Source organism: Carcharhinus amblyrhynchos, chromosome 4 (genome assembly GCF_965287045.1).
Source record: "Carcharhinus amblyrhynchos chromosome 4, sCarAmb.v2.hapA, whole genome shotgun sequence".
Classification (NCBI taxonomy): domain Eukaryota; kingdom Metazoa; phylum Chordata; class Chondrichthyes; order Carcharhiniformes; family Carcharhinidae; genus Carcharhinus; species Carcharhinus amblyrhynchos.
Window position 1 is genome coordinate 45,136,754 of NC_137327.1, and position 72,089 is coordinate 45,208,842.

General features: G+C 42.2%; 1 protein-coding gene across 3 annotated transcripts; it reads right to left on the reverse strand.

Moving 5' to 3' along the window:
• Positions 1-990: 990 nt before the first annotated feature.
• acd (ACD shelterin complex subunit and telomerase recruitment factor) lies at positions 991-51,610 on the reverse strand. 3 transcript variants are annotated; one of them, XM_080187067.1, is made up of 14 exons: positions 51,530-51,610; positions 50,244-50,308; positions 28,653-28,777; positions 25,814-25,904; positions 19,413-19,492; positions 19,274-19,318; positions 18,195-18,238; positions 16,597-16,775; positions 14,440-14,521; positions 11,452-11,535; positions 10,636-10,716; positions 3,967-5,081; positions 2,301-2,380; positions 991-1,597 (listed from the first exon to the last, which is right to left on the reverse strand). In XM_080187067.1, the coding sequence occupies exons 1-14, from the start codon at positions 51,564-51,566 to the stop codon at positions 1,531-1,533; spliced, it is 2,175 nt and encodes a 724-aa protein (XP_080043193.1). In that variant the 5' UTR covers positions 51,567-51,610; the 3' UTR covers positions 991-1,530. The 3 variants fall into 3 exon arrangements, with proteins under 3 accessions (XP_080043193.1, XP_080043194.1, XP_080043192.1); XM_080187068.1 differs by lacking the exons at positions 50,244-50,308; positions 51,530-51,610 and adding an exon at positions 33,960-34,176 and having other exon boundaries at positions 3,967-5,057; XM_080187066.1 differs by lacking the exons at positions 50,244-50,308; positions 51,530-51,610 and adding an exon at positions 33,960-34,176.
• Positions 51,611-72,089: the final 20,479 nt, after the last annotated feature.

The following is a 72,089-nucleotide window of genomic DNA, read 5'->3' on the forward strand; positions in this document are numbered from 1 at the left end:
ACATCCTCAAAGAATTCCAGTAGATTTCTCAAGCATGATTTCCCTTTCGTAAATTCATGCTGACTCTGTCCAATCCTGCCACTGTTTTCCAAATGTTCTGTAATTAAATCAATTATAATGGACTCTAGCATTTTCCCCAGTACCAATTTCAGGTTGACTGGTCTGTAATTTCCTGTATTCTAACTCCCTTTTTAAATGGTGGGGTTACATTAGCCACCCTCCAATCTGTAGGAACTGTTCCAGAGTCTAGAAAATCTTGGAAGCTGACTACCAATGTATCCACTATTTCTAGGGCCATTTTCTTAAGTATTCTGGGATGTAGATCATAGGCTCTGGAGATTTATTGGTCTTCAATTCCATCAATTTTCCCAACACCATTTCCCTACTAATACTGACTTTAAGTGCCTCACCTGTGTTCCCCAACATTTCCAGTAATTATTTGTGTCTCAATGTGAAGTCATTTTTGTTCCCCATTGTAAACTCCCATTTCTGACCGTAAGAGATCTTTGTCTTCAAGGCATTTGTCCCCACCAATCTTTTTCTCTCCACATACCTACAGAAATTTTTACAGTCAGTTTTTATGTTCCTCACAAACTTACTCTCATGCTCTATTAAATATTGAGTGGTCTTGGTAGGGGAAAGTGAAATTAAGTGTGAACAGGTACAGCTCGAACCAGTAATTGACGTGCTATGTTCAAATATCCCCTTGGACTTGAACATGGAGTGAAAACTCTGTACTATGGCTGCAAGACAGCGAAGATTTTGCTGAAATTAAGAAATCCAAATGTGGAGTGACAAAGTGGTGAAACAAGTCAATAGCTGCAGAGGTATCATGTGAATTTAGGGTTAAATATTAGATTAAAGTTTGAACAAATGCACATGTAATCTTGATAGTTATTATGCAAATCATCCTTATAAAAATTCAAGAAAATTAAATATTCAAAAATATTGTTTATTTACTTATTAAGAAAGAACAGTAAAGGATTTTGCTGCAAATGTCACAAACTTAAATACATTACATCACTGTGCAGCTCTGAATAATATCAATACAAAACACATTAATAAGAACCTATTGCAGTTATAATTGTTTTCCATTTCGACACTTATATCCTCCAATACAAGCCTAATCTTTTATCTGCTCCAAACTTCCTTTCACAAATTAAGTTTTTGTTAGTGAGAGCATGGGTTCTCTCATGTTTTGCTGATCCTCCAAGAGCTCTGGGGCTGTGAACCATCTGTACCTGGGAAGATGTATGGACAGCTTCCTGTTCCAGACCACAGCTCTATTAAGTTAAACAGCCAGGAGCAGTCCATGGATGCAGTGTCGTATCAGAATTCCTATCTCTGACGTACGTTGGTTTCTTATTACACTGTGGTAATGGTACTGAATACTGCCATAAATAAATACACTAACATGGATCAACACAAAAACAAATAGGAAAAACAATGCTTTAGAGTAATTCAAACAGTGCCAATAACATAAATAGTTGCAAAATAAGTGAGCAATTGCATGCCAGCAGTAAACAGCTGTCAGTCTTGTGTGAAAATTGGTCCAGTTAGATACGAAGCTGCCCATTTCAGCAGCCCACTTGGAACCCTGAAAAATACAAACAATGTAGATTCAACAATGTGAGAACAGAACTAAAAAGCTGCATACAACTGGAATAGAAATTCTGCTTTTCTATCATGTTTTTTCCATTCAGGCAACAATGCATTTAAAATTGAGATATTGTTACTAATGTTTTGGTAAGAATCTAAGTTTTTAAATCACAGAGAATTAAATTTGGAGTGCTATGATTTAGTAATATAATGAACAGGTAGTAAAAGCATCCCGAGGTCATTACAAAAAGAGAAATAACTCCAAACTCTTCTTTGCCCCAACTAATAATCTTCTTGGTGTCAAGTCTGCACTGACCACAATCCCACCCAGGCCCTACCCCAACAACTTCATGCACTTATCCTAGTTAGTCCCCCTACAAAGGTCAACTTAGCGTGGAAAATCCACCTAACCCACACATCTTTGGACTGTGGAAGGAAATCAGAGCACCAGGAGGAAACCCACACAGACACGAGAAAAATATACAAACTCCACACAGTGACCAAAGCTGGGAATCGAACCCAGGTCCCTGGCGCTGTGAGGCAACAGTGCTAACCACTGTGCCACCATCATCTGTTAGAAGGAAGAAAAATGGCTGGCTGCACCTGAGTTAACAAAGAATATTAATGGTATTAGGATAAAACTCAAGGAGTGAGAACTGTTGCAAATGGGAGACATTTAAAACAAAACAAAGAATACTAACCTTACAGAGTTCACCTGAGAGATCAGCTCGGCAGTGGGTGCTGGGTAGCTGTACAAAAATTGGCTTCCATCAGGATGTCTCTGCAAAGATTACAGAAATACACTAATGGCTCATACAAGAAACCTGCAACCTTTCAGAAGCTGCCACAATGAGATGCTGGGTTAACAAGCAAAGGCTTAAAGGTATATTCACCAGAGTGACAAACTTTGCAATGAAGGAAGGAATTAAGCATAATTAAAGCAAACAATGAATTAAGCATGCTAGAACAAAAGCACTGATTAGTAAAATCTTCCTAAGTTAAACTTTATCATTATCACCTGCTCATAACATAACTAACATTAACAGTAGCAACAATATATTTAACTCAGATTACTACATACACATGTTGGATGAAGCATCCTGCCCTCTAATAATGTAGTTTATTCACATGTGCTCTGCTCAAAGGCAGGTCCATGGCTCATTTCTCTTCTGATGCTTCATCTTTAGCTCTTTCCTTGGTAGTTTTAATGGTACAATGTCAAGACAACTGTTTACAAGCCCATTGAAAGCTCATGCTTTTCTCATGCTGCATTTAAATTGCAGGGCTGTTGCCTGAAATGGGAATATCACATTAGCTGCCAGTCCTACTGCTTTAGGAACCATCTTGGCCCAGCTATCTCATAAGTCTGATTAACTTGAGGATGAGTAAATGTGTTACTTGCTGGAAGTGGCAAGATGAGTGACAGCAAAGCTATGTCACTAACATTTAGAGGAAAGATGTCAGCACTATGACCACTCAAAGCATAACCTTTGAACACTTCTGTCTTCAAACCACCGTGTGCTTATTCCAGACCAGGAATGCAAGTCGAACGATGCATATTAGATCAGCTGGCATGAGCAGTTAAACACACTGCAAGCCTGCCAGAAATTTCAGAGTTGCTGCAATTTGTCATCTGATAATGTGATCATGTATCTATCCTTATAATTAGCCTAGTGCAAGTCAAGATATCCTCTAAAGTTCTGTACATTCTCCTAATTAAAGAAAATTGTTGGGATAATATAAAGGTAAGAGAATAATGATCATAGTGCCTATATATAAATGAAGTACATTTAAGAAACAAAATGGTCTTTCAATAAGAATAAAAAGCCTCTCATACCTCTCTTGCATCAATCCAGAAAGAACATGTTTGCATCCCAGTTCACCTGACACAATTTACAAAATTATCAGCAAACCTGCTCCACTTGCTACAGACTTCAAAATCATCACAGACTTGCTGTTGTATTACACTAGTGCCCAGCATCAATGTGTTACAGTGCAGCGCTGAGTGGCAAGGAAGGGGACAACTTTCTTTCTTGGATCATTTTCCTGGATGTTCAATTTTAACAGACACTGGCTATTTTTGTTTTCTCCACCAATTTGTGTGTAGTAAACATGAATTGGTGTACACTGTGCAAAATGGTTAATATACAGAAGCTTGCAAGAACTGCACAGCTGAAATCCAAATCATATTAACTTGTGTGCATGTTAATAAGTTCACAATAACACTTGAAAACCCAACTGTACAGAAATTAAGAGAAGTTCCTATATTAAGCGATGATATAAACAGCATTTTAGAATTCAAACAGAAGTAATAATCCTATAATTACAGACCATACAGTTTGAAGGTACTGTTCTTAGATATCTTACCAGAGGTTTAACTTTGTTCTGTTTAGCACTAGGACACAGCATATGTTTCTGCTGGTGTGAAACATCCTCTGTGGGCTGCACAATAGAGGCTTCTGAGGATGTCTGTCTTCTACAATCTCTGACTTGTTCAGATGATTTCTCAGAAACAAAACTGAGTTTATTATACTTTTTTGATACCACTGTCATTTTGCTTTCAGTTATATTTCTCAAATCAGTATCTTTAAACGTTGTATTCCTTCCCGTGTAACTCTTTCTACAAGCCTCGTCACATCCAGTAATGGGATTCATCTGACAAACATCTTTAGTTATTTCTTCAGAACGATCTACTCCAATCAAAGTTTCATCACTACTGACATTCCATGAGTTCTGATCCCCATTTACAGCTACGCTTTGCTTTGCGGAAGTGCTTGGCTCAACTCTGTCGCAATCTGCTTCCTCTTCCGAATCTATAAAATGCCGTTTCCTTTTCACAGCTCTCAAGATTTCATAAGGCTCTTCTTCATCAGTTAATTGCTGTTCTTCCGCATCCAGTGCATTGTTTCTGGCTGCTGTTGGGTAATTTTGTGCCGCATCAGGTGCATTGTTTCTGGCTGCTGTTGAGTAATTTTGTGCCAGTGTTCTTAGCCCAGTTGGGCCGCCGTTTAGATTTGTGTGACTACTTCCTGTTGGCGATGACACAGGGGCTATATTTTTAAAAAGGCCCGCGCAATTCAAATTGTTAGCTGCAACTGATAGGGGAGATATATTTTTAAACAAGCGGGTGCAGACAGTCCTACTGTGATTTAAAGATTTCTCAATGCTGCCCTCATCAAGTATAACAGCTGACTCCTCAGGCTCAGTCACATCTGTTCTGACCCTTCTACTGCCTGCAGATGTGTTTTGAGCGTGCGAGAGGCTGCCATCACACAGCTCATCTGAATGTGACTGTTCTTGCTGGGACCCATCTGTATACAACTCTAATGATTTCTTTGGATCCTGTGTACTGCCATTTGGAAGCTGATGCTCAACGTCTTGCATGTCGTTGGCAGGACTATCAGAGAATGTGAAAGGCAGCTGATCATCACATTTATCAACATGCTCCTTACACAGTTCTGAAACACACGAAACATGAGTTTCTGTAATAAAAGAAAAGATCAGGTATAACTAATTGCGCCACATTATTCAAGTATTAAAAACCTTACAATCATACATACTTCTAGTCAACATTTTCATCACAAACTCTTATCGGCACATTTATAATGGAAACTCCATTAGGGCTAGGGTGCAATCATGGCAGAATACATATACATACGTCTGCTCTTTCCATTATAAAAATGGATATAGGAATCTATAACAGAAATACAAAAAAGTGTATAATTTAAAAATGGGAACTGATTCACTTTCTCCCATCCTCTGATCATAGTTCACCTGAGAATTACAAATGAGATTCACTCCTTTGTGCAATGTCCCAGGAGACTGACTAATGTAATTTCTAAATCAAAAGTGCTTCGGAAATGTGTTTATTCGCCTATACATAACCAAGTTTCTTAATTATATTACAAATTAAGTGGCTGAAGGATAATTTAGTAGAAACAAGTTACACTAACCCCTTCCGTTCTACAATACTACTATAAACATACAGGTTAGAACTGAGATAGTCTAAATATTAAAAAGGAAGAACCAACTAACAGACCAGGGATTGAAGCTGCCACCTTCCCAAGGATATCAATGGACCAAAATGTTTCCCTTTTTGTTCTTCGCCTAATCAATTTTCCCCACTCCAGAAATTACTGTGGATGCTGGATTCTGAAGCACATTTGTGCTTTGTGATAGCGTGTTCCACAAGAATGATCCCTGGAATGAAGAGCTTGTTATATGAGGAATGGTTGAGGACTCTGGGTCTGTACTCATTAGAGTTCAGAAGCTTGTGGGGGGGGGGGGGGGATCTTATCAAAACTTACAGAATACTGCGAGGCCTGGATAGAGTGGACATGGAGAGGATGTTTCCACTAGTAGGAAAAACTAGAACCAGAGAGCACAACTTCAGGCTAAAGGGACGATCCTTTAAAACAGAGATGAGGAGGAATTTCTTCAGCCAGAGAGTGGTAATCTGAGGAACTCTTTGCCGCAGAAGGTCAGGTCATTGAGTATCTTTAAGACAGAGATAGTTCTCGATTAATAAGGGGATCAGGGTAATGGGGAAAAAAGCAGGAGAATGTGGATGAGAAAAATATTAACCATAATTGAATGGCAGAGCAGAGATTCGATGGGCCAAGTGGCCTAATTCTGCTCCTATGTCTTATGGTCTTAATACACGAGTAACTAAGTGGACAACACTGACAATTACTTTGCCGCAGGGGATGGTTTTCTAATCATTATTTGTCCAAGAGACAGTACTTGAATGAACACAGCTTACATTTTAGACAATTTGAGTTAGAACTTCTGAGCAGTGGCTAACACAATGAGAATATCACTCCACACCTTTTCACCTGCACTGGAATGGTGTTGCCAGACCTTCTAATCAGGAGGAAAGGTGAGTGCAGTGGGTTCCAAAGATTTTCAATCTAGGGCAACAGAAGCAGTGGTAGTGTAGTCATGCATTCTTTCTAACACCAGCTGCGGGGATCATGTAGAGGGGTTGAAGGTGGGAGGGGTGAAGGATGAGTATGGGGAGGCAGTAAAGATGGATAAGGATGATTAGGATTGGTTGGGGATGGTGTAGGACAGCACCATCCAAATCTGCGATCTCTACCATCTAGAAGGACAAAAAGAGCAGATGCATGGGAATGCCACCACTTGCAAGTGCCTCTCCAAACCACACCGCACCTTGAAGTAAAAATAATTGGCATTCCTTCACTGACACTCAGTGAAAATCCTGGACTTTCCTTCCTAATATCACTGTGAGGTACCTACACCACAGGGGCTGCAGTGGTTCAAGATGGTGGCTCACCATCACCTTCTCAAGGGAAATTAGAGATGGGCAATAAATGCTCGGCTAGCCAGCAACCCCCACATCCGACAAAATAATTTTTATAAAGATGGATGGGGAGGGTGGTAAGATGGGTCAGAACGGGAGTAGGATGGGTCAGGAAGTTGAGTGATTGAGGTCGAGATGTCAAGAATGGGAGTAATCAGGAGATGGGGTGTAATTGAGGAGGTACTTGGGATAACAGTTGGGCGGTGGGGTAGTCAGACGAGATAGGAATTAATTGGGGGGGGGGTGGCAGTGTGGTAATCAAGAGGTCAGAGGATAACTGGGGGATATCAGGGTATTTAGGAGTGGCTGGCTGAAGCTGGCTTTAGACCACAACAAATAAGAACAGGAGTAGGCCCTCTGGCTCTCGAGACTGTTCCCCAATTCCGACATTCCTCAGGTCCTCTTTCCTCCCTTTTCCCATGACGCTGGATTCCCTTACTGATCAAAAAAAAACTATCTATAAAAACATAGAAAATAGATACAGTAGTAGGCCATTTGGTCCTTTGAGCCTGCACCACCATTCAGTATGATCATGGCTGATCACACACTTTCAGTTTCCTGCTTTCTCTCCATACCCCTTGATTCCTTTAGCCATAAGGCCACATCCAGCTCCCTCTTGAACATATCTAACAAACTGACCCCAACAGCTTTCTGCGGGAGAAATCTGCACAGGTTCACAACTCTGAGTGAAGAAGTTTTCCTCATCTCAGTTCTGAATGGTTTACCTCTTATTCTTAGACTGTGACCTCCTAATTTGGTACTTCTCCAACATTGGGAACATTATTCCCACATCTAGCCTGTCCAGTCCCATCAGGATTTTACATGTTTCTATAAGATCCCCTCTCGTTCTTCTAAATTCCAGTAAATGCAAGCCCAGTTGATCCAGTCTCTCTTCATATGTCAGTCCTGCCATTCCAGGAATCAGTCCGGTGAACCTTCACTGGACTTCCAAAATAGCAAGAATGTCCTTCCTCAGACTAGGAGACCAAAACTGCACGCAATACTCAAACTGTGGCCTCACAATGCCCTGTATAATTGCAGCAAGACATCCTTACTCCTATACTCAAATCCTACCTTAGCCTTAAATATACACAAGGACTCTGCCCCCACAGATCTCTATGGCAAGGAGTTCTAACCATAATGCTCGGAGGAAATTCCTCCTCATCTCAGTCTTAAACTGGTGGCCCTTTATTCCGAAGCAAGTCCTCCGGTCCTAGATTCTCCCACATGGGAAATATCCTCTCAGCATTTATCCTGTGAAGCCCCTTAAGAATCTTATATGTTTCAATGAGATCATTCTTCTAAATTCCAATGAATAGAGTTCCATCCTGCTTAACCTTTCCTCATAAGGCAATCCCTCACACCAGGGATCATCCTAAAGAACCTTCTCTGAACTGCTTCCAACGAAATAATATCTTTCTTTGAATAAGGGGACCAAACCCTTATTTGAGTTTTTTGAGAAAGTGACCAAAGAGGTGGATGGGGGTAAGGCAGTTGACGTGGTATACATGGACTTTAGTAAGGCGTTTGATAAGGTTCACCGTGGAAGGCTTCTGCAGAAAATGCAGATGTATGGGATTGAGGGTGATTTAGGTAATTGGATCAGGAATTGGCTGGCGGATAGAAGACAGAGGGTGGTGGCTGATGGTAAGTATTTGTCATGGAGTTCAGTTACGAGTGGTGTGCCTCAGGGATCTGTTTTGGGGCCACTGCTGTTTGTAATTTTTATAAATGATCTGGATGAGGGTATAGTTGGGTGGATTAGTAAATTTGCTGATGACACCAAAGTTGGAGGTGTGGTAGATAGTGAAGAAGGGTGTCTTAGTTTACAGGGGGACTTGGACAAGTTGCAGAGCTGGGCCGAGAGGTGGCGGATGGAGTTAAATGTGGAAAAGTGTGAGGTAATTCACTTTGGCAGGAATAACAGATGTGTGGAGTATAGGGCTAACGGTAGGACTCTGAATAGTGTGGATGAAATGAGGGATCTAGGTGTATGTGTACATAGATCCCTGAAAGTTGGGAATCAAGTAGATAGGGTTGTTAGGAAGGCATACGGTGTCTTGGCGTTTATTGGTAGGGGGATTGAATTTAGGAGTCGCAGCGTCATGTTGCAACTGTACAAGACTCTGGTGCGGCCACACTTGGAGTATTGTGTGCAGTTCTGGTCCCCACATTATAGGAAGGATGTGGAGGCTTTGGAGAGGGTGCAGAGGAGGTTTACCAGGATGTTGCCTGGTATGGAGGGGAGGTCCTATGAGGAGAGACTGAGGGATTTGAGGTTGTTTTCGTTAGAAAGAAGGCGGCTAAGAGGGGACCTTATTGAAACATATAAGATGATTAGAGGTTTAGATAGGGTGGACAGTGATAGCCTTTTTCTTCAGATGGAGAAAGCTAGCATGAGGGGGCATAGCTTTAAATTAAGGGGTGGTAGTTATAGGACGGAAGTCAGGGGTAGGTTCTTTACCCAGAGGGTGGTGAGGGATTGGAATGCCCTGCCTGCTGCAGTTGTAAATGCGCCTAGTTTGGGGCGTTTAAGAGATCCGTGGATAGGTTTATGGATGGAAAGGGTTTGGTTTAGGTTAGAGGGTCGTTGCTTTTTAACTGGTCGGCGCAACATCGTGGGCCGAAGGGCCTGTTCTGCGCTGTAATGTTCTATGTTCTAAACCTGCTCACAGTATTCCAGATGTAATCTCATTAGTACTTTGTACAGTTGCAGCAAGACTGTCTTATTCTTGTACTCCAACCCCCTTAAATAAAGGCCAACATTCAATTAACCTTTCAGATTACCTTCTGCACTTGTACGCTAGCTTTCTGTATTTTTGTGCACAAGTACTCCCAAGACCCTTTGTGTTGCAGTTTTCTGCAGATTTTCTCCATTTAAATAATACTGCTCTTTTGTTCTCCCTTCCAAAGTGAACAGCTTCATATTTTTCCACATTGTGCTCCATTTGCCACTTTTTTGCCCACTTATTTAATCCATCAATATCTCTATGTAAACTGTTTATATCCCTCTCACAACTTGCCTTTCCACATATTTTTATAGCATCTGCAAATCTGGCTACAATATATTTGCTTCAAGTCATTGGGGCGGGGGGAGAGAGAGAGGAGGAGGAGAATGGAGTGCTGGCTGGAGAATCAGTCATGGAGGTTCGGTTAAGTGTTGGGGGTGGGGTGGGTGGTCACAGGGTCAGGAGGGTTGTAATAGAGTAGCTAGTAGTGCAGTGGGGGAATTGGAAGGGTCACTACTATAGCTACCCTGAAACTGAAAGTAGCTTTAATTCTTCTAACTTCTCCTGGGTAACTATTCTACAAAGGAAAAGTTCTGTAAAATGCAAACACCAACAATTTTAGTTGTGTGGTGCTGCGTCCCAGATCACAGGATACAATGCAGTTTTCAGTTTCCACAACACAGATCAGACCTCATTCCCTTAAGCTGAATCCAGAAGTAGAAACATAACAGAATTAATAGTTCCAAACAACTGCTAACCCACAGGGCTTTTAACATATCCTTCTATAGACAATAAGATTCACTGCTCAGCACAAGGTGATAATAAATTGGTTAGACTTCCGAGACGTTTCTGCCATGTACACAACTAAATAACCAACTATGTGATTGATTGCTTTAAAATTTGTGTTCAGCCTTTAATTCTCAAATTATTTTCTTTGGAAATTTGTTTTTAAAAGCTGAAAACCAATCCAAGCATATTGCTCACCTCCTGAAGATGGAACTACACCAAGACATATAGGTAACACTTCATTCCAAGGATTCTGTGAAGAAGTAGCTTGCTGTCCACCTGTAACACACATTACAACAAATTCTCCTTAGGTGTTTTATCACATGGTTTCTAATATATTACAGTACTGATGCATGTTTCTTTTAAGGATTTGATGGCATCCTTCTTTCCCACTTCTTCAATCTTTTCCATTCCCATCAAAGATGTTGATCGACATTGGTGTATAGCCTCATACACGCCTAGTCTACCCTACACCAATGACTACCCCTTCTGCCCTTAGGCAGTATTTATCTGTAGGATTTTATTCATGAATTTAAAGCCAAGACAATCATATTCTCACTCAATGTAGAAACGCATAAACTTTTCAACTACAATAATTTGATAGTGATTTAGACTGAGGGCAATTGCTATATCCCTTGTGCTACCAGTTTTTTGAAACTCAAGTAGATGATTTGAAACTTTCAAAGACTTTGATTAACTGCTTACTTTAAACCAGGTAACCAACACAGTCATAATTATATGAGAACTCTCGTGGTGGGATAGTGGGCTTCTCATGTGATTCAAATCCAATCAGTTCACTGAAGTCACTTTACAAGTGAAAACAGAATGCAAAAGTGGAAATAGGACATTTCATTTTGTCCCATCAACCTCTATAGAGATCTGCTTTGCCCCATCTTGCCATCAGTAGTTGGTTACCATATACTGTACTGGTCTTTAAGTTTCTAAATTGTAAATGTTTCATATTGAATTTCATAAAGTTACTGACTTTAAGTATCCTCATTATGTGAAGCATACCTGCATTATTTAATACCTCTATGTCACCATTATGCTCCACCTCAACCTCCACATCTTCAGTGCACACAAAATCATCCTTCCATTCTAATAATAAAAATGAAAGCAGATTAGTTTTCCCAACAGTTCACACTGAATTAATTTGATTTATTGGTTAGATTGAGAAATGAGTGAAGTTACTGGATAAAGCAAACGCTATGAGCCCTCACAACAACTTGGATTCTAATATTGAAGTCCTGCTGTGTCCCTAGCCCAGTTGTCCCAGTACTACTACAGCACTGGCATCTGCCTTACTGTATGGAAATTTGCTCAGGTATGTCCTGTCCACAAGTAAGACAAATTCTATTTGCCCAATTACCACCTGTCTGCTCTCAATCACTAGCAAAGTAATGGAAATTGTCATCAACAATGCTATTAAGCTGCACTTACTCAGAATTCATCTTGATCAATGCTGAACTTGGGTTCCACCAAGGCAACACAGCTCCAAATGTCAGTACAGTCTTGATCCAAATAAAGTTAAAATAATTCCAGAGGTTAGGGGAGTGTGACTATCCTTGGCATTGTAGAATCACAGAACTTCTACAGTGCAGAATGAAACTATTCGGCCCATCGAGTCTGCACCGATCATAATCCCACCCCAACCCTATCCCCATAATCCCACATATTTACCCTGCTAATCCCCCTGACACTAGGGTCAATTTAGCATGGCCAATCCACCTAACTTGCACATCTTTGGAGTGTGGGAGGAAACCATGTAAACAGGGGTAGAATGTGCAAACTCCACAGAGACAGTGACCCCAGGCTGGAATTGAACCCGGGTCTCTGGCACTGTGAGGCAGCAGTGCTAACCACTGTACCACCCATAAAGGCAGCATGTGACTAAGTGCAGCATCAAGGAGCCCTTGCAAAATTGGCCAATGGGAATTAGGCAGAAAACTCCACTGACTGGAGTCATATTTAACCAAAGATAAGATGGTTATGGTAATTGGAGGCCCATCATCTCAGTCTCAAGACAATACAGGAATTCCTCAGGCCTTGGCCTTCCGACCAATCAACTTCAGTTGATTCATCAATTACCATTCCTCCATCATTAAAGCGAGAAGGACGTAGAAGAACAAATTTGCAGGATACGGCAGACAGATGCAAACAATAGAGTGGTTTTATTGGGGGACTTTAATTACCAAAATGCAGACTGGGTTAGCGGTAGTGTAAAGAGCAGAGAAAGGGCACAAATTCATAGATTTTCTGCAGCAATATGCATCCAATCCAACAAGAAAGATATACTATTGGACCTGGCTCTTGGAAATGAGATGGGCCAGTAGATCAAGCATCAGTGGGGAATCATTTAGGAGATAGTGATCATTGCATTGTAAGGTTTAGAATGATGATTGAAAAGGAAAACAGGTAACCCAGGGTGAAAATTATTAACTGGGGCAGAGCTGACTTCAATGGGGCGAGGACGGAACTGAACCAGTTAGACTGGAGCCAGCAGAGAAAACTGCAGCTGAACAATGGGCTACCTTCAAAACAGAAATGGTCCAGATACATTCATGATATATTTCCCCTGAAAGGAAAAGGCAGCGCAGACAAATCCAGGCTTCCCTGGATGAAAACCAAGTTAGAAATTGAGATAAAAAAGAAAAAGTGTGCTGGTGACAGGTATCAGGTAGAAAATACAGGAGAACCAAGAGGAATCCGAGGGGAGGTGAAAAAGCACATTAGAGGACAGAAGAGGGATTATGAGAAAAGATTGGCAACCAATATGAAAGGAAATCCCAAAGCCTTCAACAAGCATATAAATAATAAAAAGATAGGAAGAAGAGTACGGTTGACCCAAAATTTCAACTGTTAGCTGTGATGCTCACTGATCAAAAATCTATCTCAATCTTTATGTACATGACTTAGATCTAATTTTCTGATTTAGACAGTTGTGTCTTAATGAGCATTTTTCAATCTGATTTGTTGAAGTGTCTCATTCACAACATCATTAATTATCTGTAGAGGACAGTGCATTGTCCCCCACCCAAAAGTAAAAAACACCTTTGTGGGCAGCTGTCAGCAAAGCGAATGGTGAGTAACATTTGTTTGTGACTGCATGCAAAATCTGGGCCATTTAGTTTTAAAGCTTAATTTTCAGAGTAAGCTATTCAATTCCATTATTTTGAAAATAAAACATCAAAGTTTTGTGAGTATCCAACAAAATTATACTCTCCACATGAAAACTAAGAAAAATTGGCTGAAACTTTATCCAGTGAGAGAGCAAGCATGCACCTGTCTACTTGTGACAAGGAACGCAAAAGTGTGATCAAGGGGAATTTCACAGTAACTTCATTGCAGTGTTAATGTAAGTCCTACTTATAATTAATAAATAATTTTCTTTTAAAAACTGAGAAAAATAGATGCAATATTTGGCCTAGAATTTATCACTGAAATAAAAAAACAAATGTAATAGGTTCTGCAAAGTACCCAAGATCCAGGAACAGTGTTTTAGTTAATACTTAAACAAAACATCCTGCTTATCTCATGCAATCAGCCAAGTGCATTCAATTTTCTTAAAAGGGGAAAGTTATTTAAAACAAGAAACACAATGATACATGATCAATACTACAATTGCTTTCCACACTGATTACCAATTTGAATAGATGCACACATGTTGGTTGTTAGCACTTTACTCTCCTATCTTTTCTGTCCCTGTAAGCATGGGCTTGGATGGATCATAAGATACTGTAACTGTAAATGTTTAGTGCAAATTGCAGAGATAAAGGAAGCCCAGCAGCTCAACTACTTTTGTTCAAATAGAACAAGTAATCACTTCCAAAAAAATCAGATGTGTGCAACTCTGACAATCTCACTCTACCAAGCGGAAAAAACCACTACTAGGGAGCAATATATTTAAAAACAAAAAAAGGAGAACACAAAGCAGAGCTATAAAATCTTAATGCGTTTATAATTTTCACTGAATAAATTATGGGTACTGTTCAGTTTGCCTACCTTTTATATTATTTAATACTTCTTCTTGATTAGGCGAAATCATGAGCATGGTTTCAGGAATGGTGAAAATATCCATCTTGTTCTATGGGCGAAAATCAACTGTTAGCACGATGACTACATAAATACCTCAGAACATTATTCTTTTTCAAATATTATCAAACGTGTAACAATCCTGGAAAAATGATCAATTCTCACAAAATAATTGTGAGAAGTTCATGTGTATATAATACAATCCAAACACACATTAATTTTCTCTGTTACAGTCATCTCCAATTATATATTAACTATAAAAAGTTAATCTCATCTTTTTTACATTCCAAAAATGATGCAACAAATGCCAAAAGCATCAAACTGGAAAATCATACCATTTCCCTATTGTAGTATCAATCAACTATAAGCAAAGACACTTAAAAAGACTGACTCAACCAGGTGTAATTCTGATCATTGACTGATGAGCTATTCATACTAACAATTAGCCCAAACCTCTCTGAAACAATGGTAAATGCTATGCAAAGGGGCTTGGGTGTCCTAGTGCAAGAATCACAAGCAGTTGGTTTGCAGGTGCAGCAGACAATTAAGAAGGCAAATGGAATTTGTCCTTCATTGCTAGAGGGATGGGGTTTAAAAACATGAGGTTATATTGCAGCTGTATATGGTGCTGGTGAGGCCACACCTGGAGTACTGTGTACAGTTTTGGTCTCCTTACTTGAGAAAAGATATACTGGCACTGGAGGGGGTGCAGAGGAGATTCACTACATTGATTCCAGAGTTGAGAGAGTTGGCTTACGAGGAGAGACTGAGTAGACTGGGGCTATGCTCATTGGAATTTAGAAGAATGAGAGGAGATCTTACAGAAACATATAAGATTATGAAGGGAATAGATAAGATAGAAGCAGGGAAGTGGTTTCCACTGACGAGTGAAATTAAAACTACAGGGCATGCCCTGAAAATAAGGGAAAGCAGATTTAGGACTGGGTTGAGAATCTTCTTCATACAAAGGGTTGTAAATCTGTGAAGGAGATGAATTCAGTCAAAAATTACACAATTATAATGATTTAAATCATGAAACCCCCAAGATAACGGTTAAATGATGTGGCACTGAGATTTGTAGGTCAAAGTCACAGGTTTGATTCCTGTTACATGCTGAGCCAGCCAATATGCTGCCCAGTGAAGCAGATGAGGCCACCTCATTGAATCCTCTTAAGGCAAGGACAGATAAATTTTTGAACAGTAAAGGAATGAAGGGTTATAGTGAACGGGCGAGTCAGTGGAACTGAGCCCATGAAAAGATCAACCATGATCTTATTAAATGGCACAGCAGGTTCAAGGGGCCAGATGGCCTGCTCCTGTTCCTAGTTCATATGTTTGAACGTATGTTCATACAAGCAACAGGAAAAGAAGACAGGTCAGAGAGTCCCAAATGGATAGTGCCAAGCTTTTAGGGGAAGGTAACAATTAGGTTGATTACATAAATGAAGGAGATGAGTTCAGTCAAAGTTGCATAATTATAGTGATTTAAATCATGAAATTCCCAAGGTAATGGTTAAATGATGTGGCACTGAGATTTGTAGGTCACAAGGTCACAGGTTTGATTCCTGTTACATGCTGAGTCAGCCAATACACTGGCCAACTGCACAAGCCTGCATGGGAAAACCACCCGTAGACTATCAGTTAGTACCTTTAAAAGGTGATTCAACCCAATGTTGGAAGTTGGAAAGCTCTGGAACTATAATACAAAATGAAATAAATATTCACCTAGAAATACTTCAATTAATTAGGAACCATGAATGCTATGCAAATGGTTTCCAGTAGGTGTCTGATAAGGTACCACACAATATGATTGTTAATATATATTAGGGTACAGTGGGTGTAACGTTTGAACCTGTAGTGCCAATGTTACAGAATTTGGATGTTCTCTGAGGAGAATGTACAGTGCTTCCAAGTGCGCCTGCATGGTGCCCATGTTTGGAAGTGTATATGTGCTGGCGTTCCATGCATGCGCTGGAAGTCTCCTGATTAGTACTATCACGGAGCCAAAGTTTTATAACCCACTAGAACCAGACTGAAACTCAACTCTCCTCAGTCTGTATTCAAACAACACACCCCATGTCATGTTAACTGACAACAACTGAAGAAAAACAGTTGAAATTGCTGTACCGTATCTTTTCTGCTTGAAGTTTTCCATCCTGTGGGTGGATGAATTGATGGTAACAAAATGGATGATGTAGATGTTGAAGCTTTGGAACTATCAGTTAAATCAAGGCAGAGCTCAACGGCACTTTTTAATGAATTATCTTCATCCTCTACTGCTGCTATCAGATTTGATAAACAGAGACCTAAAAACACAACATTAAAAAAAATCTTTCATTCTAGTATGGTTTACCAACAAAACTACAATGTGAATCACTCAGCTTATTCACAAGGCATATTAAGTGTGAAATTCCATAATATTGTCGAAAAACCGTTGATTTCCCAGTGCAGGTCAGCTAATCTCAGAGCAAAAGTGGTAGGCATGTGTCCAATCTCTTATTGTTCTAATGTATCTCCCAGACACATCTATCACATAATGAAAAAGAGTTCCTGGGCTGGACAAATGAAAAAATAAACTGGGCTATAGAAATTGTTTCACAGTAAACAACACTTTGTCAAATTAGAAACATTGTAAGCACAGGGATTTATGATCTTGCAATGAAATCACTTGTTTACATCTCACAACGAATGAAACAGCACTTCAAGCGGTTCAGTTGCCTGGTAAAATATTCCGCAATGGGAGACATCGGCATTTTACTGCCAAGCCTTGAAGATACCCAAAATTTCAACCCTTAAAATATAGCCCGTTAAGAAATATTTCAAAATCGTGCTGCAAGTTGATATTCAAACTAATTTAGAATAACCTGCAAAACTTAATTGTTCAGTTTTTAAATTTTATTTTGTAATTAACCTGGGTTTCAAACTTAATGAGTGTTTAATCTTTTTAACCAGAATGTGATGTAGGCAGGCTGTCCTAACGGCTACATGGAAACATGCAAACTGAAAAGGTCCCAGTTTAATTCCTGGTCTGTGCTGAATTAATTTATCTTACAAGTTAGAACACTACAATTTGACACAAGACAATGGGGAAAAATCAACTATGTCAACGATCCCTACTGTCAATGTCCTGCTGGCATGAATCAAAGGGAGATAATAATGACAGGCCATAGGATAGTTAATGCATAAAAATTTAAAGGAACACAGAAGTCATGGGAATTCTTTTCAGGTTGGGATTGAGCATACTCCTGGGGTATCTAACAATGTTACGTGTGACTTGGAAGTGCTTGATGCTGACACTGGATGCCTGACATGGGAAGTGTTCCACTGCTTAACATTAACATAATCTATAAGTTCAAAATTCACAAAAAAGTTAGAAAGATGAAAGTAAGTGCCGATTTCTGCTCTAAAGTTTCCAATAGTTCTGATAAAGTTATTTAAACACAACTCATGCATGCAAATAAAATGCTTAGGTCTTTACGTAGAATAGTTTTTTTTTGGCTCCATCACAAAGGTTTCCCTATTCCAATTTTACCATTAATTCAATTACGCTCAAGTTTCATGCTAAAGTTGTTTGTCAGTTGACCTCCAAACAGACATGGATTTAGATATCAGTGCTTTCAGACACACCTTAAAACAAAACTTTATCAAAATTAAAGACATTTTAAAAGTTATCAAAATTACAGCAGTTTATATAACATGGGGAAAAAAATCAAGAGGAAGCTTACCAGAAAATAATCCTGTTTGCTCTGTCATGTTATTCACATGGCTTCTACAAAATTATGAGAGTGTTAAGTTTCAATTTCTCAATTAAAGTAAATGTACGTTTTTCTAATTGTTTTAAAAACATTTGAAGAACCATGATTCTATATGAAAATAAAACCTGTTGACTTTGAAATCTGTAAAAGTCTAAGATTTTTGAGGAAAATGAATAGTGACCCCATTGCATTATTTTCCTCCTTCTCCAAGACTCTATCCTACTTGCTTCAAAACCTCTATTAATGCCAAAATGGTTCACAGTGATGATTCAAAAATGTCCAAGGTTTGTTTATTCTGAAACTTTTCATCTCTCCTTTGGGAAAATGACTGATTATGTTTGCTCTCCCTGTCAGTCAGTATAGTTGAGACTGAGCAATTTCCATTTGAGGAAAACTGTATTTCTCTCGAGCACTGGTACATCAATATGCAGTATCTAGATCTTATTTCTCTTCCCAGAAATGCTATAAAATAATTTGAAGTTTACCATCTTAATTCAGAAAAATAAAATGCAAAGGAGACAAAAGAATGATTTCTGAAATAGGCTGAGAGATTGAAGCATAAACACGAGTTAGGTTCAAACTAAAATCTATTTTCACAGAGGATTGTCAAAAATACTGGTGCAATCAAATAAGATTGAGATACATTCAAGTAAAGTGCCATTGGTGAATTCTGGTGCAAAAATACTTCAGATTGGAGCAACATGGAAAGATTCCTTCATTGAGTCCAGACTGGCATTTATAACGGGAAGCAAAGCAAGTGACCAATTGCATTTATATAGCAAGTTACTGAGAAAAAATATCTCAAGTGACTTCATAAAGGAAGCAGAGGGAAATTGATTGAAAACTTGGTAAAGAATCAGCCTGAGAGGGGAATTTTAAAGCTGGGAGAGATGTCACAAGATTGGGGGGGAGGGGCAGGGAACACAGAATTTCAAACAACTCAGAAGACAGTCACCCTGGGTCCTCCTGGAGATCAGCTGTAGGTGGAAGTGATGGAGCCTTCCTAATAATTTCTCTATGACTATTATTTAGGGATACTGTTCACTTACTGCCAGAATTCTCTCAATTTCTTCTGCACAGCAGGGTCCAAGTTGCTGAAATTTGAAGAGATTTGAAAGTTTAGCTACTTAACAAAAAACATTATAAAACATTGATTGTAAAGTCATGTAGATACAGAACATCTCATACCATGAACATGCTTCAGAAAAACCTGTTTCTGCTGGCAGGATCTTCAACTCCTGAACTACTAGATAGAATTCACAATCTTCCTGAAAGAAAAAAAGAAAAGTAAGTATAACTAATGGTGGCAGAAGGCAGTTGAAGAGTTTGCAGCATCTCAGGTAAATTGACTCTTGGCTGTCTCTGTTCACCATAACCAATGTTCATACATAAGGCTGCTGAGAATGCCTGTCCTAGCAGCCTCCCCAAAGACCCCTGCACCCATACGTCTAAAGTTCATATCTGGTATATGACTCCCAGGTCTTCCAGAGTCAAATCTTCCTATTACTCCTAGATCATTCTTGACAGCAAAGACTATCTCAACACAATTCTCAAGAACAAATAACTCCCTCTGACCCTTTCACCAACCGTCCATCCTTACCACCACAAGCAAGTGCAACATTCTTATCTCAACAATTATGAATATCCAAATGGTAGCCATAGCCTCGTTTTTTTAAAATTCATTCAAGGAACATGGGCTTTGCTGGCTGACCAGCATTTAATGTCCATCCTAAATTGCCCCTCCCACCTCCAGCATCCTATCTACCCCTCAAGCTGTTATATTAACTGCAGCAAAGCCTTCAGCCATTATGCTTTTACCCTCGGTTTCCTTCACTAACCTCACTAGTTAAGAAATAGTTGTAGACAATTCAAAACTTTGAGCCTGCTCTGCCATTCAATAAGATCATTGGTTTCAACACCAACATACCACACCACCTCCTTTTATTTGTAGGGTCATAACAGTCCTACGTGTAGAAAAGGCCATTCAGCTCATTGAGTCTGTGCCGACAACAGCTACCACTAAAGTCGCAAAAATCCCACTTTCCAACATTTGACCCATATCCTTTAATGTTACGACATTTCAAGTGCCCATCCAAATACTTTTTAAAGGTTGTAACATGTCCAGCCTCCATTACTTCCCCAGGCAGTGCATTCCAGATTCTCATCATCCTCAAGGGTGATTTTTTTTCTCAAATCTCCTGCCTCTCACCCTAAAATTATGACCCCTCAACCAAGGGAACAGCTGCTTTCTATTCACCATATGCATATCTCTCATAATCCTACACACCTCAGTCACATCCCCTCTCAGTCTTCTCTGCTCTAAAGAAAACATTCCAAGCCTATCCAATCTCTCTGTAAAGCTCAAATGCTCCATCCCAGGCAACATCCTGGTGCATCTCTTCTGTACCACCAAGTGCAATCACATCCTTCCTAAAGTGAAGTGACCAGAACTGCACATAGTACTCCAGCTGTGGCCTAATTAACAATCTGAGCAGCTCCAACATGACCTCCTTTCTCTATGCGACGAATGATAAAACAATGTCTCATATGCCTTAACTACCCTATTCACCTGCTCTGCCACCTTTAGGGATCTGTGAATAAGTACCCCAAATTCCACCTGTCCCTCTGAGCTTCCTAATGTCCTGCCATTCACTAAATACTCCCTTGTATTATTACTTCTTCCAAAGCGCATCACCTCGCACTTAGAGTTAAAAGCTGCCAACGTCCTGCCCATCTGACCAATCCATCTATATCATCCTATAACCCAGGCCTCGTTCTTCACTACTAACCACCCTACCAATCACGGTGCCATCTACAAATTTACTTATCATTCCCCCACATTTTCATTTTTATGATTTACGTATATAAAAACAAGAGATCCAGCATTGAAACTTGTGGTATGCCACTGCACACTGGCTTCCAGTTACTCAAACAGCCATCTACCATCACCATGTGTGTCCTATTACTAAGCCAGTTTAGGATCCATGTTTCTCTGAAGTCCATGTACTTCAACTTTCTCAGTCTCCCATGTGGGACCTTGTCAAAGGCTTTGCTAAAATCCAAATAAGCTACATCACTTCCCTCATCCACACACTTGACCATTTTACAAAAAATTCTACCAAACGTGTTAGGCATGATCTCCCTCTGACAAAGTATGCTGACTATCCCTAATCAACCTATGCCTTTCCAAGTGGAGATTACATTTTCTCCTTTAGAATTTTCTCCAATAGTTTCCCTATCACTGACATGAGATTCTCTGGTCTGTAATTCCATGGTTCATCTCTATCAGCCTGCTTGAGCCATTCCCCAGTCCTCTAGCACTTCATCCATGGTAAGAAGTCTCACAACACCAGCTTAGAGTCCAACCGGTTTATTTGATAGTAAAATAAACCAGTTGGACTCTAACCTGCTGTTGTGAGACTTTTTACTGTGTTTACCCCAGTCCATCACCGGCATCTCTACATCATGACTTCATCCATGGCCAGAAAGGAATTAAAATTTTTAATCAGAGCCCCAGTAATTTCCTGCCTTGCCTCGCATAGCAGCCTGGGATGCAATTCACCCACATCTGGGGTTTGTCCAATTTTAAACCCATCAAATCCTCCAATACCTCCTCACTTCCTATGTCAAACTGCTCAAGGTACTCACAGACCCTTTTCTTGAATTTTGTACCTTTGTTCTCCTTTTACTGAGTGAAGACTAAAGAGAAATATTCATTTAACCCTTCCAATGTCCTGTGACTTCATACACAGATTGTTCATTAGATCTCTAATGGGCCCTACTCTTTCCCTAACCTCTTCCTCTTGATGTATTTATATAACATTTTAGGACTCTCTCTAATCTAGTTTTCAAGTCCTTTATCATGCTTCCTTTTTACTCTTCTAATTGCTTTCTTAATTCCCCTCTCGCACTTCCAAAATTCCTCCAGGGCTGCAGCTGGATTGCTCCCTTTGGACTTACTAAAAGCCTTTCCCTTCTCCCTTATCCAGTCCTGAATTGTCCTTGATATCCAGGGTTCCCTGAACTTATTGCCTCTACGTTTCTCCCTATAGGGGGCACGTTGGACCTGTATGCTCTCCATTTCCTTTGTATCCAAAAATCTATTGCTATACCCAACAACTGAGCATCCACAGTCCTCTGAGGTAGAGAATTCTAAAGATTCACTTTATAAGGAAAGAAATTTATCCTCATCTCAGTCCTAAATGATTGATCCCTTAAGTCTGAGACTGAGAGTTCATGTTTTAAATTTTCTAGCTAGGACAAGCAGCCTCCCTGTAAAGTCTCTTAAAAATTTTCTGTTTCAATGTACTCTCTCAATAGCTCAAATTTATTCAATTTCTCCACACAGAACTATCCCCTCAGCCCAGGCATCTGTCTAGTAATACCTCTTCATTCATATATTCCAAATGAGTGGTGGCAACCCGCAGCCTGGGCAAACATGCAGCCCGGGCAAACATGCAGCCCATCAGGGTTGCAAGCACGGTCCACTAGACCTTTTGTTGACTGTTGCCCATGTGCAGAGTTGCCTCATTCCACTAGTTTCCATCCATGTATTTTTTCTCCCTGCCAGTATGACTGAAGTGATATGCATGCAGAGCAAGGTTACATAAACGGAGGTGCATGCTGATTGCACACAACATTGACTGAGACCCATGCGCTCCCTCTGCTTCCAAACAAGCATAAATATTATTGTTTTTACCACTTGAAATTGAAGATAGTTACTATTAACATAGGAATGATTAAGCATTTTCTATAACTCGTTATGAAATATTAAATGCATTCAATCTTATTCATGGATTCTTGGTTAGTGAATATGCCTGAATTCAACCTTGCAGCCCATTGAGATGAATGTGGACCACTCACTGATCTAGGTTGCCTTTCACTGCTCCAAACCCTTGATTAAACAAGTTAATAAGCCATTTGGTTTCAGCATACTGACTTTCTGTGAATCATGTAGGACACCTAGACCCATCATTAAAGTCAGTAAGCATTTTCCAGTATCCGACTGCAGCACAGGCAGCATGGTGGCACAGTGGTTAGCACTGCTACTTTACAGCGCCAGGGACCTGGGTTCAATTGTAGCCTGGGTGACTGTGCAGAGTTTGCATATTCTCCCTGTCTCTATGTGGGTTTCCTCCGGGTGCTCTGGTTTCCTCCCACAGTCCAAAGATGTTTAGGAAAGGTGGATTGGCCAAGCTCAATGCGCAGTGTAACAGGGATAGGGCAGCAGGTGAGCGGACTTGGTTAAAATGCTCTTTTGGAGAGGTGGTGCGGACTCGATTAGCCAAATGACCTCCTTCTGCACTGTAAGGAGACAGTGGTCCTATAACCTTTTAAAAATATTCTGCATTTTTGGGATAGGAAGGGAGGGAGGCAGGGTAGCAATGCCCTCTTCTTCCCTCTCTACGTCCCATCTTCCTCCCTCCCAACCTCACCTAGAGGTAGAAAGAGAAGTGTGGGGGAAGGACTGCAGATGAAAACATTAGGGGCAAGGGGAGTGCATGCGAGAGAAGGCGTGTGTGTTGGAAATCATTTCTAAGGCTGTGTAAATACTCTCAGAACAATAGCTGAGATTTAGGCAAGGAAGCACTTTTCCTGGATTAAAAGGCAGTCTACCTGTCAATCCCCACTGTGTTCTTACTTTGTTGATCTTACAGGGAATCTCAGACAGCTTGGGAGTTCAGGGTTTAATGCTGGAATTCAGGGTTAAACCTTCACTCAATTCCCATTGTACATATTTCAATTGTCAACCCATTTGCCTCCAAACATGCACTGCTTAAATGGAGAACTGAGTGGGACAGTAACATTCTTTTGCATGTTAAAACCTCCAGCACTGACATCCCAACTACCCCCCTCTTAGGATAATATTCACAACATGGTGGTGAGGTTCTCCCCTCTCTGAAGTCCCGCAAATACCTGCTCAGTGAACTCCAGCCCCACGATTCTGAACTGGTGTCTCAGGTTTCACACGCCCCAGATCCAGTTGTCCTGGACCAGAAAACTCCCAACATGCTAAGAAACGGTGCAATTACAGCATACCGTCACACTGTCATCATTATCCATCCTTGTTCTTAGTCAATCTAGGTTACTTATTTACTCCTCAAACTCCCCAATGCTCCATCGCAGCCTCAGCCCCTCCAATGCTCCATCGCAGCCTCAGGCTTCCCCCGCAGTGCTCCATCGCAGCCTCAGGCTTCCCCCGCAGTGCTCCATCGCAGCCTCAGGCTTCCCCCACCAATGCTCCATCGCAGCCGCTTCCCCCCACCAATGCTCCATCGCAGCCGCTTCCCCCCACCAATGCTCCATCGCAGCCTCGGCCCTCCCCCATGCTCCATCGCAGCCTCGGCCCCCCCCCTCCAATGCTCCATCACAGCCTCGCACCCCCCCAGTGCTCCATCGCAGCCTCAGGCTTCCCCCCCAGTGCTCCATCGCAGCCTCAGGCTTCCCCCCCCAATGCTCCATCGCAGCCTCGGCCCCTCCAATGCTCCATCGCAGCCTCGACTCCTCCAATGCTCCATCACAGCCTCGACCCCTGCAATGCTCCATCGCAGCCTCAGGCTTCCCCCGCAGTGCTCCATCGCAGCCTCAGGCTTCCCCCCCCAATGCTCCATCGCAGCCGCTTCCCCCCACCAATGCTCCATCGCAGCCTCAGCCCTCCCCCATGCTCCATCGCAGCCTCGGCCCCCCCCCTCCAATGCTCCATCACAGCCTCGCACCCCCCCAATGCTCCATCGCAACCCCACTCCCCACTCCCCGCCCCCCCATGCTCCTTCGCAGCTTTCCCCCAAGTGCTTCATCACAGCCTTGGCCCCTCCAATGCTCCGCTCTCAACCTCACCTCCTTCAAAACTCCATTGCAACCATGTCCCCCTCTGAAGCTGCACTCTCAGCCTTACCCCTACCAATGCTCCCCTTGCAGCCACGTCTTTTCCAATGCTCTGCTCTTGGCCTAGCTGCTTCTCTCAACACAATCTTTTTTTAATGCTCTGTTATGCTTTAAATAATTTCTCCTAACTTTTGCCACTGCTCACCATCAACTTCTCTGCAAAGCATTTATTATTCAAGATATTATATAAATAAAAACTGCTGTTGTTAGAAGCCTGAATCTCCTATATCAATGATTTTCTGCATTATCTGGTAAAAACTTGTACTACAGTCTGAAAACATTATTTTGGTATCTCTGGAATTCTCTGCCCATTGAAGTGGTGGAGGCTGCCTCGCTAAATATATTTAAGACGCGGGTTGATAGGTTTTTGATAGGCAAGGGGATTAAGGGTTATGGGGAGAGGGCGGGAAGGTGGAACTGAGACACAACAGATCAGCCGTGATCTTATTGAATGGCGGGGCAGGCTCGAGGGGCTAGATGGCCTACTCCAGCTCCTATTTCTTATGTTCTTAAATCTTTATGCACACTACTAAAATCTTCCAATCATTTGAAAAATACACCACCATCATTTTACTTAAATTTTTATATTCATGTGAATTTCTAGAAAATCTTGTGGCTTCAGGGTGACCTCTGTCTCATCGACTGCATTGCAAGTCAAAGCCAAAATTAATCTCAAAAATCATTAATGCGCTATCATCACTTACCAGCTGCAGTTCCAAATGGAGTTCAACATTGAATTTTCTCAAAATAATAATTTTGCTTTTGATATCACTGAGTGTATAATTCTCTTCCTCCCTAAAATGTGAAGATAAAAATGCATAGATCTGATAAATAATCTTTTAACAGAGTGCATACAACAAGCTGCAGGAGGGAGGGAAGCACACATTGAAGAAAAAACAAATTTCCATTAGTTCCTGGATCTATGGTGTCTGAACTCATTTTGCATAACATACACAATTTAAAAATTGAAATAATCAGTCGGTTGGTAGCACAGAGTTCACCTGCTAACCAATTTTCATCAATTTGCACTCTCCTGTCATACAGTATAAATTGTTGTTCCCTTTCATTTGGTATTCTTGCTAATTGTCCTGATGAGATCAAGAAAAGCTTCAACAAAAAAAGCCTTTTTCAGCAATACAAAATTTAAATACTTGAGTTAGATATAATTAAAAACTTGCAAAAAAAAACTACCCTTTGGTCACATCACTGAAACATATCAAACTTTACCAGATGCAGTAACTCCTGCCACATCAAGACCAACACATCCCACAATAAAAATAATCCACACAAAGTTGTAAAGCCAAGAGTGTGTTATACAGTGCAACTACCAACAAAATATTCCAATTACCATATCAATTCTTTATAAAAATTGAATGAGCCTTTAGCAGTTTTTCTTTACACAATCTGAAGAATGCAAATGTGGGTGAAAGTATGAGAGAAATTGCAGTCAAAGCAGGGTAGTAGCTGAAAATATTGTCGAGGCCTTCAGTAACTGATAAACCAAGGACTGTGGGTGGGGAGGGCAGCAGAGCAGGCACAGATTGCAAAATGTTAGAATCCGTCATCAAGGAGGAAATAGTGAGGCATCTTGAGGGGAATTGCTTGATAGAGCAGACGCAGCACGGTTTCGTTAAGGGGAAGTCGTGTCTGACAAATTTATTGGAGTTCTATGAGGATGTGTCTAGGGCGGTGGATAGAGGAGAGCCGGTGGATGTGGTCTTTCTTGATTTTCAGAAGGCGTTTGACGAGGTACCTCACAAGAGGTTATTGCAGAAGGTAAGGGGGCATGGAGTTGGGGGTAGGGTGTTAACATAAGAACATAAGAAATAGGAGCAGGAGTAGGCCAACTAGCCCTTCGAGCCTGCCCCGCCATTCAATAAGATCATGGCTGATCTGTCTTGGCTCAGTTCCACATTCCCGCCCTCTAGAGGATTGGTTGTCAAATAGGAGGCAGAGAGTGGGGGTCAATGGGTGCTATTCGGATTGGCGGTTGGTGACTAGTGGAGTGCCCCAGGGGTCGATGCTGGGGCCTCAGCTTTTTACCATTTATATAGATGATCTGGAGGAGGGAACTGAGTGTATGGTGTCAAAATTTGCTGATGACACCAAGATTGGTGGAACGGCAAATTGCGTGGAGGGTGTGGAGAGCCTGCAGAAGGATCTAGATAGGCTGGGCGAATGGGCCAGGGACTGGCAAATGGAATTTAATGTTGGCAAGTGCGAGGTGGTCCACTTTGGTAGGAATAATGGTAGGAAGGACTATTACTTACGTGGCGAAAAACTGCAGCAGGCGACGGTGCAGAGGGACCTCGGGGTCCTTGTGCATGAGTCGCAAAAACCCAGCTTGCAGGTGCAGCAGGTGGTCAGGAAGGCTAATGGGATGCTGGCCTTCATAGCGAGGGGGATTGAATATAAAAGTAGGGAGGTCTTGCTGCGGCTGTATAGGGCATTGGTGAGGCCGCAGCTGGAGTACTGTGTGCAGGTTTGGTCGCCATACTTACGCAAGGATATTTTGGCCTTGGAGGGAGTGCAGAGGAGGTTTACTAGGCTGATTCCGGAGTTGAGGGAGTTGAGCTATGAGGAGAGGCTGAATAAACTAGGCTTGTACTCGTTAGAGTTTAGAAGAATGAGGGGAGATCTCATTGAGACGTATAAGATGATGAATGGGATGGATAGGATAGAGGTGGAGAGACTCTTCCCGCTCAGAAAGGACAGTAGGACTAGGGGGCACAGCCTCAAGATAAAGGGGGGTCGGTTTAGAACGGAGTGGAGGAGGAACTTCTTCACTCAAAGGATGGTGAATCTTTGGAATTGTCTGCCTGTTGAGGTGGTGGAGGCTGCCTCGCTAAATATTTTTAAGACGCGGGTTGACGGGTTTTTGATAAGCGAGGGGATTAAAGGTTATGGGGAGAGGGCGGGAATGTGGAACTGAGCCACGACAGATCAGCCATGATCTTATTGAATGGCGGGGCAGGCTCGAAGGGCTAGATGGCCTACTCCTGCTCCTATTTCTTATGTTCTTATGTTCTTAAATAAAGCAAACGCAAGCTAGATTGCAACATGGCTTTGTCAAATTTGCCCATTTTGATTCTCCAAGATCTAATTACCACGTGGCCAGGTGACTGTTAATATTCACATTTATTAATATGGATCAAATAATAATAAACTGAAATGAGTAGAAAATTAAGTTGTGGACATAATATAATTGCACTGTTTAAATGAAAGGTCTGCATTTCACCAGCAACAGTTACAAAGACTTGAGCCAAAGTAAACTGCAACCACATATGCTGCTCATGAATAACAAAAAAAAACTGTATTTATTTCATCAAGGACAGACAGATGAATAATGAATGCCTCACATACTGCTATTTACTCACATAAATAAATCTCTTCAAGCAATAGGAAAGAAGTACATCAGCATATAATTGGATCTGTTTGCCATCTACAACATGCTGCACAGCCTAGGACTTGGTCCTGCTGAGGTCACCAGCAAATTACTATGCAAAGCAAAATAGATTTGAGTTTTTATTTGTAACCACTTACTGCTCTAGGTCACATTTGGCTCCCTTTGTCACCACAGCCTTAATGTAGTGTTTCAAATCTGATACGTGGATAACAGCAGCAGGTTCATGTTCAGTTTCTTTTATCCAGTTCTTAGGGAGAACAAACTGTAAAGAAACCCACACTTAAGTTGATGTTCTTAAAACTCAATGCAATTACTAAAATGATATTCAAGAATATCAATTTCAAAACAAAGTTTCCACTTGACAATCAACCTTAACTAAATTTATTTAGTCATTAATATAGTATCAAATTGTCAAACATGTGTCTGAGCAAAGTGGGATTCCTGTAGATATACATGAAGGGTACTAAACCGAAATGAGGAATACAATACGGTGCTATTAAATTTCAGTCACAGTTCCAAACCAAATTATCCCCAATACATTTGTTCTGTGTAAGATAACCAGTACCTTCCTAAAATTACTATATTTTCTACTATCATTATGGATAGACATTTGATCTGACTTTATATATTCTTGTCCAGTTATACAGACCATCCATAATACTTGACAGCACAATTTCTCAAGCATCATTTCATAGGACAGCAAGGCAGCAGCCCAGCTATTCACTCGCATAAGTCAACATGGAGACAACATTTTAATTGCTAGGTGTATAAATACATGCAGGAATTAATTAATTAAGGATGGCAATTTATGAATAAAGTTGTTTTCAGCATCAAAAATCTCTCTGATTATGACCAAAAGCTGAGGAGGCATGTTTCCAGCAAAAGTTTATATAGTTTAAAGAAGGTTCTCGGATTTGTCACAAAATTTAGATTTTAAAAAGTTTAAAAAATAAATTCCTGTTCTTTCCAAATCAAGGATACCTGCAACACAAACAAAGCAAACGCACAACAAATTATATAACACAGACAGAACCTGTGCTTGATTAGTAATATGCTCAGATAATCTGAAAACGCCAAGTCATTATTACAGGATATCAATGTGCCTATCAGCATAAGTCCCAACTGGCTGGCAAGCGTAATGCAATTTGCAATCCATGAAGTTAATGCAATTAATTAAAACCATTCGGAGTTATATTTGATAGATTATTTTGTACATTATTGAAATTCAATGCAGTATCTGTTACCGACTAAATTTTTCAACTTTCATATGCACAGTTTATAGCAAGTCAGTTTTGTGGACAATACATATTTGCATGATTTAACTGGAGTAAATAATCGCAAAATATCAATTCACTAATGGCAGAAGACATTTTCAAAGCCTGAATGAACTGCAATAGGTACGTAGTGCAGACAACTACATTTGCAACAGTTTTTCCACTAATATAATACTTCAGTTTTAATAAAGAAAACTTAATAAAATCCAACCACCCATCGCAAATTCAAACAGGAACAAAAGTCAGCTGATTGATACTCACAGATGGCTACCTACTTCAGCTCTGCATGTGCTGTTAGTAAGCATCTGGTCCTGTTTCTGAAACTGTTATTAAATAAACTGAAGAGTATATTGCATATACATAACCACATTAAATTAAAAGTTTTGATCCAAGGTGGTCAATTCAATTCAGTTTGAACATGGCCAACAAATGCATTTTAAAACATATATAACAAAGCTGGTATACATGTGCTGTCTCAAAAAGTGTCACCATAGCTATAATTTAGATATGAATCTAGTCAGGCCAATTAACTGACTCTGCTCCAGCAACTGTTGAGTTCATAAATGAGACATTTAGTTGGACCTCAATTTAATTCCAAGCAAACAAGTCCACAACATAAAATTAACCTATATAGTATCAAATGGGTTGGCAAAGCTAACTGACATGCAAGGCTGCAATGTTGAAATTTAATGCACTTTTCAGAGATGCAGATTACTGTGAAGGTAACCTGCAGAGTTTATAAAGGCCTAATCTAAAAACTCAGGTGTGCTGTTTAGAAAGTAGTGATTCACTTCTGCTATTCATTTTGAAAGATGGACATATAAAACATATTAAAATCATGGTGTGATGTGCAAATGGTGGAGATCAAAACCAAACCAGTGTGAAAGGGGATTGTTTCTTAAGATTGAAGCGCACATATTGGTGAGTAAAGGAGTAGACGTATTGTTATAAAGAAAATCAATCCTACGTCATCTAAATTAATCAAGTACTTTTCATCAGTGTTTTCATTTCCTATGTTTAATATCTTGTTTATTTCAGATTAAAATAATATTCCCACAAAATCCTGGGGGCGGCACTGTGGTTAGCACTGCTGCCTCACAGCACCAGGGACCCAGGTTCAATTCCTGGCTTGGGTCACTGCCAATGCGGAGTTTGCACATTCTCTCGATGTCTGCGTGGGGTTTCTCTGGGTGGTCTGGTTTTTTCCCTAGTCCAAAGATGTGCGGGTTAGGTTGATTGGCCATGCTAAATTGACCCTAGTGTCAGGGGATTAGCAGGGTAAATATGTAGGGTTTTGGGAATAGGGCCTGGATGGGATTGTGGTTGGTGCAGACTCAATGGGCCAAATGGCCTCCTGCACTGTAGGATTCTATGATTCTATGACCAAAGCAGTGATTTCATCAAAGTAGTATACTGTAAAGAGTAAGTTAAAGATGCAGAAGGGCAAAGAAGAATTGCCAGAGTCTAGGCAAGGCCAGCAATGATGCAGCAACTGAGTTTGGGGACGTGCAAGGAGCCAAAATTGGAAAAACAGAGGTCTTAGAAGGGTGTAGGGCAGGCAGGGATAAAAGTGTTAAGAAGCACTGAGCAATGAAGCTCATCTCTCCTCCCCATCCCCTCCAAGGTAGCCAACATAAGCAGTTCCGCAGCAGGGGCCTTCCTCTAAAAAGCACTATATTGACATGTGTTAACATGTCCCAAACTCATTTTGCTAATTATTCTTGCAGCTGGCAAAAAAACCATTGTTGCTTCAAACCCTGGTCACAGAGCTCATAGGAAAGCCAGGCTTCTAACCAAAAGCATTATACAGTGATCAAGGCTGGAAGTGACCATCATACATGACAAAAACTCGAGGGTGAATAATTTGCTCTTTTACGCAACACTACAGTATGTCTAGTGTCCGTGGAACCCTACTGCAGCACAGCAACTAGTCAGCATTTCAAGGATAGGAGACAAAAAAGAAAAAGTATATTGATATTTTGTTAAGTATTCTTCTTTTAGATCCTGTAGACCAAGTAACAGGGCCCCATCAACACAAATAAAGTGAATGATAGGATAGAAGAGTAAATATATCTTCCTCCTGCCCAAGTTAATTTTACAAACTGGGAGATGCCATAATAAAAATCTAGCTCCCCAGAGATTCACTGTAAAAAAATTACCCTGTGGAAACTTTATTTCCCACTGATATAATTTCTAAAGCCCAAAATTACATTTTTAATAATGTTGATTCCTGGACTGTGGCTTTGTTAAAACAATCACTATCTGGTGGCATCATTTTTTTCTTGCAAACAATTTATAATTGGATTGTGCAAGTGTATTCTAAATCCAATTCCTGAGCAATCTTTGAACCTATGGAAATCTAATTGCAACAGTCAGGGGAGAACATGCGTAACTCCAAATGCCTAACAATTGAGCTGCGAATGCTGCTTTATAAATCCAATTCTTTGGTTTCTAATGCTAGCTTGCGTCCCAATTTTTGGCAGTTTGGCGAAGATTTTCCTGTTTGTATTCAGCCATCTAATACTTGGACTTCAGGGAATCAGTGTTTGGTGCTTGCAAACTCAATATCTGAACATTTATTCCCAGTCTGTCACAATGAGGTAAAAGTTGTCAAAGCCCATACCAAAACAATTAAATGATTACATTAATGTTTGAAATTCAATCACAGCAACAAGCATCGTTAATAGGAAAATATCTGCAAACTGGCAAATTAGTGACTTAGATCGGCACTCCTTTGATTAGTAATTTTAAGCTACAAAAATACATTTTTTCAGCCCTATCATTGGTGAGTGAGTAAAATACAGACTTCCATTTAGTTCCTTATTATAATAGAGACTATCTTTCACATGTACTTCATTGACTGTGAAGCAGTTTGAGATGCCCTGAAGTCACGAAAATCACTACATGAATGTAAGTTTTTCCTTTCAAGTTTTTCCTTATTACACCATCCAAAACTATCTCAGAGCACTGCAAATGCACAGCCATTTTGCATCCCCAAGATCTCAAAAAGAGACATAAGATGAAGTATATGTTTGCATTCCAACCATATATCTGCTCCACTGTGATGGCAACCTACATCCATTCCCATAATATCCTTAACCCTCCAAGGTAGCTGACGTGAGCAGTTCTGCAGCAGGGGCCTTCCTCTAAAAAGCACTACACTAACATGCCTTAACATGCCCCAAACTCATTTCGCTAATTATTCTTGTGGCTGGCAAGAAAACCATAGTTGCTTTAAACCCTGCTCACAGAGCTCATAGGAAAACCAGGATTCTAACTAAAAACACTACACAGTGATCAAGGCTGGAAGTGACCTGGCATCATACATGACAAAAGCTCAAGGGTGAATAATTTGCTCTTTTACGAAATACTACAGAATGTCTGGTGTTTGTGGAACCCTACAGCAGCACAGCAACTAGTCAGCATTTCATGGACAGGAGATTAAATATTTTATTAAGTATTCTTCTTTCAGATCCTGTGGACCAAGCAACAGCACCCCATCAACACAAATAAAGTGAATGACAGAAGAATAAATGCATCGTCCTTCCTTTCTCAGCTTGTGTATCATAGGGTAAGGAGGAAGAGAGCATTCTGTCACTAAGGAATACAGAGCTTGAGTGAAACCTGCATGAGTATCTTTAAAAATGCTTAAAATTCAGATTTTCATTTTGTACAACGTATCATACAGATCTATAATATACAAACTTTAATTTTAAACTTTGTTTTTGCTGGTGTCTTAAGTCACATTAATTTTGAAGTGTTAAAATGGGCTCATATTGGAAAGTTGTTTGGGAGCACTATAAGGGTTCTATACAAGTTAGGTATGTAAGGAGTCGGAAATCCCAACATTTTTAACATAGACCAGGGTTCTGTTCTACCAACTGACCCTAAATTGTCAGAACACCACAAATCGTTCTCCTTGACCAACCACCTGGAGATCAGAGCACCCAAAGGTTTTTCTAATCATCTTCTAGACTTTCATATTTAGTACCCGGGATGCGGCATTCTAAACCAAATATTCTATAACGTCCAAGGGATTCTAGGCCACTGGGTCAAATGCTGGTATTTATTGGGATTATTAGTGTGCGGGGTGACAGATACTCATGGTGCCGTTATTTACACAAAAGCAACTTAGAGGAGAGGCTCCCGACCAGCGAGCGGCTGCTTTACCTCAGTGACCTGAGCTGCCGCCGGCCGCTGTCGACCTTTGGCTGCTCCGTATCCCAACAACTGCTCAGTGATCCACGGCCGCCCGATGTACGATTTGTAGGATCTCATACCTACAAATGAGAGGGACGCGGCTGCTACCTAACTCAGTCCCAGGCTCTATCCGGCTGCTTGATGCCAACAGGCCCCAAAGGCGCCCGAGCTTCGCACATGCGCAGTGCACGCCCCCGGGACGGAATAGTGCGCACGCGCGCCTGGCCAAACTTGATTGACAGGTGCCCTGAAGTGCAAGAGAGTTAATAAAAACTTTATTTTCATTAGTGTCACAAGTAGGGTCATATTAACACTGCAATGAAGTGACTGGGAAATTCCCCTAGTCACCACACTCCGGTGTCTGTTTTTTTCAGGTGGTGGTTCCTCTCTAAGGACTGCCCCTTTTATTCTGTCCCTCAGTTTGTTTAATTTAGTTTAATTATTTAAGTTCAAAAGAGTTGGGACACTGGGGCATTCAAAATAAAAGATTGAATGCGAGCGATTTTTTCAATTCTCTCCACTTGTTACCGAGGCTGCAATGCCGTGCTCGTCTCGCATCCCGCGTCCACAACTCCCAACCTGATACTGATAATGACTCCACTGATGCCAAGCCGGGTGCTGCTGCCTCCCTGCAAAGTTTGGGAGAGTGCATCAAGTATAAAGAAAGTTTTATTGCTCCAGCAATGCTTAAGGAGAGTTGTGAGACTGAACAAGTCAACAAGATCTCTCAATAAGAAAAGGTCTGTGTTTTGGTTTTGACTTCACCAACCATCTTGGGGAAGTCATGGCTATTGATAGATCCAAGTAAGCAATGATCTAGTCCTAGCCTTTAGCAAAGGTATGGTCACAGGAATGTCAAGTCCAAAGTTCTTCTAATATATGAGGAACAATTAATATTGATAGCCAGGTTGTGACAATAACAAGGAGCTGAATTCTAGAGTGATTATCTTGACATCAAGGCAGCATTTGACCAGGTGTAGCATCAAGAGCCCTTTGATTGAAGTCAAGGGGAATCAGCAGAAAGTTCTGCACTGGCTGGAGTTACATCTGGAACAAAGGAAGTTGGTTGTGGTAGTAGAAAGTCAATCTGTAGAATCAGTAGAAAGGGTCGAGAGCTTCAAGTTTTTAGGTGTTCAGATCACCAACAACCTGTCCTGGTTCCCCCATGCTGACACTATAGTTAAGAAAGCCCACCAATGCTTCTACTTTCTCAGAAGACTAAGGAAATTTGGCATGTCAGTACAACTCTCACCAACCTTTACAGATGACCATCGAAAGCATTCTTTCTGGTTGTATCACAGCTTGGTATGGCTCCTGCTCTGCCCAAGACCGCAAGGAACTACAAAAGGTCGTGAATGTAGCCCAATCCATCACACAATCCAGTCTCCCATCCATTGACTCTGTCTACACTTCCCACTGCTCATCAAAGCAGCCAGCATAATTAAGGACCCCACGCCCCCTGGAAATTCTGTCTTCCATCATCGCCACACTATCAGAAGCATGTAGAGGCTTTGGAGAGGGTACAGAAAAGATTTATCAGGATGTTGCCATGGAGGGCATTAGCTATGAGGAGAGGTTGGAGAAACTTGGTTTGTTCTCACTGGAATGATGGAGGTTGAGGGGCGACTTGATAGAAGTCTACAAGATTATAAGGGGCATGGACAGAATGGGCAGTCAGAAGTTTTTTCCCAAAGTGCAAGAATCAATTACCTTGGGGCATAAGTTTAAGGTGCGAGAGGCAAGATTTAAAGGAGATGTACAAGGCAAGATTTTTACACAGAGAATGGTGGGTGCCTGGAACTTGCTGCCAGGGGAGATAGTGGAAGCAAGTACGATAGTGACTTTTAAGGGGCATCTTGACAAATATATGAATAGGATGGGAATAGAAGGATATAGTCCCCAGAAGGATAGAGGGCTTTAGTTCATTTGGGCAGTTTGGTTGTTGCAGGCTTGGAGGGCCATCTGGCTTGTTCCTGTGCTGTAACTTTCTTTGTTCCTTGTTCTTCCATCAGGAAAAAAATACAAAGTCTGAGGTCACATACTAATCGACTTAAGAACAGTTTCTTCCCTACTGCTGTCAGACTTTTGAATGGACTTATCTTGCATTAAGTTGATCTTTCTCTACATCCTAGCTATGACTGTAACATTACATTCTGCACTCTCTCGCTTCCTTGTCTATGAATGGTATGCTTTGTATAGCACACAAGAAACAATACTTTTCATTGTATACTAATATATATGACAATAATATCAAAGTCAAAATCAAATCTGCTCAGTTCCAGGCCATCACTGTAGGAGTTCCTCAGGGGAGTGTCCTGGACCCAGCCATATTTTGCTTCTTCAGCAATGATCTCCACACAAATCATAAGGTCAGAAATGGGAATGTTCACTGATGATTGCACAAAATTATGTTCAGCACCATTCGTGGCTCTTTAGATAATGAATTTGCCCATGCCCAAACGTGGACAACATTCAGCCTTGAATTGACAACTAGCAGTTAACATTCTCAGCGCACAAATGCCAGAAAATGACTATCTCAATTGAGGGAAAATGTAACAATTTCCCCTTAGCACTTGATTCGTATTCCTGAATTCCCACTATCAACATCCTGAATGTTACCATTGACCAGAAACTTAACTGGATCAGCCATATAAATACAATAGCTACAAAAGCAGCTCAGAGACTTGGAATTTTGCAGAGTGTAACTGACTTCCTGACTCCCTAAAGCCTGTCCACCACCTACAAAGGCACAAGTCAGGAATGTGATTGAATCTTTTCCACTTGCCCAGATGAATGCAGCTCTAACATCGCTCAAAAGGTTTGTCATCATCCAGGACACAGCAACTTGCTTGATCAGCCCCCAATCCATGATTTTAAGCATTCATTCCCTCCGCCTCCAGTGCATGGTGGTTGCAGCATCTACTATCTACAAAGTGCTTTGTGGCAACTTACTAAATCTCCTTCCCAACCTGTATCTTGACTACCAGAAGGACAAGGGCAGCGAGTCAATGGGAGCAGCTTCACCTCCAACTACTCCTTGTGATAAATATCTAGTTCATGGTAAATGTTAATATTTTAGAGGTAAGTTGTTGATTTGAAGGTAAGCTAACTAAAATGCTGTGTTTCAGAGATTGTCCAAACACCTAAAAGAAATGACAATTTCAGGAAATTATCCATGTTCATTTATGAGAGGTAGGATAGAAGAAATTGTGCCATAAAACAGCAGATGGGCTTATATAAATGGAACTATGTATAGTTTGGTGCAGATGAAAGACTGGAGTTCAGAGAAACCCAGACAGTGCCAGCTTAGTGAAGCTAATTGTCTGTGAAAGAGTTGGAAGTGTTCTGGTAATTAGGCGTGGGAGTACAGCTTTGTGAATCCCATGGAATACAGTCTCAGGAGAAGAGATTGAACCATTGGGAGATGAGCAGTTGTTCAGGCAGCCCTAGTTGAAGAGATTTTTGAGGGAGTTCAGTGGCTAGATCTTCAAATGTGAAGTGATGAAATAACTCGTGAGTGATAAATAGTTTTAATGAGATTTTGTGACTCACAGTGGTCATTGATATCTGAGTGTGTTACTGAAAAATCAATGGGATCTTTCTTGGTCACATCTGCCATTTAATGTGCAGTGCGATATGTTTGCCAGTTTTCCTGTTAATTCATATTCACTTCATGTTATTCTCTATGGTAGAATATAATATTAATATTGTAGATTGTTTTACTGAGCAGACTTGTATAGTAAAATTTATTTTGTTTGTTTAAAACCATAGAAATTTGTGGTTTTATTCTCCTAGTGGATCACTGATATTTGAAATTTTGCTTACTTTAGACAAAAAGTTACTGGTCCCTAACTAGATTGTAATACCCTCCAAGTCATGCATTTTCTTGATTTGGAAATATGTTATTATTTCTTTATTATCAGTAGTATTTGTTACACATTATGGGAGTACTTTCACCAACAGACTGGAATGGTAAATGTTGGCTTTGCCAACAGATGATGAATTGTTAATAAATAAAAAATTTAATAATGTTATGTCTCTATCTATATTAATTATGATACCATCAATCTCTGTGTACATTAGAAACTTGGTTATATGGCTCTCTATTAAGTTATCTAAATCAATCATAAATATTGTAGATAGTTGAGACTGTACATAGATTATGTGGGATCCTATTGGTGAATTCCTTCCAATTCAAATACATACCCAATGAGCAGCATTTAGTCATCTTGATACGGGACCCATAAGTGGGCAGCACCTCTGCTCATGATGGGAATGGTTGGCTGATCGCACCTATGTTAATTACAGTGATGGCATGGGGCCCAGCCAATTGTCTGCAGGAGGTCACCAAATTGCCATCAGCCGATGGGGTTAGAGGTCGTCGCAGCATTAGGATTGACCTCCACTGCAATTTCCATTCAGCCCTCATTGATTAGCTGGGAAGATCTCCTAATACTATCTGTGGAGAAGGGTACTGTGGAGGAATTCCTGCCATTCCCATCCAGCTGGGAGAAGAACCTGTATTTAGGCTTTTGCTGAATCAGGGGGCCACACATTGGTCTGTTCTGAGTAATGTGTCAGCTGAATTTGGAGGTCAGGGTAATGACCCTGGATTCCTATTACATTCTGCTATGCGAGGTAGAGGGGAGTGATTGATTAGCATTTAAGTTGTGTCCCCATCAGTACCTAGGCATTGCTACCCCCCCGCCCTCCCACTAGGAAGCAATTGCTTGGTCTGACGATTGATTGATCTTGGCCAAAAGGCCGAGAAGTGATATAAATTCCCTGCATGATTAACTAACATTGAGAAATGTGACTGGGTTTGCAGAGATCTTTAAAACATTTCAGACAACGTCACCTTCAAGCGTGCACATTAGAATTGGGGTAAGGAAACTTCCATGTTTGTGGTAAATTATTTTAAAAACTAAAATAGTGACTTGTTTTGAGTTTGTTTAAACAGATAAATAGAGTAAGACTGCTGTTAATATGGATTGGCTAATAGCTGTTTGTATTGGAACTGCTCTGTGAATTGCTTCTGCATGTGTGCTATTGACAGCTAGTCTTTAACTATTGTAAAAGCAATTCCATTGGCATGCTCTGGAATGTCAATGAAGTTCTACTCATCCTTGATTTCTGGTTTATCTGGTTTCTCTCATCATTGTCTACCACAAACATCAATAGAACAATCCTCATTCTCAGTTGCTGCTCTAAGTAATTAGCCATTTTCATAAAAACATTAAGATGCTCTTCACGTGCAGCATATTTGTAATATGTGTATTATATAGTTTTATAGTTTAGATGGATAATCCATGACTACTAATCCGTTTGAAAAAAGGATCATCCAAACAAAATGATTTTGAGAACCACTGACTTAAAATAGCAACATATAACTGGTTTGTGTCTTATTGAGTTCCAGGCTGTGACTTTTGGTGGCGCAGAGCAGATGAGAAATACAACAGAGAAGATAAGAAAATAAACATGTCTTCAGACATCAAAGGGGCTGTATGTGGAGCAGCATTGACAGAGGCCTGGGAGCAGGTCAGTGAAATAGTGTGTAGTTATCTTGAAATGTTAAGGGAAAAAGAAAGTAAAGGTGAAAATTAATGGAAAAGTTACGGGCATATTTTCCAATGAGCAAAGGTACACATTATTCACTATGTGTACTCATCTTAAATTGGCAATTAACCATTTGTTTTGCATATTAAGCATTTATATCTGAACTTTACTCACTAAATTAAACAAACCTGACACCTGTCTAAATTTGTAACAAAAGGAATCAATTTTGGGGTGAGACCGTTGCTATGGAATCCTTTATCTCTATGACAATAGAAGATTTGTCCTTGGTTTTCTTTTATTAAGTACATGCAAATGAGGCAATTAATTAAACAAAACTGCATGTTTTTTAGGGATCATTCTGAGATATATGCATTTTTATCTAATCTTTCCACATGGCCCTAAGTTGCCAGCTCTTCAGAGATAACTGTCTTTGTTCCTGTAATTAATATTGCCCTGAAAAATGTTTTCAACGATGAAAGGATACTTGTGATTCTTCTGGTGCTTTTATTTGGCAACAGAATTTTAATGTATTACTGATTGGATATAAATTAAGTAATCCACACTGACAAGGTGTAACATAAAAGCAAATTAAACTACTTTAAGACCTGTGAAAGGGGTCACCATTGTATATCACATAAAATGATATAACACATGAAATGATCTAATCCTAGGCATGGTTAAGAGGCTACATGATGTTTACAAAACATGCTGTTCTTCTATAACATACAATGAAACAAAAATTAATTGTGGGTTACTGCGTATTATTCCTAATATTATTGAGCTGATTTTAACTCAGCTCAATAATATTTTAACTCAGGAATTGCATAAGCAAGGACCAAGATAAACTATCGAAACCACATCAGCATGAAACCTAGGATATTTTAACCACTGGGCCTCATCTGCCTGGTCTCTTTCAGCTTTCTGCCTATTCCCAGTGGAAGTGCTGGCCAATTGGCAGGACAGTAAGAAGTCTCACAACACCAGGTTAAAGTCCAACAGGTTTATTTGGCAGCACTAGGTTTCAGAGACTCAAGCTCCTTCATCAGTGTTCACAAACAGTGCATATAAAGACATAAACTCAGTTTACAAGATAATAGTTGGAATGCGAGTCTTTATAGATAATCAAGTCTTAAAGGTACAGACAATGTGAGTGGAGAGAGGACCAAGCACAGGTTAAGGAAGTGTATTTTGTCGTCAGCCAGGACAGTTAGTGAGATTTTGCAAGTCCCGGCAAGTCGTGGCGGTTACAGATAGTGTGACATGAACCCAAGGTCCCGGTTGAAGTCGTCATCATGAATGCGGAACTTGGCTATCAGTTTCTGCTCAGTAATTCTGCATTGTCATGTGGTCATGAAGGCCGCCTTGGAGAATGCTTACCCAAAGATCAGAGGCCGAATGCCCGTGATCGCTGAAATGTTCCCCGACTGGAACGGAACACGCCTGTCTGGTGATTGTTGAGCGATGTTCATTCATTTGTTGTCATAGCACCTGCATGTTCTCCCCAATGTACCATGCGTCGAGACATCCTTTCCTGCAGCGTATCAGATAGACAACGTTGGCCGAGTCACAAGAGTATGTTCCATGTACCTGGTGGATGGTGTTCTCGCGTGAGATGATGACATCCATGTCTACGATCTGGCACGTCTTGCAGAGGTTGCTGTGGCAGGATTGTGTGGTGTCGTGGTCACTGTTCTCTTGAAGGCTGGGTAGTTTGCTGTGGACAGTCTTTTTGAGGTTGTGCAGTTGTTTGAAGGCAAGAAGTGAGGTTGTGGGGATGGCCTTGGCAAGTTGTTGGTCTTCATCAATGACAAATGTCGTAGCTTCTCCACTCCGGGGAAGTACTGGACGATGCAGGGTACTTTGTCTGCCATGTCCCATGTTTGTCTTCGGAGGAGATTGGTGCCATTTTTCACTGTGGCATGTCGGAACTGTTGATCGATGAGTCGAGCGCCATATCCTGTTCTTATGAGGGCGTCTTTCAGCATCTGTAAGTGTCTGTTGCGATCCCCCTCATCTAAGAACATAAGAACATAAGAAATAGGAGCAGGAGTAGGCCATCTAGCCCTTCGAGCCTGCCCCGCCATTCAATAAGATCATGGCTGATCTGTTGTGGCTCAGTTCCACTTTCCCGCCCTCTCCCCATAACCCTTAATCCCCTCTCTTATCAAGAACCTATCAACCCGCTTCTTAAAAATATTTAGCGAGGCAGCCTCCACCACTTCAACGGGCAGAGAATTCCAGAGATTCACCACCCTTTGAGTGAAGAAGTTCCTCCTCAACTCCGTTCTAAACCGCCTCCCCTTTATCTTGAGGCTGTGCCCCCTAGTCCTACTGTCTTTTTTGAGCGGGAAGAGTCTCTCCACCTCTATCCTATCCATCCCATTCATCATCTTATACGTCTCAATGAGATCTCCCCTCATTCTTCTAAACTCTAACGAGTACAAGCCTAGTTTATTCAGCCTCTCCTCATAGCTCAATCCCCTCAACTCCGGTATCAGCCTAGTAAACCTCCTCTGCACTCCCTCCAGGGCCAAAATATCCTTGCGCAGGTGCGGCGCCCAAAACTGCACACAGTACTCCAGCTGCGGCCTCACCAATGCCCTATACAGCTGCAGCAAGACCTCCCTACTTTTATATTCAATCCCCCTCGCTATGAAGGCCAGCATCCCATTCGCCTTCCTGACCACCTGCTGCACCTGCAAGCTGGGTTTTTGCGACTCATGCACAAGGACCCCGAGGTCCCTCTGCACCGTCGCCTGCTGCAGTTTTTCGCCCCGTGAGTAATAGTCCTTCCTACCATTATTCCTACCAAAGTGGACCATCTGACCAGATCCTGTGTATATGGAGAGCTGGTCCGTAGGGGATGACTTCTTCAACATGTTTAGGGTGGAAGCTAGAGAAGTGGAGCACCGTGAGATTATCCGTGGGCTTGTGGTATAGTGAAGTGCTGAGGTAACCGTCTTTGATGGAGATGCGTGTGTCCAAGAATGCAACCGATCCTGGAGAGTAGCCCATGGTGAGTCTGATGGTGGAGTGGAACTTGTTGATGTCATCATATAGTTCTTTTAATGATTGTTTGCCATGAGTCCAAAGGAAGAAAATGTCATCAATGTATCTAGTGTATAGCATCGGTTGAAGGTCCTGTGTGGTGAAGAGGTCTTGTTTGAACCTGTGCATAAAGATGTTGGCATATTGAGGTGTGAATTTGGTCCCCATGACTGTTCTGTGTGTCTGGATGAGGAACTAGCTGTCGAAGGTGAAGATGTTGTGGACCAGGACGAAGCGGATAAGTTGTAGAATTGCAACTGGAGATTGGCAGTTAGGAGGAAAAGGGAAATCTTAGGAGGAAGAGGGAAAACTGGCAGGAGGCAGGCATTTTTTGGGCAGTAGGAGACTCCTACCGGAGATCTGAAAGAACAGTCCACAGCACTCGGAAAAGAATCAGGCGGGGTTCTTGAGGACTCCTGTTCCTCCTATCCCACAAGGAAACTCAACTTTCTGGGGATTTTTGACCTGGATAGAAACCAAAGCTTGCCTGCACAGACTCTGGATAAAACTGCAATTATACCCAAATGATGTAATCAGAGCTGCATATTTAAAGATGGAAGCTCTGACAAAGGGTCATCCAGACTCAAAACGTTGGCTGCGGTCTCTTGCTACGAATGCTGTCAGACTTGCTGAGATTTTCCAGCATTTTCTGTTTTTATTTAAGGTTGGATCCCCTTGTCCTCTGGCAGGTATTCCTCAGAAAAACTTAAGAACAAAATAAATCAGATCAGGAGTAGGACATTTGACCATTCGAGGCTGCTCCACCATTCAGTAAGATCATGGCCATTCTTCTAACTCAAAGCCACTTTCCTGCCCTATCCTGAAATCCTTTGATTCCCTTAGTATCCAAACATCAGTGGCACAGTGGTCAGCACTGCTGCCTCACAGCGCCAGGGACCAGGGTTTGATTCCCGATTTGGGTCACTGTCTGTGTGCCATCTGCACGTTGTCCCCATGTCTGATTGGGTCTGATTGGGCTCCGATTATGTTCCACTGTTCGAAAGATGCGCTGGTTAGGTTCATTGGCCATGATAAATTCTCCCTCAGTGTACCCGAATAAGCACTGGAGTGTGCTGACAAGGGGATTTTTCACAGTAACTTCATTGCACTGTAAATGTAAGCCTACTTATGACACTAATAAATAAATCTAATGATCTTTCTTTTGAATATATTCAATGTCTTAGCATTCAATCATTTCAGGTAGAGTATTCCAAAGATTTACAACATAAGAACATAAGAACATAAGAAATAGGAGCAGGAGTAGGCCATCTAGCCCTTCGAGCCTGCCCCGCCATTCAATAAGATCATGGCTGATCTGCCGCTGCTCAGTTCCACTTTTCCGCCCTCTCCCCATAACCCTTAATCCCCTCTCTTATCAAAAACCCATCAACCCGCGTCTTAAAAATATTTAGCGAGGCAGCCTCCACCACTTCAACGGGCAGAGAATTCCAGAGATTCACCACCCTTTGAGTGAAGAAGTTCCTCCCTTTGAATAAAGAAATATTTGTTTGTCTAAGTACAAATGGGTCAACCATTTACTTTGAGACCAGGATCCCTAGTTTTAGAATACCAGCTGAAACAGCCATTTAGCATCTACACTGTCAATCCCCTTAAGAATTTTAAATGTTTCAATGAGAACATCTCTCATTCTTCTTATGTCTAGGGAATATAAACCTCATCTACTCAGTCTCTCCTTGGAGGACAATTTCCTCGTGGAAACAATCAGTTTTTCTTCCTTTAGAGCAAATATATCCTTCTTTTGCTAAAGAGACCAAAACTGCAAGGGGGCGATGCAAAAGGGGTGCTTTGCAGTGGGGAGCTTTGCAAGGGGGGGTTGCTATTGCAAGTGGGGCTATGAAAGAAGGGCTATACAAGGGGGAGGCTATGCAAGAGGGGCTATGCAAGGAGCACTATGCAAGGAGGCTATGCAGTGGGGAGCTATGCAAGGGGGGTGCTATGCAAGGGGGGCTATGAAGTGGGGGGAATGGGGGCTATGAAGGGGGAAGCTACGCAAGAGACTATTGCAAGAGGGAGAGTATGCAAAAGGGAGCTTTGTAAGGAGGGCTTTGTAAGGAGGAGGCCAAAATCCTCCATGTGATCTCACAATACCATATATAATTGCAATTAGATTTATTTATTCTTTATTCTTAATTTATTCTTAATATTTATTTATTCCCCTTTGTAATAAAGACTAACATACCATCTGATTCCCTATTGGTGTATCTTCATGTTAGTTTTCTGTGATTTGCACACAACCCTCTGAATACTCTTCTAATAAGTCCTCCGGCGGGCGTTCTATGGCGCCCCCTTTGCATGCTCCCACCTCTTGCATACCCCCTCTCGCATAGCCCCCATTGCATAGAGTCCCCCTTGCAAAGTCCCTCTGCCATAGTTCCTTCTTATATAGTCCCCCTTGCATAGCATATCTTGCATAATCCTCTTTGCATAACCTCCCCCTTGCACAGCTCCCTCTTGCATAGCTCCCACTTGCGTAGCCGACCCTGCATTGCCTCCCTCTTGCATAGCTCCCCTTTGCCTAGCCCCTCTTGCATCACCTCCCCTTTGCATAGCTCCCTCTTGCATAGCCTGTCCCTTGCAAACTCCTCTTGCATAGCCTCCTGTTTGCAAAGCCCCTTTTGCAGAGCTCGCCCTTGCTCAGCCCCCCCTTGCAAAAACCTGCTTGCATAGCTCCACGCATAACTCACTTGCATTGCCCCCCTTGAATAGCACCCCCTGTAGAGCCTCCTCCTTGCATCACCCTTCATGCATAGCTCCCTTTTGCACAGTTCCCTCTTGCATAGCTTCCCCTTGCATAGCATCCACAGCCCCCCTTGCACAGCCCCTCTTGCATAGCCTCCTCCTTGCATAGCCTCCTCCTTGCATAGCCTCCTCCTTGCATAGCCCCCCCTTGCAGAGCCCCCCTTGCATGACCCCTCTTGCATAGCTTCCCCTTGCATAGCCCTCTTGCATTGCCCCCTTTGCATAGAACTATGCATAGTTCCTTCTCGTGTAGCTCCCCCTTGCATAGCATCCCCCAGTACCCCCCCTGCAAAGCCTCCCCCTTGAATATCCTGCCCCTTGCATAGCTTATCCTTTGCATAGTCCTCTTGCATAACCCCTCTTGTAAATTCCCCCTTGCATAACTTTTCTGGATAGTCTGCCTTTGCATAGCCCCCTTGCATAGTCTCCCCTTACATAGTCACCCTCTTGCGTAGCCTGCCCCTTGCATAGCCCCTCTTGAATAGCCCTCCATACATAGCCTCCCACTTACGGAGCCCTCCCTTGCATAGTACTCCCTTGCATAGCCCCACTTTCATATCTCCCCTTGCATAGCACCCCTTTATAAAGCCACCTTTGCAGAGCCTCCCCCATGCATAGCCCCACTTGCATAGCTGCCCACTTGCATAGCCCCCTTTCAAAGCTCCCTCATGCATAGCTCCCTCCTGCAGAGCTCCCCCTTGCATAGCCTCCCCCTTGTAGAGTCTCCCCTTGCATAGCCCTCCTTGCATTGCTCCCTCTTTCATAGGTCCCTCTTGCATAGCCACCCTTGCAAAGACCCTCTTGCATAGTTGCCTTTTGCATAGCCTCCTTGCGTAGCCCCCTTGCATTACCTTCCCTTGCATAGCTTCCGCTTGCATAGCTCCCCCTTGCATAGCCCCCTTTGCATAGCCTTCCTTACAAACTCCTTTTTGCATAGCTCCCTCTTGCATAGTCTCCCTTGCTTGGCTTCCCCCTTGCATAGCCCCTCTTGAATAGTCCTTCATGCACAGCCTCCCCATAACAGAGCCCTCCCTTGCATAACCCCTTTGCATAGCCCCCCCTTGCATATCCTCCTCCTTGCACAGCCTCCCCCTTTCATAGCCCCTCTTGCATAGCTCCCCAATGCATAACACCCCCTTTGCATAGCCCCCTTGCAGACCTCTCCCCCTTTTGACCGACTATCCTCTTTTGGAGCACTCCCCTGTATAAGCCCCCATCATTGTGAATACCCCCATTCAGGCCCCACATCTACCAGCCACACCACCTTGGCACTGCCCTAGCAGATATGATGCCTAATTGGGCACTGCCAGGATGTCAGGAGTGCATTATCAGACCAGGTGAGCATTGCAAAGGCTGGCAGTTCCTGGTGGGCACTGCCTGGCCATGCCCCTGACCACCTCTTGCATAGCCCCTCTTGCATAACACCCTCCTTGCATAATCTCCACCTTGCATAGCCTCCTTTGCATATTCCCCCCTTGTGTTGCCCTTTTGCGTAGCACTCTCCTTGCATAGCCTCACACTTGCATAGCCCTCTTTGCATGGCTACCTCTTGCATAGCTCCTCTTGCATTGTCCCCTTGGACAACCCCCCTTGCATGGCCCTCTTGTGAAGCACCCACTTTCATAAACCCCCTTGTATAGCCTCCCCCTTGTATAGCCTCCCCCTTGCATAACTCCCCTTGCATAGCCCCCTTGCATAACTCTTCTTGCATCGCCTCACTTGCATAGCCCCTGTTGCATAGCTACCCCTTGCACAGCCGCTCTTGCATTGCACCCTCCCTTGCATAGTTTCCCCCTTGCATGGCATCCCCCTTGCAGTCCTCTCCCCCACCTTCTTTGCCCAATCACCCCCTTGTGGAGTACTCCCTCACACAAGCCCATGCCATTGTGCATACCCTCACTTAGGCCCCACATCTTGCAGCCACACCATCTTGGCACGGCCCTGGCACAATTATTGTGGCAAAATGGACCCTGTCAGGGTGCCAGGTGGGCACTGCGAGGCTGGCAGTTCCTGATGGGCACTGCCTGGCCATGCCCCTGACCACCCGGAGGCTTCGATGGCCTCCGATCCCCTCAGCATGGCCATGGCGCCTGATTTCTACCGGTGGAGACCAGCTGTGATTCTTGCCAGCATGATGTCATGCTGGTGAGAGGGAAGGTACCAGGATGCCAGAAGATGCCATGTGGGATTACAGTAAGTCCTTTCAATTCTCATTAATCTCACCAGCGAAACTGGCTGGGAAGATTGCAAATTGATTCATGCTTAGTGAATTGGATCTTTATCCTTGAAAGCAATCTTTCCAGCTCGCCACATTGATCGACCAGCCACAGCGAACTGGTATGATTGAACCTTCAACTTCCATAGTCTTATCCACTCAATTAATCTGCCTGGGGGTTTTTTTCCAGCTTCTTTATATCTTACTTTTCCACTTTACTTGTCAGCAAACTTACACTCAGTTCTCAGTAATTGATATAGGTTGTAAATTATCAACCTATAAATTGTCTGAGGCCCAAGCATTGCTCTTTGAGATACCCACTAGTTAAAGCCAGTCAACCTGAAGATTACCTTTTTTATTCCCATTCTGTTTTCCTGTTTATGAATTCCCAATCCTTGCTAATACATTACCCCCAATCCCATGATCCCTAATTTTGAAAAATAACCCTTTGTGCAGACCCTTATTGAATTCTTTATGAAAATCCAAATGCAGTGCCCATTTGCTTCCCCTACTAGTTACAACTTCAAAAATCACTAACAGATTCATTAAGCGAAGGGAAGAGAAGGATTAGATCACAACATAGGAAGAAGATTTGGTGCAGATAATTCACACTGTACATTTTTAACTGCCCACACTAATTGCTTTCCAACAGATATTATCTCAATGTTACTACTAGTCATACTGGAATAACTATTATAAATACCACTGCGAGCAATTTTCACATAATTCACAAAGATACGAACATGTGAAACAGGAGCAGAGTTGGGCCATTTGGCCCCTCAAGCCTGCTGCACCATTTAAGAAGATCATGGCTGATCTGTTTATGTTTCAAACTCTGCATTCACATTTTGCAAAATACACAAATAGTACAGTAAAAAATCAAAACACAAATGATAAAATAAGGAGATAAATTGTAATTGAAAAATGTGAGCTGAAGGAGCCATCAAACATCTTAAAAGACAAAAGACATAAGGCAGGATTTTCCACGCAACCCGCTGGGTGTTTCACAGCATTGGAGTTGGCCTGCTGTTGGCCAGATCTTCTGGTTCCACCATTGTCAAAGGGGTTTCCCTCTGAATGCACCTTGCTGCTGGGAAACCTGCGGCAAGGGTGCACTGTCTGTGGCACCAGAACATAATAAGAACATAAGAAATAGGAGCAGGAGTAGGCCATCTAGCCCTTCGAGCCTGCCCCGCCATTCAATAAGATCATGGCTGATCTGTCGTGGCTCAGTTCCACATTCCCGCCCTCTCCCCATAACCCTTAATCCCCTCTCTTATCAAAAACCCATCAACCCGCGTCTTAAAAATATTTAGCGAGGCAGCCTCCACCACTTCAACGGGCAGAGAATTCCAGAGATTCACCACCCTTTGAGTGAAGAAGTTCCTCCTCCACTCCGTTCTAAACCGCCCCCCCTTTATCTTGAGGCTGTGCCCCCTAGTCCTACTATCCTTTCTGAGCGGGAAGAGTCTCTCCACCTCTATCCTATCCATCCCATTCATCATCTTATACGTCTCAATGAGATCTCCCCTCATTCTTCTAAACTCTAACAAGTACAAGCCTAATTTATTCGGCCTCTCCTCATAGCTCAACCCCCTCAACTCCGGCATCAGCCTAGTAAACCTCGTCTGCACTCCCTCCAAGGCCAAAATATCCTTGCGTAAGTACGGCGCCCAAAACTGCACACAGTACTCCAACTGCGGCCTCACCAATGCCCTATACAGCTGCAGCAAGACCTCCCTACTTTTATATTCAATCCCCCTCGCTATGAAGGCCAGCATCCCATTAGCCTTCCTGACCACCTGCTGCACCTGCAAGCTGGGTTTTTGCGACTCATGCACAAGGACCCCGAGGTCCCTCTGCACCGTCGCCTGCTGCAGTTTTTCACCACGTAAGTAATAATCCTTCCTACCATTATTCCTACCAAAGTGGACCACCTCACACTTGCCAACATTAAATTCCATTTGCCATTTCCTGGCCCGTTCGCCCAGCCTATCTAGATCCTTCTGTAGACTCTCCACACCCTCCACGCAATTTGCCGTTCCACCAATCTTGGTGTCATCAGCAAATTTCGACATCCTACACTCGGTTCCCTCTTCCAGATCATCTATATAAATGGTAAATAGCTGAGGCCCCAACACCGACCCCTGGGGCACTTCATTAGTCACCATCCGCCAATCCGAATAGCACCCGTTGACCCCCACTCTCTGCCTCCTATTTGACAACCAATCCTCTATCCACGCTAACACCCTACCCCCAACTCCATGTCCCCTGACCTTCTGCAATAACCTCTTGTGAGGTACCTTGTCAAACGCCTTCTGAAAATCAAGAAAGACCACATCCACCGGCTCTCCTCTATCCACCGCCCTAGACACATCCTCATAGAACTCCAGTAAATTTGTCAGACACGACTTCCCTTTAACGAAACCGTGCTGCGTCTGCTGATCTTGCCATTGTGAACAGCCGGAAAATTCCAGCCCAAATTCTACTTAAGAGATTTCAGTGAAGTATAAATGTTCAGTAACCTCAGAGCCAATCCTATAAAATCTGCAAAGCCCACTGTTAGACCAGCATGAAATGAACAACCATTCAGTAGATGTGTGCAGTCTTATGTTGACTAAAACTGACCAGAGCCATTATTAGCAGCATGTCTCATTTGAATAAAAACAAATTACCTTAGATGCTGGAACCTGAAAGAGAAACACAAAATGCTGGAAAGTCTCAGCAGCTCTGACAGCATCTGCGGAGAGAGAATAGAGGTAATGTTTCAAGTTTGGATGACTGTGCATCAGAGCTGTTTTGCATAAGATGAGCTGGTGTTTTGTATGCTTTGTGAGTGCAATAAAGCACGTACCATCCCTAACACGTTATAAATAGTGCTGAAATACTTTGTACCTTATCACATTAATGCTTATTGAGATGTGTCACATCTTTTTCCACTGAATGTAAATGTGCTAGAAGTTATGCAGCTGTAAGAATGTATTAACACTCTCAATGGCACAGTCATTTAGTATTTGTGCAATGTTACAGCATCTAATCTATTGATTAAAAACTATAAAAAACAAAATTAATTTAATTGTCTTAACATAATATTCATGGAAGTCTTACAGTTACATTAAGTTAACTCCACAAACTTGTGGCAATCCAAAAGCTTTGGCCAAGTCTTAAATTGCAACGGCCTGTTCCCCTATCACCTCTGTACTCACTGACCTACTTTGGCTCCCATCAAGCAATATTTTGATCTTAAAATTCTCAACCTTGTTTTCAGTTGACTCCTTGGCCTACTCCCTCCCTATTTCTGTGTTCTCCTCCAAGCCCATAATCTGGCAGCTATTTGTGTTCCTCTAATTCTGGCCTCTTGTGTATCCCTGATTTTTATTACTCCATCATGGATGACTGTGCCTTAACTTGCCTAAGTCCCAAGCTCTGGAAGAACACCCTAAACCTTTCCGCCTGTTTACCTTATTTTCCTCCTTTAAGACGCTCCTTAAAATTTACTTCTTTGACCAAGCTTTGGGTCATCTCATCTAACACCTCCTTATGTGGCTCAGTATCATACTTGTTTTACAATGTTCCATTGTAGTGGATTGGGACATTTAGTTATGTCAAAGGTGTTAAAATGTTATATTTTTCAACCACTCTTAAAAATTTCTTGCCACAAGGCAAACCATCATTCATATGCATACAGCATAAGGAAATCTAGACTGAGAGCATGAAACTACCACATGTTGGCAGTGAAACTATACATGGTCACCTGTCATTAGTACCTTTGAATTTCATTATGAAATGGTAACTTTTCAGCATTGAGATATTCAGCAGATAGATTACATAGTCAGACTTAATGGATGTTGAGTTATCTTATGCACAGACTTCAACTGGAGTATTATGAATACTTTAAATGGTTCTTATAGTAGTAATGTGCCACCAGGTGGCAATCACATAACCATAAAGTGGAACCTACCTGTGCCTGTACTCTTCAGATTTTTAAAGAAGAACATGCATCCCTTGCTTTAGGACATAGGTCTATCCCTGGATTTTGCCCAGATGGTGAGTTCTCAGATACAGTTGTGCAATAAGGTGCTTCTCTAGAAACAGGGAAATAATTTGAGATTGAATACACCAGTGTAACAGGCACAGTGGCCTTAATATTTAGATTGAGATTGTGAGACTAGGGATGCAGTGACATTTCTAGAATTTAACTGCAGGACCAATTGTGATCTTTTTTCTTCTGTTTCCCTCGAAGCAGCAGCCTAATTGACAGGATAGTTAGCAGCTAGCTTGGAAACCAGTGGCAACAGGGCTGCAGTTAGGATGCTTTAGGGATGGCCCCTGGCAACTGGTGGAGGGGGGGGTGCAAACTATGATTACAGCTGAAGTTAGGAATCTACCATTGGGGAAGGAAGGAGAGAGAGAGAGAGATCATGACTTAGTGCTGTGTGTGAATTGTGGCCATGATGTGGAGATGCCAACATGATGTGATGGGGTAAGCACAGTAAGAAGTCTGATAACACCAGGTTAAAGTCCAACAGGCTTATTTGGTAGCACAAGCTTTTGGAGTCTCGCTCATTCTCACCTGACTCACCTGAAGAAGGAGCGAGACTCCGAAAACTTGTGCTGCCAAATAAACTTGTTGGACTTGAACCTGGTGTTGTGAGACTTCTTACTGCGAATTGTGGTACAGAGAGGTGAGTTGTTAGGTGAGGCCCTTTATTGAAGGGCCAATGTGTGTGCTCCTGCTCCTCCTGCAACACTTGCCTCCCTTTTATTGTTTTAAGTTTAATGTTTATTTTATTGGCGTCACAAATAAACTTACATTCACACTGCAACAAAGGTACTGTGAAGTCCTCTAGTCACCACTCTGGCACCTGTTCAGGTATACTGAGGGAGAATTTACATGGCCAATGCACCTAACCAGCACATATTTTGGTTTCCTGTCAGATGGGATAATTGTTGAATTTGAATCAGGCTCCTAATTTTACTATGTTACATTCATTAATGGTGTCCCATCTCCTAGTGGTGGATATATAGCATGTTGAGGAGGCATTCCCTGACTCACTCCTGGTTATTGTGGCAGCTCAATATAAAGGTCAATGAAAGCATTGACAATATTCCAGAAATGTCTCAACTGTACCCTTGGTAGGTGATTGGCACTAGACAAAATCTGAAAACTGGAATAAAGGAGAAGACATCTACTGTAAAATATTATCAATGTTTACATCTGTTAATCTATTTCTGTTCCGGGAAACCGAAATCAGTCCTTGAACTAAATTACAATCAGCCTAGTGGCAACATAATATTTTCCTGAATAGAGAAGCCATAGGAGAATATCAATATATTTGGCTGCTTTGGGATTTTTTTGTCTCCAGTCATATTCACCTCTGTAATTAAACTTCTTTCCATGTAGCCAAACTCTATAAGGCAGACTAATTGATTTCAGTAATTTTTTTTGCCACAGCCTTGTGAAAATTGACCCCTAAAGTTCATGCTGCGGTGCAAACCTGCCCAATGGGCAAAAGTATAGCTGTGAAAATGAATGCATCAGCACTGGTTGTCTCTAAGTGAGCTACTCAAAAGAATCCCAAATGAACAACTTTTAAATACACTGCTGCACTGTTTACAAATTAGTCTTATTCTGAAACTCTACAAATCAAACATTAACTGGTTAATTTTAAATATGTTCTGATAGTACCTAATTTGGGGTACTTAAATTGTAAATAGTTATCATTCTGACTTAATGAAAGACTTTAAATCATAAAGGTTGGAATTTTCTGTTCCCTTTCACATTGACTGGATTTGGTGATGGGGAGGAAAATATTGCTAAAAGTGTTAAGTTACATCTTGCATCGGTGTGACTTGATTGTCTCTTCCCTCCATCGATGATGGAGCATGTTACTGATACATCAGGATTCTCATTTGAATACATTAATATGTAATTTAGGGAGGTAGTGTCATTGTGGTATTATCAGTGGACTAATAACTGAGGGACATGGATTTGAATCCTACCATTGCAGATTGTGTAATTTGAATTCTTTAGGAATCTACAATTGAAAAGTCTAATGTTGACCATAAAACCATTGTCAATTGGCATAAAAACCCATCTGATTCACGAATGGCCTTTAGGGACGGATTGCTGCTGTCCTTACATAATCCAGCCTACATGTGAGTGCAGATCAACACAATGTGATTGACTCTTAAATGCTCTCTGAAGTGGCATAACAAGCCACTCAGTCTAAGGGCAATTAGGGATGAGTAATAAATGCTGGCCATACTAGTGGCACCCACATCCCATGAATGAATTTTTGAAAATCAGGTCTGTATGCCAAAATCATACCAAACCATCAAAAAAGGCATCCACAGCTATGCAATTGCAGAACGGTGTGAAGTCTGATTGATCTTCAAAGGCGTATACCTGGTGAGCAGATCTCCCAGATGAATGCAGCGCTCGTATGGAGTCACGCCTGGGTACAGCCCAGGTAGTACACTGGCACTGCATGGGCACTATCACAACATGTTGGTACTGTCCAGGCAATGCCAGAGGTGACTGGGTGTGCCCAAAGGGATGCCATAGTGGGTTCTGGAGTTAACTAGTTTGGTCAGTGTTACTGGGGTGGCCTTCAAAAATAGCGCCCTGATCCTTTTCTAAGTTGTGGGTGGGTCAGGTGAATCAGAAGCCACCCCACTAGTGATATGTTGTGGGACCCATCCCTTGAAAATATTTTTCCTAAACCCTGGACTATATGGTGGAGAAAGCTGCCTTTGCCATTGGTAACTCCAATGCTGCTTTTCCCATCCGACGTTGACCTTTGTGATATCTTGGAAAATCTTGCCAAAAGATTTTTACAGAATTTATTTAAAATTCTCAATTATTCTTCCTATTTATGGCACAGAATCAGGCCATTTGGCCCAAAAGATTAATGCCAGTGTTTATGCTCCACATGAGCCTCCTCCTATTACATTTGATCCTGTCAACATATTTTTTCTTCTTTTCTTCATGTCCTTCTCACCTAGCTTTCCCTTAAATACAGCTTTGTGATTTGTCTCAATTACTCGTGGTAACAAGCTCCACATCTAACCACTCTCCTCTCCCACTTGAAGTCTGTGGATCTCCCTGTTAGGAGGCAGTGATAGTCTGGATCACTGGTTATTTTAGGATGTTTTTTGATTGACATTCTGAAATTCAAATAGGACAATCTTTTGCCCTTCTATAATTTTAAGTTGGCTATTTCTTGTGGAAATTCATCAAGCAGCCTAACCACAGATTGGTGGGATGGTTCAGTTACAACATTTTCATCTTTTCAGCTGAGAGCTTTAAGATACATCCGTTTGAGCTGCTGGATTGCTATCCTGGTGTTTTTATATGGCTTGATGCATCCTTCAATGTGAAATGCAGTCAATTAACAGGGCTACGCTAAGTTAGTTAATCTGAACTGGGCAGCAGCAGGAGCACTACTAAGGGCATCAGTATCCCTGGCCATGAAAGAGCTGAATGTGAATGTGTAGTAGAAACAGAGATGGAGAAAAAAAATTAATAAAAGTGAAAACATATTTGTGCCCTCTGTAGAGATGGTTTATTGCTGTAGTAGCTGGATTCACGTGGATTGGAATTATTTTTCTCTCTCTAAGTATCCCTAGGCCAGTGTTACACTACTTGATAGTGAAGTTCTCAAAATTGAATTTCTAATTGTCCATCTTCTTTACTGGGAACCACCTACCCTTGGCATTCTGACTCACAACAGGAACTTAGCCTGGGTTGGAGATATAATGAGATGAATCAATACTCAGGTTGAAACAGTTAATTTTTGTTTTGAAGGAATACATTGCTTTGAAACAGTTAATATGAATTAACTGTTAATATATGCCATTGTCTTTAACATTACCAAATCGAACTAATAAGCTAAAGCAAGTGAAAATATGTGAGGCTGGGGAAGCAGTAAAGATTAGCAAACAGATTCAATGATACAAATTGTAGCACTTTTATCATCCCATTACCCTGTATTTAGTTCTGGTAACTCTTCTGCATTCCATTCCGCTGACAGCTCCCTGATAACAATGAACAAGCAGCTGTGTTATGCAACATTGATTCCTCACTGCTGGATTGGTTTAGTGCTTACAGAATTAAATAGATTTCCCCCAGTATACCTTATCTTATAAATACCTTCGGAATTTATAAGATTTCATGTTCCAGCCTCACCTTAAATTCTCACAGATTCCCCCAGGGTCCATGCAGCCCGTTTTCCAAATACAGCCTGGATCATACCTTACTCAACCAACTTTCTGGCCTCGATTTTCTGATTGATAAAGTCTGTCCATGAGCTGAGTGAGACACTGAGAGGAAGGACTGTCACACTGGTTCTCCAACTGTTTAGCACCTCCTGCAAATTTCAAATGCCATTTCCTCCACATGCCAGGGAAGCTGTTTGTCTTCAAATTTATGAAGGGGACCCTAATGAAGTATCAACATTATTTATACAATTTTCAATGCTTCCATTGGGATATCACTATTGTATTATTCAGTTAACATAAAATAATAGGTACAGGGGTTGAGAGCCTGAGCTGTTAATGGAATATATATCCAGTTTAGCCTTGAGTCTGGGAGTGCCTGAGACATCTGATAGGAAGGTTAATAAGAGAAAATTGACTGAAGCATGACCTGTTTGTCAACTATTTCCTTATTTTTTTAAAATGATCTTTGATTTTTCACTTAGATGTTCTAGTCCCTTTGTGCCACCTGTTTGGAGACTGTTCCTTTTGTCTCAATGTCATAAGTTGCACTGAGTTTCTCCATGGGAATAACCAGCTCCTTGTTGTCTTTTTGAGACACAGAGGAATTAAGTAAGTAATGCAGGTCTGAATGTTCAAGAGCCATTCTGCACCTGCTCATCAGTGCACTCACACCACAGTTACAACCTGAGGTGCACATACCTCCATTTGCAGTCATACTCAGCCACAAGAACGCCACTGCCACTGGCTGTGAAGGTCATAACATTAATAACATCCTTCACATTCTATGCCTCTGGATCATTCCTAGGTGCTATTAGCAATATCACAAACACTATTTGATCCACAGTGCATTAATATATAAAGGTAGATAAGTGTTCAGTTTATTTGAGCAATTCTTCCCCATGGGCATTCAACTACAATATGAGAACTCTATGCTGTTTTAATAAATGGGAGGATTATGAAAGCTTTGGGGGGGTTACAGATTGTACCCACATGGCCCTGCAGGTTTCACTGCACAAAACTACTCCCTACCTGGAGAAGGGATTCTGAATAGTCAGTTTATTTTCAACCATCGCTTCAAATTATACAATGCTCACTTCCTGTTCAGCCATCACCATGTATTCATTTTAAGATATTCCCATACTCTCATCAGTATTTGAGCCACAAAGAACAAAACTTGTAGTAACTGAAAGACAGATGTGCTGTCATTCTGAGAGACAACCTTTGTGCCTGCTAAACACTGGGGGCAGCACATTGGCACATTGATTAGCACTGCTGCCTCACAATGCCAGGGAACTGGGTTCAGTTCCCAGCTTGTGTCACTGTCTGGGTGGAGTCTGCACGTTCTCCCCATGTCTGCATGGATTCCCCCCAGGTGCGCTGGTTTCCTCCCACAGTCTGAAAGACATGCTGGTTAAGTGCATTGGTCATGCTCAATTCTTCCTCTGTGTACCCGAACAGGTACTGTGGCGACTAGGGGATTTTCACAGTAATCTTATTGCAGTGTTAATGTAAGCTTACTTGTGACACTAATAAATAAACTTTAAACTTCCAGCTATGAGTCTGCTGCTACCACTGCCACACCATGGCATTCAGCAGAATTAATTACCCCAGTGAGATTTGTGAAGCACTGCCTTTCTTTACTCAGAGGGTAGTAAGGGCGTGGAATGCCCTGCCTGCAGCAGTTGTCGACTCGCCAACTTTAAGGGTGTTCAAATGGTCAGTGGATAGGCATATGGATAACATTGGAATAGTTTAGGTTAGAAGATCATTAGATTCATTCCACTGGTCAGTGCAACATCGAAGGCCAAAGGGCCTGTACTGTGTTGTAATGCTCTATGTTCTCTATGTTCTATTATGATTCTCATCAACTAATCTCTAATTTTGTCAAAGCTGGAAGAGTTTGGCCATTCGAGGCTCTAAACAGGTTTCTATGGAATCAACGCTTTAACAGGAGAATCATTAATTAGATTTTGATTTGATTTATTATTGTCACATGTATTAGTATGCAGTGAAAAGTATTGTTTCTTGTGCTCTAAACAGACAAAGCATATCATACATAGAGAAGGAAGGGAGTATGGTAGCGTTACAGCCATAGCTAGGATGTAGAAAAAGATCGACTTAATATGAGGTGGGTCCATTCAAAAGTCTGATGGCAGCAGGGAAGAAGCTGTTCTTTTAGAACCACTGGTATGAGAGAGGTTCCATTGCAAATACCCTTGGCACTGCCATCTACTCCATGTTGGGACAAAATGTTGCAAGACTTCAAACAAGGTTCTACACATGCTGTGAATGGACTTCCTAACCCAAGCAGTATATTGCTTGGCATGGTCCTCAAGAATGGAACCAATGCTCAGAAAGCATCCTCCTTATGAAATCGAATCACCAGCCTAGGAAGGGCACAGATAGACTCTCAGTCAGTAGTTTCCTGACTCCCTCCACCATTACCAACTGCTCCAGGCCACTTGTCATTTCAGTCTCAAGCAATTCGCTCCTTTCCAAATTGTTGCCAAATCCCCTGAGAAGACATATCCAAGCTTGAGTAGAATGTAGTGACAGACAGTGAAGGAAAAGCATATCCAGTGTGTGATTTTCTGATTCTTCCTTGTGGCAGCTGAGGTATCTTAACGATATTGCAATCTTAGAAAATGTAGTCTTCTAAACAAAGGGATGACATATTAAAGAATATATGATTTGTTACCACTAAACAAACAAGAGATAGGATAAGAAGAAATAAGGAAGTGATTAGTTCCAGTCTGAGCTGGGTCAGTCCTCCAACCTCTTTATCTCATTCCCCTTTATTGGTGCATCCCTCCAGGATTTGCAGGCTTTTTCCTGGTACAGGGTTAGTACACAAGTGTTAAGGAGTCCTCCTCCTATGTGTGTTCTTGCTTTTGTTACAGTTTACCATCTGCTGCAAGCAGAGCAGAGATGAGATGTTACAATTGTCACTGTGATATACAATGTTGCCCAAGTGTCAGCATGCGGTCTGCAGTGGGTGTGCTGACATGTGTAACATGCAGTTCTGTTTGAGGGATAATTACAGAAAGCATATGGGGATGTAAGTAAAGGGACGCTTTCAGAAGAAGGGCAATGGTGTTAAGAGTATTTTATGCATAATGGACACTCAGAGGAAGCATTGAAAATAATTTAAAATAGTCCATCATAGCCCTTAACACATTAAGTGGGATAGACATAGCATTAAGGGCTTGGATGGAGCGAATTTCTTGAATTGGGGAGTGGGGGGGGGGAGTGAGGTTAAACAAGGGAAGAAGCTGTGCTGGACCAAATTCTGGAGAATGAAGCTGGGCAGGTGGTTAAGGTGGTAGTGGGGAGCATTTTAGTAATAGCGATCACCAATATTATACAATTTAAGTTTGTTAGAACAAAGAAATAGACAAGTTGCAAAAAACATTTTGGAATGGAAGAGAGGGGAGTTTAGTAAAATAAGGCAGGATCTGACCAAGGTAGACTGGGAACAGCTACTAGGGAAATATAGAAGAGCAATTGGGTTCAAACAGGAAATTGGGAGGGTATAAGCCCAGCATGTTGCCTCAATAGTGATAGGAAAGAGTAACAAGCCCAGAGAATCTTGAATGACCAGAGTTATTGAGGATATGCTGAGAAGGAAAAGAAAGGCTTTAAGCAAAAATAAGGGGAGCATTAATAAAATACAGAAAGTGCAGGGTGGAACCCAGGAAAGCAATTAGGAAAGCAAAGAGGGGGATATGAGAAAGCTCGCATTGGTAAAAGTAAGAAAAATCCCAAGATATTCTATAACTATATCAATGGGAAGAGGATAACCAGGGAAGGAGTAAGGCCCAATGGAGACCAAGGGGTAAACTGTGGATGGAGCCAGAGGACATTGGTAGAGTATTGAACAAATACTTCACATTAAGAAATTAAAAATTTGGGTCAGGGCCCCTATAATCTCCTCCCTTACCTCCCACAGCAGTGTAAAGCACAGTTCATCTGGATCTGGAGATTTGTTCACTTTTAAGTCTGACAACACCTCCAATATCTTATCCTTCCCCAGTTCAATTTGCTCAAGAATCTGGCAGTCTCTCTCCCTGAATTCCATACCTTCAACCTCACTCTCTTAGATGAAGACTCACTCTCTTCATCCAAGAGAGTGAGGTTGAAGGTATGGAATTCAGGGAGAGAGACTGCCAGATTCTTGAGCAAATTGAACTGGGGAAGGATAAGATATTGGAGGTGTTGTCAGACTTAAAAGTGGACAAATCTCCAGATCCAGATGAACTGTGCTCTATGCTGCTGTGGGAGGTAAGGGAGGAGATTTTAGGGGCCCTGACCCAAATTTTTAATTTCTTTCTGGCCACAGAGGAGGTGCCACAGGACTGGAGAACAGCTAATGTGATTTTGCTATTTGAGTAGAGGACAGTGTAAAACTTAAGAATGACACAGACAAGTTGATGGAGCAGGCAAATAGATAGCAGATGAAGTTCAATGCAGAGAAGTGTGAGGTAATGCATTTTGATCTGAAGAACATGGAGGGACAACAGAAAATAAGGAGTAAAATTCTAAAAGGGGTGCAGAAGCTGAGGGATCTGGATGTATATGTGCATAGATCTGTGGTTTCCAGCCAGTGTTCCATGAAAAACCCCTAAGTGTGCCACAGGAAAAATTCACAATGATTAAAAATTCATGTAATTAAACGTTTGTCTTCAGTTCTGTGGTCGTCATCTTCAAGACCTGGTGAACTTCAGGTCTCTGTGCATGCACCAGCCAGGAAAAAGCCACACTTGCATGGTTTAGAATTTTTACATTGGTCATGCCCATGGCCAACAGGACTTGGAGCTGAAAACAAAGGCTCCATGAACCAACACAAAAATCAAAAACTCAGAAAGAGCACAAAAATCCTGAGAGAAGTGAGAAAGACCAAGGTAGAAAATGGCCTATGCTGTTCTGAAAATCACAATGTTGAAACCATGCCAATAACTTGTATTTATAGTTATGTTTAGCTAATGCCTAGACATGAGATTAGCATTATGTTGAGACTTCTGTCCTGCACCTCAACTTTCTCCTCTTTCTTTTTTAATTACACTACTGCTTTTCTCTCATACTTAATTTTTCTACCTAAGGGTAATTGTTCTCAAAATATTAATACAGAAGCAAAATATTGCAGATGATGGAAATAAGAACATAAGAACATAAGAAATAGGAGCAGGAGTAGGCCATCTAGCCCTTCGAGCCTGCCCCGCCATTCAATAAGATCATGGCTGATCTGTCGTGGCTCAGTTCCACTTTCCCGCCCTCTCCCCATAACCCTTAATCCCCTCTCTTATCAAGAACCCATCAACCCGCTTCTTAAAAATATTTAGCGAGGCAGCCTCCACCACTTCAACGGGCAGAGAATTCCAGAGATTCACCACCCTTTGAGTGAAGAAGTTCCTCCTCAACTCCGTTCTAAACCGCCTCCCCTTTATCTTGAGGCTGTGCCCCCTAGTCCTACTGTCTTTTTTGAGCGGGAAGAGTCTCTCCACCTCTATCCTATCCATCCCATTCATCATCTTATACGTCTCAATGAGATCTCCCCTCATTCTTCTAAACTCTAACGAGTACAAGCCCAGTTTATTCTGCCTCTCCTCATAGCTCAACCCCCTCAACTCCGGTATCAGCCTAGTAAACCTCCTCTGCACTCCCTCCAAGGCCAAAATATCCTTGCGCAGGTGCGGCGCCCAAAACTGCACACAGTACTCCAGCTGCGGCCTCACCAATGCCCTATACAGCTGCAGCAAGACCTCCCTACTTTTATATTCAATCCCCCTCGCTATGAAGGCCAGCATCCCATTCGCCTTCCTGACCACCTGCTGCACCTGCAGGCTGGGTTTTTGCGACTCATGCACAAGGACCCCGAGGTCCCTCTGCACCGTCGCCTGCTGCAGTTTTTCACCACGTAAGTAATAGTCCTTCCTACCATTCTTCCTACCAAAGTGGACCACCTCACACTTGCCAACATTAAATTCCATTTGCCATTTCCTGGCCCATTCGCCCAGCCTATCTAGATCCTTCTGCAGACTCTCCACACCCTCCGCACAATTTGCCTTTCCCCCAATCTTGGTGTCATCAGCAAATTTCGACACCCTACACTCGGTTCCCTCCTCCAGATCATCTATCAAATCTGACATTAGAAAAAAAAGCTGGAAAAAAGCAGATAATCAGGCAGTATCTGTGGAGAGAAACAATCAACATTCATGTTAATGATCATTTCAAAATATTAAATCTTGTATGAACTGGATAAATTATTTGTGAAATCAATGTTCCATAAGAACATAAGAACATAAGAAATAGGAGCAGGAGTAGGCCATCTGGCCCTTTGAGCCTGCCCCGCCATTCAATAAGATCATGGCTGATCTGTCGTGGCTCAGTTCCACATTCCCGCCCTCTCCCCATAACTCTTAATCCCCTCTCTTATCAAAAACCCATCAACCAGCGTCTTAAAAATATTTAGCGAGGTAGCCTCCACCACTTCAACGGGCAGAGAATTCCAGAGATTCACCACCCTTTGAGTGAAGAAGTTCTTCCTCAACTCCGTTCTAAACCGCCCCCCCTTTATCTTGAGGCTGTGCCCCCTAGTCCTACTGTCCTTTCTGAGCGGGAAGAGTCTCTCCACCTCTATCCTATCCATCCCATTCATCATCTTATACGTCTCAATGAGATCTCCCCTCATTCTTCTAAACTCTAACGAGTACAAGCCTAGTTTATTCTGCCTCTCCTCATAGCTCAACCCCCTCAACTCCGGCATCAGCCTAGTAAACCTCGTCTGCACTCCCTCCAAGGCCAAAATATCCTTGCGTAAGTACGGCGCCCAAAACTGCACACAGTACTCCAGCTGCGGCCTCACCAATGCCCTATACAGCCGCAGCAAGACCTCCCTACTTTTATATTCAATCCCCCTCGCTATGAAGGCCAGCATCCCATTTGCCTTCCTGACCACCTGCTGCACCTGCAAGCTGGGTTTTTGCGACTCATGCACAAGGACCCCGAGATCCCTCTGCACCGTCGCCTGCTGCAGTTTTTCTCCACGTAAGTAATAATCCTTCCTACCATTATTCCTACCAAAGTGGACCACCTCGCACTTGCCAACATTAAATTCCATTTGCCAGTTCCTGGCCCATTCACCCAGCCTATCTAGATCCTTCTGCATACGTTCCCCTCATACGTTTTGCATTTATATTCTATTGCTGACATTTTCCAAGTCAATGGCCCAGGTTTTGCAATGGCTACAACTGAAGCTATCAGTGCTCAGTATTATTATGGTGGAAATCAGGGCAGCGATTTTACTGCTTTTATAACGCAGCAGGCCAGGAGACTCAAGTGGAAGCCATTTTGTGGGCTCCCCGCTGGGCATCGCAGCCTCTATACATCTCCGGCAGCCAGATTTCTGTTGCTGTCACCTCTGTGCCAGAAATTGGTGCAGAGCTGCATAATTTATTTGAATTCTAATTTGGATATATTTTAAATAGGATTAGCAGGCCCGTGATTGAAATCTCCAGGCCTACTCATGTCTCCCCCAGCCCGCCAGGAGTGGTTCACTCCCGTGGAGTTTACTATAGTTCCCCACTTGTGGGGAGCTAGCGGCCCAATCCCGCTGGAATGAAGGAGAGCAGTCGAGGCCCCCAGAGGATCGAAAGCTGGGGGAATACCTCTGAGATTTGCCAACTTGGCAGCGCCAGCCTGGCTCCCTGGCACTGCCCAAAGAGTAAAGTGGAAATATCCAGGAGGCACCTAGGGACTGCCAACCAGGCATGGGGCAGTGCTAAGGGAGTGAGGCCTAATGGGGGCAGGGTCTGATGGAACGTGGCCTCTGGGGGAAATTGGGGAAGAGGGGTCCCACTGCCATTCTATAGTAAGGCTGAGTGACAGAGGGAGGGAGGCCAGTAATCGGGGTTGGGCATTGGGGTGCAGCCTGCTGGGGGTTCAGGGTGCCGAGCAGGGGTTGGGATTGTGGGGGGGAGAACTGGGGCTGCAGCTTCCGGCCATAAAATTAACAACATTTTCTTATCTTTGCCTCCTCCATCTTCAGAATCACGGAATTGTTACAGTACAGAAGGAGGCCATTTGGCTTATCCTGTCTGTATCAGCTGTCCAAATGAACATCATGATTCATGCCATTCCCCTGCCTTTTTCCCAAACCTCTGCACATTTTTTCTGTTCAAATAATCATATGCCCTCCTCAATGCCTTGATTAAACCTCTCTCTACACTTCCAGATGGTGCATTCCAGACCCAAACAGTGCTGAATTTGCATAAAAATGGGAGTGACTTCTGCTGGTTTTCTTAGCAGTATTTTCAAAATGAATCTCCCACACTCTGAGCACTGCAGAATGCTTCAGGGAGAGTCACACTGAAAACCAGTGGGCGGGGCCTATTTCCACCCAAGAGACCAGCAGCATAGTGCTGAGCGGGCCACTGCACATGTGTTGATCTGTCATAGTTGAAATCAGTGCATGTGCACTAGCCCCACACTGCCAAGTCCCAATCGCTGGCCAGCACAGCAACTTCCCATGGCTACTACACAGACCCGCCCCCCCCCCCGCCAACAATTGCTAGCCTCCTGGGCCAGCATCATTCCCATTCCCTGGCCCACCTTGATCTCCCTGAGCCCCCACCCCCCTGCAGTCCCGAAATGCTGATTCTAACCCCCCGGCAGTCCAAACCCTGGTCTGCAGCCCCAACCCTCCACAGCCTTGAAGCCCCCCCCAACAGCCCCCCACTCCAATGGCTAGCCCCGATCAACCCCTTCCCTCCTTCTGTCACTGATCCCGACTGCAGAGTGGCAGCAGGGCTCCCTACCCCCACTAATCTCCCCCTACTTCTCCCCCAGCCCACAGTAGGCCCTGCCTCCTCTTGGCCCCACCTCCTTGGCCTGATACCCAGTGGGCAGTGCCATTTAGCCCCTTGGACAGTGCTATGGGGCCAGGCTGACACTGCCAGGCTGGCAATGCCCAGGAAGCACACCTCCCCCTTTACTCCTGAACTCCTTGAGAGGCTTCCATGGCCTCTTTTCCCTCCAGCAGGGTCGGGCTGCCAACTCCCCGTTAGTGGGGAGCTGTTGTAAACCTGCTGGAGCGAAACACTCCTGATGCGGGGGGAGGGGGAGAGGCTAGTGGGCTGGAGACTATAGTCCTGGACCCGCTAATGATGTTAAAATGCTTATGTTAATATTTAAATCAGCTCCACACCGATTTCAGTGTAGAGCGGACAATGCCAGAAATCCGGGGCCCAAAAGACACGCATAGGCCGTGGCGCCCAGCAGGGAGTCTGCTAAATGGTCTCCGCTGATGTCTCCCACTGGGAGAATCACCCCTGTAATCTTAATAATAGCAAGGTGAACCTTTAATGTATAGATTGAAAACTCAGATTATCACAGATGTAACATTTACAGCAGTGAAATATTCTTCATTGGCACAACATTGCACCTCCTTCCACTGAACAAACTATTCCAGAAATTCAGCCCAACTGAAAATTCATTAGGACCCAATATGGAGGAATTTGATGTTACAACATTGAATGATAATGGATAGCAATAATTCTGTATATGCTAAATTATTCACTTGTCAGGCATGATATACCCAGAAATGAAAATTGAATTACTTGTTGTAAAAGATATTAGTAACTGTCATGCACAAATTTCTCTTATTAACTAGATGGGAGTATTTGGTCCAGTTTCCAGATTTATAGTTATTAAAGCTCAGAGAGGATGTCTGCTGATTACCTGCCTCTTGTATCTCAGCTGTAACAAGCCAGGTTGCATGTTCCTCTGAAATAGTTACCAAAATTGTTTCCTTTATTTTTAAAGGCAGAATTAGTACGCTGCTCTTAAAATAAACTAAAAATTTTAACTTTGTATCTTTTACATTTGCTCAAAATATGTTGTAGTTCTAACCAGTTATGAATTTCAGCCACATTCATGTAAGATTGTAACAGTAGTGGTTGAGAAACTGCAAATGGTGAAGGTTTGTTTCCAGGATCCTGCAGAACACTGAGTGCTTACGAAAGCAGAACCTCCTTAGGCATTGTGCCGCATAAAGCTGGAGTTGCATGCTCTTTATTTTCTATTTGTCTGTATGTCTCCTCACCCTCCTCATTCACTTCTAATGCCGGTTGACTATTCTAGGTCTTTCTGTTCCAATCTTCTCCTCAGCAAGAAAGACCAAGTGCAGAGAAATGTCTAGAGATAAAAATATTTTCAACATAAGGAATTCTCTTAGATTGTTGAGACTCCCTCTGGCCTCTCCCAGCTTTGATTAATAGCTTCATTCCAGAAGAATCATTCCTGAGAATCTTTAAATACTGATATGCCCTGTACTGATACATTCAAGAGTGAGATGAAGAGAAATATTGAGGATGATGTAATTCCATCATCTAAATCCTATCATTCAATTGCTGTTGGCAATCAGGAGAGCATTCTACATTTGGGAGCACGATGATAAGCCAGTTTTTGCCCATACTCACTAACTCTGTGTTCATTTTTAAGTGGTTGGATATCCTGGGCAAACATTGAATTTAGTATCTAATTCACCAAGAAATTGGGTGGGGAGGTGTTTCTATTTGCTTTCTGCTTGCATTAATGATGTGCCCATCTATACTTCACAGGCACGTCCACTGTCATCTCAGACACATCTAGGAAATTTCTCACACAATTGTGAGGGACTAAGACTTGTATAATTTTTTTGTAAAATATATAGACATGCTTGTTGCTATCTGTAAACAAATTCAAACTAGACAAAGACTTCAAATGGCTGAATCTATGCCTGTCTGTGATCCCAAATAAAAGGAGCCTGGCAATATTGGAGAAATTCTCACCAAATTATCCCCAAGAATCACTAATGACCTCCCTGCGAATTACATCTCTCTTTTATTGTATGAAAGCAAAGATTGCGAGCCTCCTCCTACACTTTGAGTGCACACAAATAAATAAAGCTAAGAGTTTTTTTATTAGTGTCACAAGTAGGCTAATGAAGGTACAGTGAAAATCCCCTAGTGCCATACTCTGGCGCCTGTTTGGGTACACTGAGGGAGAATTTAGCGTGGCCGATTCACCTAACCTGCACATTTTTGGGAGGAAATCGGAGCACCCAGAGGAAACCCATGCAGACATGGGGTGAATGTGCAAACTCCACACAGAGTGACCCAAGCCGGGAATCGAACCCGGTTCCCTGACACTGTGAGGCAGCAGTGGTAACCATTGTATCACTGTAACGCCCTTGCCACCATGCCACCCATCCTATCATAAGTTTACTGTGAGGCTATTCATCGTAAACCAAAACGAAGAGTTGGGAAATATACCCCCACTAAATAAAGGGGGAAGCAAAATGCTTTTCATTTGATGGACAGGTGGTGAGAGGAAAGTTCTGTGCTGTTTAAATTAACCACCCTCTTGGTTGCAATGCAATGGGCAAAATCAGACAATAGAACTTATTTCAACCAAGTTTTGCAATTCTGTGTTGCTCTACATATTTTGGAAGGAAAATGGACATGAAAATGGGTGGCACGGTGGCACAACAGTTAGCACTGCTGCCTCACAGTGCCAGTGACCCAGGTTCAGTTCCTCGGGTGATCGTGTGGAGTCTTCATGTTTTTCCCATGTCTGTGTGGGTTTCCTCTGGGTGTTCCAATTTGCTCCCACAAATCCGAAGATGTGCAGGCTAGGTTGTTTGGCCATACTAAATTTTCCTTCATATCAGGGGGATTAGCAGGGTAAATGTGTTGGGTATGGGGATAGGGCCTTGGTGGAATTGTTGTCAGTGCAGGCTTGATGGGCCAAATGGCAGTCTTCTGCACTATAGGGATTCAATGATTCTATGGAAGTCAGCCATTTTTTCTGTGAAGAAAGTGCCAAGTACTTCTAAACATACCTAAATAAATGTTTTGTGCCTTCTCTTTGGGATAAAGCATCCCTTTTAACACATGTTGTAGTTCCTATACCCCTTTCTGCTTGTCCCCTTCCACATCCCCTTAGCACCATCTCACCTGACTCCATCCCCTATTGTCTCCTTGGAAAATCTCATGAGATGTAGGAGTCATTGTGATTTTAGAGAGCATTACATTTTTTTGGTCCCAAGTCCTCCTGCTTGGAAAGTTTCACCTCTGGTTCCCAGCAATGTATTGGGGAAAAATAAGAAATGTAATTGTCACTGAAACTTTAATCAGAATTTCATGCAGAATTATTGAGGGCAAGGAAACACACTTCCTGAGGGAATATGTATTTTACCCTGGGAATACTGTGTTGGATGATGAATTCTTGGTTGGAAGGCATGACTTCAACAATGTTTCTGTTTCCCTTAATTGAGGTCAAACATTTATTTTACACTGTCTTTGATTTTATGGCATTTTCATTAGGCAGAGAGCTTTGGTAAAGACGCAAGTAATAAACTGAATAAGAGAATGAATGAATGAACAAATGAGTGGGTGAGTGACTCATTCTTTTGATTACATGAAACTGCAGCTTTACAGGTTGAGAATTGACGCAATCAGTGGGCATGTGATTATCACTGGTCATTCTGGTACTAAAAGCACTATTTCCTCCCTTGTTTGCTTAGATTAAGACTTTTTCTTAAAGGGACACAACCTTTACGGTAAGTGTTTGTCAATGTTTACTTTTTGCTTCAGTGCATTGAAAGGACAGAGAACAATGATGCATTGAAATGTGATTTGCATTGCACAGTAACTGATAACGTTACGGGCACTTATTCTCATTACATCCTCAAAAGTGCAGTAACTTATAGAACTTGACAATAAACCAAAATATTCTTGTGTCATTTTTGTTCAATTACAAAATATAAAACATAATATACATTGTGTTTGTGTTCTGGGCACAGAAAGAATTTTAGGAGTTGAAGTCCCTCTATTTTCTCCTTTTTCTCCCTAATCTTATCACTATGCTATGAATCATCTGCATCCAAAAGGCTGGAGGTTCTGTCAATACCAAACCATTCAACAGTCACTTGCTAATTAGTTTGTCTCAATTTTATTTTCCAGTGTGAGGTGGGAGTGTGTGGGGGAGGTGCGTGTGGGAACTAAATGGGTCGTGATCAATGAAATGTGAAATGTGATTGAAACCAAATGTTCAGAGGAATAGAAGACTGAGTCCAACACTTTTCTATTTGAGGAAATGTGTGTTGATGCTCCTCTGCACTGAGGTACATGTTCTGATTTAGAGCTCTCATCAGATGTGAGTTGTGTGGTTGGTGTTAACACATACCCAACCATTAGTGTCCTGATTTGATGTGATTTGATTTATTATTGTCACATGTATTGGGATAAGGTGAAAACTATTGTTTCATGCACAGTATACAAACAAAATATACCATTCGTAGAAGGGAGAAAGAAAGGAGAGGGCGCAGAATATAGTTGGCAGAATTTTCTGGCTAGACTCACCCTGAAACCAGAAAACCCGCCCAAGATCAATGGATCTTTCCATGGTCCGCCCCTCGCCCACTACAATTCCTGTGGCAGTCAAAACAGGAAAATTCACTCCAGTATTGCAGTTACAGATAGGGTGTAGAGAAAGATCAGCTTACTATATGGCACATCTGTTCAAAAATCTGATAGCAGCAGGGAAGACGCTGTTTTGAGTTGGTTGGTATGTTTTCTCAGACTTTTGTATTTCTTTCCCTATGGAAGAAAGTGGAAGAGTATGTGCAGGTTCTTGAGTATGCTGGTTGCTTTTCCAAGGCAGCGGGAAGTGTAGATGAAGTCAACAGATGGGAGGCTGGTTTGTGTGATGGACTGGGCTACATTTACAACCTTTTGTAGTTGCTTGCAGGCATGGTCAGAGCAGGAGCCTTGCCAAGCTTTGATACATCCGGAAAGGATGTTTTCTATGGTGCAGCTGTAAAAATTGGTGAGAATTGTAGCAGACATAAATTTCCTTCACTTCCTGAGAAAATAGCAGCTTTGGTGGGTTTTCTTAACTATGGCAACAGTGTGGAGGGACCAGGTTAGATTGTTGGTGATCTGGACACCCAGAAACTTGAAGCTCTCGACCATTTCCACTTCATCACCATTGATGTAGACAAGGACATGTCCTCCACTACATTTCCAGGAGTCTATGTTTTACTGACATTGAGGAAGAGATTATTGTCATCGCACCATTTCATGAGATTCTCTATTTCTTTCCTGTACTCCATTTCATCATTGTTTGAAATTTGTCCCACTGCAGTAGTGTCATCAGCAAACTTGAAAATGGAGCCTAATACTTTGTGAGATTGGATCCATTTAAATAAGATGGGTGAGCTTTCAGTATGTATTGTTGAACATGCGGGGGTGGGGGGGGGGGGGGGTGTGTGGGTGGTGGTGGTGGTGGTGGTGGTGGCAGTGGGTGAGGGGGTTCTGGGGGAGCTATCTATTTTACTGTATTGTGTATAAGCAGTTTTCTCGTGTCCTCTCAGTTTTCAGTCAGGGGTGAATGAGTTCAATTTGTAAAGAAAGAACTTGCATTTATACTGTACCTTTCACGATGTCTGAATATTCCAAGATGTTTTACAGCCACTTAGGCACTTTTGAGGTCTAGTCAAAAGTGCCTAAGTGGCACTATGGGAAATAGGACGCAGTAATGTCCCATAAGTAGTGATGGGATAATAATCAGATTTCTCTTTTGGTGATATTGGCTGAGGAAAAAAATATTGACGAGGACACTAACAAGAATTCACACGTAATCATTGAGTATTGCCATGAAACCTTTTACATCCACTGAAGAGGGCAGGAAGGATCTTGGTTTACGAACTAATCCAAAAGATGGCACCTCTGACAGTGTGGTGTTCCCTCAATACTGAAGTGTCAACTTCATCCTCTGCATTTTAACTCACAATCTTCTACTTTAGACATGAAAGTGCCACATGCTGAGCCAAGGCTGACATTATTTTTGGAAGGAAGGAAGGATAAAGATCACCCAGCATGTCCCTCAGCTCCTGCTAAACAAATCACAGAATCAAATAACAAAACAAGTGAAATGTTTGGAAGGAAGTATGTGACCCAGATTGTTCAATTTCCAATTAGAAAATCATAGGGTCAGTTAGCCCTGTAAAGATTTTCTACGGATTGACTATGTGATGTTCCCTCCTTACATCAACAAAATTGATCCCCCCCTTCTCAGTTACTCTTCAGTTCTCATTTTACCAGCATCAACATCAACTGCATTATGACCTGTTCTGCCACATTGACATATAAACAATGGAAATATTGCACCACGACTTGGTTTCAGTGATAATGGTGATTTTATTTTTATGGTTGTTTTCCCTGATTTTTATACAGAATACTGTGTTCAATTTCAGCACAATATGTGGAAATGTAGAAATTCCTGAGCAGACAGTCATGCAGATTACATCCCTTTTTGCTACAATTTTAGTAAAAGCATCAATCATGTGACTAACAGTCAACGTATTGACCATATTAAATTTGACATTGGTTTAATCCTCAGACAAAGAAACATCGGCTTTTCAAGCTACTCATATTAATCCATGCAGAAATAACTGTGGGATCAGGATAAAAACCAGTGTACAAGGCTGTACAACATGACCCAGTATTAGGTGTGGAGACAGTCCTGGATTGAAACACTTTGAAGAATTTTGCTGAGATTGAAATTATTAGATTAGATGATTAAAGTAATGCGGGCGATTCTTCCATCCTGCTGTGCTGATTTGGTAGTGCAGCAGGCTGGGACACTCCAGCGGAGGCAGTTTCGCAGGCTCCCCGCTGGGCACCATGGCTTCTGTGTGTTTCCAGCAGCCAGATTTCTGGTGCCATCAGCTCCACACCAATTTCTGGAGTGGAGCAGAATAAATTATTCAAATGTACATCTCCATCTCTTTTAAATGTAGTTAGTGGACCCAGGACTGAAATTTCCAAAACCACTTGCCGCCAGGAGTGTTTCACTCTAGTGGGGTTTAGTTTAGCTCCCCAATTGCAGGGAGCTGGAGACCCAACCTCGCTGGAATGAAGAGCGGGCAATTGAGGCCCCCAGAGGGTTGGACAGTGGGGGTTCCCCCGGGCATTGCCACCTTGACAATGCCAGCCTGGGCACCTTGGCACTACCCACCATGCATAGGGCAGTGTCCAGAGGGAATCTGGCGGTGTCTCTGTGGACGGTTAGTGGGGGTGAGTGATCTTGCTTTCATTCTGCATTTGGGCTGAGTGACAGTGGGAGGAAAGCCAGTGATCGGGGCTGGCCATTGGGGTGGCGGGGGCAGGGGTCAGCCTGCTGGGTGTGTTGGGGCTGCTAGTTGATGGGGTTAGGGTGGGGAGGAGGATTGGGTGGGCTGCAGCAGGGAGGGAGGC

What these genes read in the sequence shown, in the direction of transcription:
- acd (XM_080187066.1), bottom strand. Translation starts at nt 34,067, where the DNA reads ATGAGATCCTACAAATCGTACATCGGGCGGCCGTGGATCACTGAGCAG. An exon ending in AGAGGTATTAAATAATGCAG is followed by an intron (nt 10,717 to 11,451) that starts GTATGCTTCACA and finishes TGTGTGTTACAG; the next exon opens with GTGGACAGCAAGCTACTTCT. An exon ending in AGAACAAAGTTAAACCTCTG is followed by an intron (nt 2,381 to 3,966) that starts GTAAGATATCTA and finishes TAATCTTTGCAG; the next exon opens with AGACATCCTGATGGAAGCCA.